This window comes from Humulus lupulus, chromosome 5, assembly GCF_963169125.1.
Source record: "Humulus lupulus chromosome 5, drHumLupu1.1, whole genome shotgun sequence".
NCBI classification, from domain to species: Eukaryota; Viridiplantae; Streptophyta; class Magnoliopsida; order Rosales; family Cannabaceae; genus Humulus; species Humulus lupulus.
Genome location: NC_084797.1, coordinates 216,212,781 through 216,284,869, shown reverse-complemented (window position 1 = coordinate 216,284,869; position 72,089 = coordinate 216,212,781).

Below are 72,089 nucleotides of genomic sequence, written 5' to 3'. Positions count from 1 at the left end.
TTTGCTCCAGTAGCAAGACTTGAGTCTATCAGGTTACTTCTTTATATTGCTTGTATTATTGGTTTTAAATTGTACCAAATGGATGTTAAATCTGCTTTTTTGAATGGTTTTTTGAAAGAAGAAGTTTTGTTGAGCAACCCAAAGGATTTGATGACCCACATTTTCCTGATCATGTTTATAGGTTAGAAAAGGCGTTTTATGGTTTGAAACAAGCCCCTCGTGCTTGGTGTGAACGTCTAACTGAATTTTTAATCTCTCATGGTTATAGAAGAGGAAATGTAGATAAAACACTTTTTATCAAAAACATTGAATCTGATGTTATTGTTGCTCAAATATATGTTGATGATATTGTGTTTGGATCTACTTCTAACTCTGAAGTGCAGGTATTTGTCCAACAAATTCAACAAGAATTTGAAATGAGCATGGTAGGTGAACTCACCTATTTTTTGGGTCTTCAGATGAAACAATCTGATGATGGCACATTTGTTTCACAAAGTAAGTTTGCAAAAAACTTGGTGAAGAAGTTTGGGCTTGAAAATGCCAAACATACTAATACTCCTATGAGCACAACTTTGAAATTATCCAAAGATGAACAATGAGTGAAGGTAGATCCTACTTTGTATCGAAGCATGATTGGTAGTTTACTTTATCTTACTGCTAGTTGACCTGATATCTGTTATAGTGTTGGTGTTTGTGCTCGTTATCAGGGAAATCCCATGGAATCTCATATTTCAGCTGTGAAAAGAATCATTCGCTATGTCAATAGCACTGTTGATTTTGGGATTTTGTTTTCAAAAGACACTAACTCTAATTTGGTGTATGTTAGTGATGTTGATTGGGCAGGAAATGCAGATGATAGAAAAAGTACTAGTGGTGGATGTTTCTATCTTGGAAACTATCTTGTTTCATGGCAAAGCAAGAAGAAAAATTGTATCTCTCTCTCAACTACAGAGGCTGAGTACATTGCTGCGGGTAGCTATTGTACCCAATTGTTATGGATGAAACAAATGATGGAAGATTATGGGTTTGATTTGAAAACTTTAACCATTTTCTGTGATAACACTAGTGCTATAAATATTTCAAAAAATATTGTTCAACACTCTCTCACTAAGCACATAGACATTCCTCATCACTTTATTAGAGAGCTTGTAGAAAATAAAATTCTTGTCTTGGAATATGTGGAAACAAGCAAACAAATAGCATATATTTTTACTAAAGCTCTTGATTCGATCCGCTTTATCTCTCTAAGGAAATCCTTAGGGGTTTGTACCATTTAATTTTGTGTTCTTTATGGTTCTTGATATTTTTGCTTTGACTTGATGGACATAATGTTGTTGTTTTTGTTTTTGTTCCAGAAGAAAGTCTCAAACTCAAGAGAATCGCTGATTATTATTTTATTGCTAATTTTTTGGTGCAATGCTTTCATACAGGTTTAGTTCAGGAATTTTTTTTCACTCATCCTAGAAATATTTGGGTCATTCAATCAGTGTTATGTGTGTGCTACCATTTTTTTAAAAACAATAAAGATAAAAAAAAATGTGTGTTCAAGCTCCATTGGAAGAATAGAGCTACCTATCTCAATGTGTGAAAGTCGTCACTGAGTAAGTTGGAACTATGTAATTAGGAGTTATGTAGAGGATACACTACCATTGAAAAAGGCTACCATTGAGGTAGTGTGACAGCGTCTCCTTTGGTTACAAATACTCAAAAAAAGTCTATTTGACAAATTGGGCAATGTTCCCTGCTTACACTTTCACACACAAATGTTTGACACATTTTTTTTCGAGAAAAATTTGAATTAAAATAAAAAAAAATGGTTTTAAAAAGTTGTTACATGATGATTGAATTTCTTAAAATATTTTTGGTGACTGAGAAAATTTCCTTCCTACGTAACTTGTATGGTTTTATTGCAATAAGAAATCGACTTGGTAAAATAATATCTGTGCATTATTTCGAGTTTGATTTTTTCATCAGGAACAAAGGCAAAGCAGACATGGTGTTTCATATTTTTGGCAAAAATATCAAGGTTTGATTTATTTTGTTAAAAAATAAAATAATAATTTGTGACCGATTTTCATGTTGAGCTTCACTAAAAATATTTGTTTCTTTGTCTTATTTTAATTATATTATTAGACAAAAATTTTTTTTCTCTAAAAGTGTTGGTTGTTTGTCTTGTGTTTCTTAGTGTTTTGTCTTTATTTTTTTTATGTTTCGTTTTTTTTTCTTAATTAAAAAAAACATGCATAAATTGAAAAAATCATTACAAATTGGGGGGGGGGGGGGGCATTATTTTTCGGCTGGTCATTTATTTTTAATTATATTTTCATTTTATTTGATTTGGGGTGTCCTATTTTCATAGGATTGGTCTCTTTTTGGAAACTATTGATTTAATTGCAAAATTATAATGTTTGTTTCCCTTTTGTTATTTTTGGGTAAGTCAAAGGTAAGGAAATGTTATTTTATTTTCTGATATTATGGGAGTTATTGCATTAATTGAAAATCTGCTTTAGGTAACTTCCCACTTTCCCTTTCTATTCCTTCTCTTTATATTTACCCTAACTCACGATCTAATCCTCTCACTCACACTCTCTTCAGTTTTTTTTCCTCTTAATTTTCTCTCAGCGTGTGTCAGTTTCCCTCCAGGGTTTTCAAAGTTTCAAGCTTTTCAATGGCAAAAACCAAGAATGCCCGAGGTGTTTCAAAGAGGCATGTTCGTGGTTCCCCGTCTGTCCCAGCTTCTCCTCCGACTGCTCCTCCTACTCCAGCGCAGGCTTCTGCTCCTGCAAAACGTTCTGGGAAATCGAAAACCCGGGCAAGAAAAAAGACATTCACTCCGAATTCCCCACCTGTGATAGCTTCTCCAATCGCCTCAACCACCCCTGGTCTCAGTGGTCATGATGAAATTCTTTTATCTAAAAAATTGTTGTCCAAGTCCTCATCTTCTCAAAAGGGAGGTTCCTCAAGAACAATCTCTGAAAGGGCCATTGCTCCTATGCCAATGGTGAGTTCTCAAACACTTTCTCGGACCTCCACTCAGAAGCAAACTGAGGTGCTTCGTCCCCATGGTGTTCCCAAAGTCAAGGAAGTTGGTTCTTCCTCTTGGGTGAAAAATTTCAAAAATCACCCCCTTTCTGCATCTTCTTCAGATTTAGAAGAAGAAACTGAGAATTTGGAACAAGAATCAAAGGCTGAATCTAATCCTAGTGCAGAATTTCAAGAAAAAGACAAATCTTTGGGAGATTCTAGTTCTGAAAGTGCTGCATCAGAAGAGGAACCTGCTGTTACAGAACCTGTTGCTGCTGTTACAAAACCTGCTGCTCAAGACAAAAGCAAAGGAAAACGTCCCTTGGCTCCTCCAAAGTCTGCTCCTCCTCTGAAAAGGAAAAGACCATCTGGTATCTCTCTTGAAAACTTAAAACCTCATTGACATTATTTTTGCGATAATGATCGTGAGAGAGATATGAAATTTTATGAGGCAAGAAACTTTATTGTTGAAAAGAATTATAATGTGATTGCTCATAAGCCGTTTGGAGTTGTTAGTTTGTTAAAAGAAAGGCGGTGGATGGACACTTTGATTGGCTTTACTTGCTATGTGGATCGAGTTATGAAGGAATTCTATGCCAACATCACTGATGAGTGCCTAGATGAAAACTCCTTCATGTTTGGCAAAGTGTATGTGCGTGGTTACTGGTATTCCATTACAGTGAATGATGTGGATGAAGTTCTTCAATTACCAATCGGGGTGGAGGCATCTAATGTCATGTTTGATCGTCATGAAGTATTTTCTGAACTCACTGGAGACAAGGATGTCGAGCTCACCAATGCTATGCACATCTCTTAACTCACTTATCAACATGCAGTGCTTATGAGGTTTGCCTTGTCCAATTGGTTTCCTTGCTCCAATTTGGTGAATGTTTCTAATGACCTTGCCTTTCTATTATACAAAATCACTACTGGTGCTCAAGTTGATTTGGCTGATCTTATTTGGGAACAAATTATGTCTTTTAGAAAGGGTAAAAAGCCCAAACTTAACCTTGTGTTTCCCAATTTGATTTATAAGATATTATCTGCTCAAAGGGAATTGATTCTTGACAATGAATCAATTGAGCCTCCCACTGTTGGTCAGACATTCAAAATCTCAGAAAAATCCTCTCAAGGAAAGTCTTCCAAGAAATCGGGTCGTTCTGCTTCTCCTGGAGTACCAGATGCTTCACCTGCTGCCGCAGCTACAACTTCTGCACCTGCAGAACTGGCAGAAATCAATGCTTGTATGGCTAGAATGGAGAATAGTCAAGGACAACTTCTAAGGAAGATGGACAGCATCATGAATTACTTTCAAAGTGGCTGGTTGAATTAATGTTTATGTTTTTATTGCTTTTTATGTTTATGTTGAACTTTAATGTCATTTTTTAATTGTCTTTTGTGGTTTTTGGCTCCTTTGATAGACAAAAAGGGGGAGTAGTATTTTTTTTTTATTGCAACTCTGGACCCTATTTTCAGGGGGAGTTATTTGTTTGTGGTTTCGTTGAACTTTTTCCATTTAAAAAGTTATCAAGTTTTTTGTTATATGTGTTAGTAAACTTTCATTCAGTGGGAGTATTTTTATACTCTCATTTTTGGTTCTAACACTTTGTTTTGCAGTTTCATCCTTGTTGGTTTTCTTCAAAATATTTTGTCAATCAAAGTGCCAAAGGGGGAGATTGTTAATTCCATTTTTGGCATATTTAATTTGATAAAAATATTTTGTATTTTCTTATTATATTCGGATGTATCTAAATATATATTATTGATATATGTTTTATTTGTTTTAAATAAGAAAGGTATAATTGATGACAAACTTTTCTATATTAGGAAAGTTTGCCAAAAACGGTGTGGCTTTATTATTATAAAAACAAATCTTTTTTAACTGACTTTTTCCAATCGATTACCTCATTGTATCTGACCATATAATTGATTTTTATTGCATGATCAAGTTATAAAAGGGAAGTCTTGATTCCTACATCAAAGGATGGATTGTTACCAAATATAGCTCAGGATTCTGTAGCTACAGAATCAAGAAATTCTGTCAAATTGAAGAATTCTTTTAGGAAAGTTTCCTTGTGGGCTTAGGTCGATTTTGACCGTGTATTAGTTGCCCAATATGAGTATAATGACTATAAATACTAATATTGGCATCTATGTTTTAGTTACCTCTTTTTGTATTTCATTCTTATTTGTAAAAGAGAGTCCTTGTTATGTAGAGGTGAGTGAGTTCGACTCTACCTCTGTTTTTCAGTATCCTTGTAATTGTTTTGAGTCTTCAAACAATTCTACAAAGGAGGAGAACAAAGTGCAAACCTTCAGTATAAGGTTCTTCAAGCCTTCGGGAGAAGGTGGTTCAAGTCTTGCTTCGGGAGGAAGCAAGCACACTTGAAGCAGATCGAAGGGAGTTTGTATTCTTGAAGGGTCAGCAAGGTTCATTTCTCAAAGTGGAATACATCAAGCTTGCGGACATATAATAAGAGGGAGTCTATTTATGCATAAGTGAAAAACTTTGTATTTTTTAGATCTTACTATTGAATCTTATCTCTAGGCGTGACCCTGTGGACTAGTGGAAATCTGCAAGGATTGCTGATACCACGTATAAAAACCTTATGTGTTTTTATTTTCTGCACTTTAGTTCTTTTCTGGTTTTCTGGTATGTAGTTACAGAACCCCGGTCTGTAGCTACTGAATATCTATTCCAGTACCAACTTAATTATTCCACATTTAATTAATTGATTAATTAAATAATAAGTTGGTAATTATAAAATACGAAATTTCAAGTAGCATTTAAAGTTTTTTTTGAAAGAAAAATAAGATTTAAAGATATATAAAAATTTCAAATTAACAAAACAATAATAAAGTTTAAATTATAATTTTATGATATTTCTCTTTATTTATAGTATAATCATAATACCCATAAAAATAATAAAAGTTTAAATTTTAATATCATTTTTTGTTAATTTAAATTTATAGTTTTTGTAACGCCCTACTCCCTTAGAGCCGTTACTAAGTGATTTTTTAGACAAAACAGTGTGCAAAGAACTCGCTAACCGAGGTTTTGAGACAAAAGTGTGACTAATTAAACTTTAAGGCTGTAATCTTAGAAAATGCGTCGTTTCATTTAAAAATGCTAGTATTAAACCTTTGGGATCCCAAAAATAAGGTTTGAAAACTATTTACATCTTGAAATAAGTTTACAGTTGATAAATCATAAAATCATAGATTATTACAGCCATTTTCAAATAAACCCCCAACCAAAGCAGTCGGGCAGGCCAAACATGTACGCGTCGCTTCACGCTCTCCGTACTCATGGTTGGTTGACTCGGTCTTTGCCCTACCTGCAACACGGAGCACCCGTGAGCCGAAGCCCAGCAAGAAAACCCATGCAGAACATAACATATGCAATATATACAGTTTTATCATAACAGATAATCCACAGATAAACAAGTCAACCATTAGATTAAGCAAACACATGTATCCACCGGGCCCCGCCCTGATTATAGCATAACACATGAATCCACCGGGCCCCGCCCTGATTATAGCATCCCATGTGCTAGGTGTTACTTTCGGCCCACGGCCGCCCCGGCCTATGCCGTACTCGGCCCACGGCCGCCCCGGCCTACGCCATACTCGGCCCACGGCCGCCCCGGCCTACGCCGTACTCGGCCCTTGCCGTTCATTTCATCATAATCACACATATAGTACATTTGAAATAATCATTCACACACATCATGATTCATTTAAGGTTTAAACATTTGCACATAATACAATCTGGGGCCATGCCCTACAATCACACAGTGGGGCCATGCCCTATTCTCGGGTGTTACGGTTTTCTTACCTTAATTCCAAATGCTTTAAATAGAAAAATGACGGCCCCCGAGCACGATCCACTTCCCGAGCACTAGCTTAACACCTAGTCACAACCAAGATAATGGATACCAATAAGATTAATCTCCAATGAGTTTCTAAACCAAGTTCTAGTACTCGGAACGTTGAAATTCACCAAACATTGTAAAAGACTCAACCCCGAGCACCCTAGGTTAAATTCCCAAGCCCAAATTCTCAAAATCCCAAAATTCCTTAAGCGCCCCGGCATGGCCCCCAAACAGGGCCACAAAAACGCCCAGAAACAGGTAAGGGCCGCGGCCCTACAAGGACCATGCCGCCGCCCGCCCTCCATCCTCAGCACAACTTAGCCTTCAAGGGCCGCGGCCCTCCAAGAACTATGCCGCGGCCCGACCCTTCGAACCCAGAAAAACCCACCATTTTCAAGCTTAAAACCTCACCTAAAGCCATCCCAAAGCTCCCAATTCAAAACCAATTAATAATCACAACATTAGGATGGTTTAAACAACACAATTCCACCAAAAATCCAACCTAACACTCACCAAGATCCAAATTCCAAATTTCTGAAATTTCAAACCTAAAACTCAAAACCAACCATAGAAATTCTCAATTTCAACCATCAAACTTTAATTTAAACCTTACCTCAGTTGTAGAATCATTTCCCAAAGGATCCCATGACCTATCTTCAAAGTTTCAAGCCTCAAACTCCACCTTGAATATCAAAAACCCACAAACATTCACAACCCAACAAAATCTCAGAAATTTAACTTGAGAAAAAGAATTAATTGCTTACCTTTACCCTGATTTGTTCTTGGTTAACTCTTGAGCTAAACCTCCAAATCCCACCATCAATTTTCAGAAATTCAAGCTTGATTTCTCCTAAGATTTCTGTGGATTTCATGAAAGAAAGAGGAAAGAAAGAAGAAGAGGAGAGGGTGGAGGCTGGGTCGGTTTCTCTAAGTCTCCAAATGGTTTATTTGTTTTGTTTTTATAACTTAAGTTGGTTACCTCAAGGTTCGGGGTACCAAAATATCCCCGAGGCAAAAATGGTAAAATCCCTCAGTATTCCCGCCTAGACATCCTAACCTCAAATATATCTCCAATTATAAATTTTCATAACCCAATATCAAAAATACTCCTTGACTTGCCCAAAGTCAATTATAATGCCCCGTTGTGACTTTCCCCGCTATTCAGCTCTAGGATCGCCTCGTGCCGAAAGTTACCAATCACGGAAATACCCACATACCACTGTGGTCTCAACAATCATCACATATTAATACAGTTATGCCCAACATGGACAAAATTACAATTATGCCCTTCAAACACAATCCGGGCCTACATGCATACTAATATACATAGTCATGCATCTCAAATAATCAAATAATCAAATAGTCACATAACATGCTTTAAATCATAATCATGCATTTAATTCCTAAAACCACACATAAATCCCAACCTGCCCTCCTGGCACACTAATCAAGGCCCTTAAGCCTTATTAGCGAATTTGGGTCGTTACAGTTTTTTTATTTATATTCAATATTTATCTTTATTTTTGTAATTTCAATAAGTTTTAATTGTACTTTTAATATATATTTTTTCTTATTATAAACTTTTATAGTTTTTTTAATTCTTATTAATTTTTACTTTATTTATATTAAAAATAAAATGGTTGGAAACCGATTTGCCAATACGATGGGGACTAAATTATAATTATTCTTATTTGTTGTAAAAAAATTTAGTAGAATCAAAATTGGAAGGTTGGGAATCATTTTGTAAATAGAAAAATAAAAAGAATAATAATTAAAAAAAAAAAGAAGATAGGGATTGACTAACTTGCCAAAACATACACACACAAAGAATGGGACCAAATATAGAAATAAGCCTTAAATTTTGTCAAAATTAGTAATATGCCATATGAATGATCACTTACACTTCATAAAAAAATAAATAAATATGATTTTTGTCTCTGAACTATTACCACTATCAAATCGTACTCTCGAATTTTTCACGTTATTTTAAATTTCATGAACTATTCCTATTACTGAGTTGTGGGTTCCGTTAGTTTCGTCATACATAGCTAACAAAATACTAATTTGGCAATGCAACGTCCTTGTTACGTGCATAATTAAAATTAAAAAAATTGATTTAAAAATAAAAATATATATTGCTAAAAGATTAATTTAAATTAAATAACTAATTGAAAATCAAAAAATAAATTTTCTTATTAAAAATTAATAAATCATTTTTTAATTAACTAAACTAAAGAAAAAACAAAATTATTTAAACTGATTTAAAAAGTTTAAAAGTATATAAAAAATTTCAATCAAAATCTCTATTTCTAGTTTGATATATTCTTCATTACTATGGAAGAATCTTCTTTAATTTCGACATTGAAATTCATGTCTCAAGACTTCGTTAGGCTTCACCTATTTGATGGAACAAATTTTGTGCGTTGGCAAGATAATATTAGGTTTCTTCTTACAACATTAAAGGTCTACTTGTTGGAAAACATTTTTCTTGAGTGTGCAGCGAAATGTGATATATTGGCCTAGTTCATTACAAAAAAATTATATATAAAACTATTTTATATATATCATCTTATGATTTATAAACATTAATCTAAATAGAAGATTTACCTATTGAAGCCTATCAAGTGTCCTTGTTATCTTCTAGTATAATAAATGATCATTATATCCAAGTACGCAATACTCACGCGTGTGTGAGCACGTATAGATTAAATAGGAAAATTGAGGACTCCATTGATATTCTCACCACGTGAGATCAGTGGAGGGTAGGTTAAGAGAATGGTTAAACTATTTTCTTTCACTTAAACTTTTCTTGAGAGTATCGTATATTCAATCGCTTCTTTCTCGTAGAGAAACTAAATTTTAGACTGACTCAAAATAAATTATCTGACTTTAAATTTCTAAAATTTAAATATTTAATTTCTCAAACTTATTTAAATTAAGATGACATGATTAATTCAAACCTGATTATTTTATTTAATTAATTAATAATTACAAAAATTACACTTAATTAAATAATAAATAGAATTTCATAATTATCTTATAATTACGGATTTGACTAAAAGCTAATTTTCTTGAGAAATATACTCATACTCTTTCTATTGTTATTCTTACCATGTACAGTGTTTATAGAGCCATTTAGGTGACCTATAGACCTATAATTTCAAACTCCAATAAATTTAGATTATTAATTAAACTCTTTAATATAATAATTTTATTTATTAATTCCAATATTGCTCCACTAAAAATATGGAATTGTACTCTTGCAATTATATACTATATTTATTGAGTGCTTTATTAAGTGTTCATTGATATAATCACTTCATATAATTCAATATAATTGGTTCTTAATTAAAGTTACGTTAACTTATCATTTCACCTCCTAATTGTAACGCCCTTGATAGCCAAGTCCGTTACACTGTGTATTTTAAATAATGCTAGGCTCTCTAATCGAGTCATTTAGCCATAAACGTGCAACTAAACGTGATTAACAGTTTAGGGTTAAAATTTTCGGTCAAAATGAATAGTTATTTCATTAAAACGTTAAGTTTGTACATGAGATCCCATAATAAACATTTACAAAGTTGTTTACAGTTACAAACTGGCGACCTAAGCGGAAAAATAAGGTTTAACCCTAGTTCCTATGAGAAACCCCAGCCTTGGTGGTCGAGCAACCGCATATGTACACGTTGCCACCGAAGCTCTCCAACTCTTGGTTGGTCCAACTTTCCTTTCCCCTTACCTACACCACATAGCACCTGTGAGCCAAGGCTCAGCAAGAAAGCTTAAACATGTTCATAAGCAATCAGTAATATATCATAGAATCATAATAAGCATGCCTAGCAGTAATAACCCTACTCATGCATGTATTCTAAGCAAATAAGTGACTACACTGTCACACATGGGCCCGCTGCCCTAACTATATGACTAATAATTCACACTAGAGCCATGCCCTAGGATATGGGACTAATAAGTCACCCTGGGGCCCGTTTCCCTATCCTTTGTATAACCCGCCTTAGAGCTGGCCTAGAGTAGATGACGCTTAAATTTAAATGACCATTAGGTCGGACAAGTGTATAATGCTCTCCTGATTAGGCCTAACCACAACGACCAGCGCTCAACGCGCTATTGCTGCCCTTGAATTATAAGTCAATGCTTTTGAGTAGTGCTCATCGCTATTGCCGTCCTTGACTCATAAGTCAAGCTTTTCTCAATCAGATAATGCAAACAGACATACATTATTTAGAAATTATCCAGAAACAGAGCATTCAACATGTTTAATCAAACAATCACAAGCATAATCACAATCATGCGCATTTACAGGGGCCCAAGCCCATATCAAATCTATATTCAACAACCAGGCCAATCCCTAATCACGTACATCACTTATTGGGTGCAGTTTTCTTACCTTTGGTTCGAGTGTAAATAATTAGGCAAGCAATCACGACTCCCGAGAATGACCCTCTCCCGAGCTCTAGCGGTAACCTAGTCACAACCCAAAACTAATGTTCTCATTACCATTCGATTCCATAATAGAACCCTGGGACCAATCCAGTGCTCTCGGGACCTCCAATTCCCCCACACAGGGTCGTGAAATAGTCCTCCGAGCCCCTAGGCCTCGCCCTAAAAATACAAAATTAAGGCCCCTGAAAATGGCCTAGCACTGCGGCACAACCTAATAGGCCCTGCGGCACCCAGCCAGGGCCCCCTGCCCTGGAACATCCCAGCACCGCGACTCGGAAGAACAACGTTGCAACGCCCTTACGCGAACCTAGAAAAACTGAGGTTTTCCATCATTTTCTCCAAGCCAAAACTCCCAAAATCTCACACCAAACTTGCACCAAGGTCATGTTATGAACGAGTTTCCTAATACACAACGAAATTGTGTGATGGGTTGGTCCAGTGTACAACAAAATTTTGTAATATATTTAAACTACTTTTAAATATGTGGATCCATTAATATACATACATTAATCATAAACAAGAAAAGAATAAAGAACATACCTCTTGATGCCTATCAAGTGTTCTTGATATCTTTTCGTAAAATAAACGATCTTCCTATCGAAGCTGCTCCCAGGTACTCACACCTAGATCTTCCACAACGTTCTCTACACTTCAAGAAGTGTGTGGGCACTTAAAGAATAAAGGATGGTATATTTATGATTCAACTTGATGTACTCAGCACATGAGATCAAGAGAATAGGCCTGAGATTGGTTCTGTATCTTTTTAGGGAGAGATGGAAAGTATCGTTCTTTTCTTAGAGCGAATAATTGAGTATCTTGTTATTTTATGATAAGTCTAACTTATATAGAAAATATTTAAATTTAAAAAATAAATATGTAACCAATTACAATTTATCTTTTAATTAATTAATAATCTTATTAGTGAAAATATCAAAACTCTTTTTTTTTTTTTAAATTTTCATTAATTAATTAATTAAATAAATAAAAGTGAAAAAATCACTCCCTGATTACTATAGCTGCATGCCACACACAGTCCAGGGACTGTGTGTCGTGTAGTACCCCATAAAATAAGGGGATTTTTTTTCTCAACTATTATCTAATTATTTCATTAATGTAAACATCAAAACTAGCTTTTGACTTATCCATTAATTACTTAATTAAATAAATAGAAGTGAGAAACCCAATCTTGATTCTTTAATGCACCACACTCCCAAGTGAGTCACTGTGACTCATTGGTGCGTGTAGCTCCCTACAAAATAGGGTCCAAGATTTTTTTTTTACAATTATTTAATTATTTATTCATACTACCTTATCAGATTAAATCCAACAATTTGATAATTAATTTAAATTTGAATCTATTATCTTTTTAATTAATTATTTGAATAAATATTGATCTTTTAAATTCAAATCCAATTTGAACTTATCAAATTATTATCTTCCACTCAAATAAAGATATTTAATTAACTCTACTAACTAATTAAAACCAATTTTAATTAGATATTAATTTCAAAATTTTAATATTTATTTTATTATAATTTCGAAAATTATAATGAATTAATTATTTATATAATTTCAAAAATTATACAATAATTACTTATTGATTAATTTTGATAATCACAACTAATTTTTAATTAATTAATTAATCACTATTATCACAAAATTGCATATTTGGCCCGAAGAACAAATTTCTTCTTAAATATGTCTTTTTACCATTTTACCCTTTATATCAACTCTTGCCTTGAATAGTGTCGATAGAGCCGCTGTGGGGACATATGGACCTATAATTCCAAGCTCTAATAAATTTGTTAATATTAATTAAACTCTTTAATTAAATAATCTTAATTTATTAATCTCATGATTACTCCACTATAAATATGAGACTGCACTCTTGTAATTATAGATATTTCATTTACTAAGTACTTTATAACAATAAAACGTCTATTGATATAATCATTACATACAAATTAACCCTCTAATAATGGTTCATAATTAACCGGGAATAAAATTACCGTTTTACCCCTTTAATTATATCTTGTTTCCTAAAGTATCATCGACTTTACTAGTGAAGGTTAATTCATAACCAAATTATGAATTTGAGCTCAATAACCTTTCAGTCCCAAAAGTCAACCCTTAAGATAACCATTATTCAATTTCTTATGAGAAGGTATAGATTCCTTATTTGTATAATATGTCCCCAACTATTTACATTAATGAGTTCCCAAAACAAAAGTTTCTAGCCTGATCATTCTGACAAACCCTAACGAGTGAATCAAAGAAATCATATAACATAAACAGGAGTTCATAGTAACTTCAGGATTGAGATCTATTTGTATATGATCATCAGTTGATATGTTTAATTAATACTTCGAAACTGTATTTAACTTAGTATTTGTTGACGCGGTTCTTCGCCAACAGGTAATTAAGAGAAGAAGAGAAAGGGATTAGTGCTGAAAGTAGAACCGTCACAGATATGAAATCTTAGAGGATGAACTAGGTGACTCAAGACACGTTTTTAAGTGGTTCAAAGGTTAAAATCCTTCTACTCCACTAGTCAATATTATTGATATATTATGGGTATTTGGTTACAAAGTATATATCTCTCCAGAGAATATTTTTTCCAACCCTTATCAACTCCCAGGGTCTCCATATTTATAGGAGAAGGCACCTGGAAGTTGGTAAGGAGGTCATCCCGTGACCTTCTTATTTGTAATGTCAACTCTGTGACATTCATGATTAATTCCTAAACCTGAAACATAAGTATGGTCAAATCGATAGGTAAGGAGATAATGGGCTGCACGGCCCAACCCAGCCGTGGGTGTCTGAACACGCACGTTCTTGCTGCGTGTCCGAGAAGTCAGGGAGATATCGGACACGTGATGTCAGATATAGGCACGTTTATCTTGCGTGTGTTGACTTTACAAAGGGTCAAAGATCCATGAGAAGCTCGTACCACGAGCTGCTCCCCTGACCCGACCTGAGGCCTTCAGACTCCTTCCCCCAGTCTTGGGCAACCTTGGCGAGTCCTTGAGGATACCTTGAGCTAATAGGGTATGACCTCGAAAACAGGAGCTCCGGCCTGGGGAAATTTACGGACTAACCATGATTAGTCCGGGGCTCGACCTGCTAACCAGCCCGTGGGAAAACCAGGGCGTACAGTATTAATAAACATATCTGGTCCAGTCTTATATATTCTCTAATATATAAAGTACCTCTACTAAAGTGTCCTACAACACTAGTAATATGGATTTAGATCACATGTATTCATAATACTAGCAGACCGTACTTGAAGTAATTAATCTAAAGATTCCAGAACTTTATTTTACTACGAACTATTCAAGTTCATTTATCTCAAACACAATCCTCCCGTACCTATACGTGGTTGAGATCACATATATGAACTTAGGAATTTTTCTGATATTTACTCAATATTATCACAGAATAATATAGTCAATAAAATATATGCATAATGTTGATGCTGTTTTTCTTCAACTTAAGAAAGAAGAGCAAATTAAACAACAATATACCAAAGGATGCGAATAGAATGAATGAAGATGGGATCGTTTTACGTGGTTCTGCAGTTAAAATCTGCCTAGTCCACGAGTCTATATTATTATTTCGTTAGAGTTTTTAGAAATATTCAGAGAATAATTGCCCAGAGTTTTCTCCAAAGCTCAATGATTCGGTCCCCCACAAATGAGATTTACATCTCTATTTATAGAGAGGGTTTCAAAATTTGTTTCCACATATTTCGGGAAGATATTCTGTAGATCAAATAATTTAATGCCAATTAATGCATTATTTGCTACGTGCATGATAATATCCCATAAAACGTGAGATCTAATAACAATATCATATTAAATCCCTTAAACCTTGGGAAGCACATAAAAATTCTCGTGTGTTGATTCTTACTTGTTTTTCAGTTTCTGTGTTAACATTCGTATTCTCTGGAATCAGTTTACACAACTTAATCAGTATTCTGGATTTAATTAAGTTGTTTTACTCTAATTACTTGGTTATCATAAAATACGTTACCTAATCCAGTAACCCGTTAACTAATCTAAATCTAAAAAATCAAATCTGAAAACTTGAAGGTAACCCTTTATTGAACATAGATATGAAAAAAAATTATTTTAAATTAACCCTAAAGAAAGAATAATGATAAAAAGTAAGAAAGAAAAATTATGCTAATAATAAAGAATAAATTAAAATAAAAAGAACATATAAAAATATGGAAAATTACACAATTAACCTTAATAACCTGGGTGATTGGCGAAATTTCCCTAAAAACAATACAAAACTTAAACAACTAAACTTAGTTAAAACATATGGTAAATACTCATTTAATATCCTATGTTTTATCGAAATACACACTTGATACCCTGTATTTATAATAATGATCATTCAGTACCCTCTATTTGCAATTTGTACCATTTCAGTACCCACTGCGACAAACTAGTCAACTCATCTTTCGAATATGACCATATTATCCCTCTTTTTAATGATTTATTTGATTTTCTTTTTGTTATTTTATAATATTTTAAAAATATTTTCTGAATTAATAAAACAAAAAAACATATAATTAAAACTTTGAAATAATTTAAATAAACAAAAATGAAAAATTAAATCTAACCCCTAAACTTAAACCAAAATATTAATATCAACACTTTAAACTTAAAAGCCCAAATTTAAAATAAATTCAAACAAAAATAGTTTAATTAAAACTTAAAAAATTATTAGATTTTTAGTTTACTTTAATTAATTTAAAAATATTGGTTTAGTTTTTTTTAATTATTATTTCGAATTAAATGTATTTATGTTTATTTAATTAATTAAAATTGTTTTATCAAATATTTTTATTTGAAAATTTACATTTAATTGATTTATTTTATAAAATCATTTTTATTTTATTAATTTAAAAAATATTTTTTTGAATCATTTTAAAATAACAAAACCAAAAGAAAATTAAATTAATCGTTAAAAAGATGGGCAATATTGTCATATTTAAAATATGGGTTGACCACATTCCAACCAAGCGTACCAAATTGGTACGAATTACAAACAGATGATACCAAATGATCATTATTATAAACATAGGGTACCAAGTGTGTATTTTGATAAACTACATGACACCAAATGAGTATTTACCCTAAAACATATGATCTTATTTGAAAATTATACAAATTATGAGAAACTTAATCACATAAGGGCTTTAAGCTCAAGCCTGGAGTCCCTAAACAATAAAAGAAAAAATAAATAAAATTTAGGGATAATGGCGGCAAAAATACCAAATAATTTTCAAATACTTTCACTTATATACCAATTCTTTATTTTTGTTGCGGCAAAAATATAAAATCTTTGTTAATAGTTTCACTTAAGTACCAATTTTTTTATTTTGATGGTAATAATACGAAATCTTTATTAATAGTTGCACTTAAGTGCTATACCTTTTTAAATAATTTTTTGTTACAAATAAAAATGATTTTATATATTTTATAAAACTATTTAAGGAATATGTTACACCCAAATTTCGACACAGTCATAAATAAGCCTCGAAATGTAGGCTCGTAAAGCGTAAGCTCGAAAATAACAAGCACTGGTTGGACACTTGTATAAATTTGCATGATTCTTGATTGGTTCTTGTTGGCGATTGAACATGAGTTTAGAAGGCTCGAGCTTAAGTGTCAAGCTCGAAAGGATGAACCTTCTTTGATGCATATGGGTGTAATTTGAGCCTTTGTTTCAAGCTCAAAGATGTTGGTCTCTAAAGGTTAAGCTCGGTGGAATCACTGGCTAAGGAGGAAGCTGACCAGAATATCGAGCTTGAAGTGTTGGTCAATCTCGGAATAGCGTAAACCTTGCCTTTTGGATCAGCAACACGTTTTGCACATGACAGCTGTTAGGAAATCCCTATTCCTTAGGGATTTGTTGTTATCTGATATTAAATCCCAATTATTAGGAGATATTATGTAATTAATGTATTTATTTGTATTTATTTCAAATTTTGATTGTAACTTCCCGATATAAGGGGAAGATATTCTATCAATCAAGTCTATAAATAGCCTGGGGAATTTCATTTGTAAAAAGAGAAGATGGTACTGAGAATACTCGCTTGAATTGCTTTGATAAATCTTTGAGAGAGTATCACGAATCAATAATATTGACTCGCGGACTAGGCAGATTTTAACTGTTGAACCACGTAAAAATCCTTCTGTTCTTTTCTTATTTCTTATATCTTTGTTTAGTGCTCTTCGAATTTAAGTTGACGAAAAACGGCGTCAACAGTTTGGTGCTTTCATTGAGAGCATTAAACAAATCGTTGGATTGTTTAGTACAAAATCTCCTGAATTACCAATGGCTGCCGTGACACAACCCGAGTACTGGTGGGCGACCATTGCCCCAAATATCTGAGGAGAAAACTCCTCACAATAAAGATTACCCACAGAGACCTGGGAAAAAACCAATGATAGATCATGGCCTAGACGAGGGGAGTGCATTCTTTGACTCCCAGGGACCGCCTGCTCCCAGGCCTGACGAGGACCTCTATTATAATCCTGAAAGGTATATCCCCATTGTTGAACTGGAGAATTGCAAACTGTGCCAACAATTGGCAGAGGACACAAGGCGCAATGAAGAATTGGCCAGAGAGGTTGCTGAGGTCCAAGCTCCACCCTGAAGGCCCAATGGACGTCCCCATGGGAGCACGGCCGCCAGGAGGGCTGAACAAGGAGCTCAACAGGCTCAGCCAAGGCCCAGGGCAAACACTGGCGATGAACGCCCTAGAAGGAATACTAAAAAAAATACTACTGGCAACCCAAAAGTGAAGGTAACTACAGGAATAGGGAATAACTGAGCTCCTCCAGTAGCTCAGAGCTCTAACGCTGAATCTGTCAGGAACAACTCGGAACTTGTCCGAGCCAATTCTGAGCCTTCCAGGCCTAACAACGGGAGGCCACCACCATCGCCTATAAGGCATCTACAATCTCCTATAAGACACCCCACACTAGTCTGAGAGGCACCCCGGTCAGCTCCTCATAGGAACCAGGCAGGGGAGCCTGCACCACAAAGGCCATCTCGTAGCAGCAGTTGAGATGGGAACCGTTGAACCTGGCTTGGACATGAGGGCAAGAGAGAAGCGGCTCAAGGACATAGGGCTTCCCAACCAGCGGGAATCCATATGTCGAGATCGCAAGCAACTGGAGCAAGAAGTTCGGTGGAAGATCCACCTCATAACCACCAAGCCCACCAACCATATAGAAACGTCAGTTTTATGAGTGGGAGCTTAGACCTCTCTAGGTCTGTAAGCGTATATGATTCTAAACCCAGGAATACTTGGAATTATTGAAATAATCCTAATCTTTGAGATCATCTAAACAAGAACCGGGTGCAAGCCAAGCCTGCAAACCCCAATTTATGCGATCATTTGAACAGCTAAAAAGGAACCTGTACAGCCGGCATATGAGAATCAGTATAACCCTATACCGGGGCAAGGAGGTAGAGCTCTTATAAACAATAACCAGCTCCCCCAAGCACAAGCTCAACCTCCTCTGGACTTGGTCCAGTAGAGAATTAACCAGCTTGAAAGAGCGTTTAGGCTCCTTCAGGACGAAAGGAACAGGGACAAGGCTGATGACTCCGATGAGGATCTCGAGCCTTTTGCTCCACACATTTCCAATAAGCCATTCCCTCATGAGTTCAAGATACCCCATGTAGCTCCATTTGATGGGAACACAGACCCATACAGCCACCTGAGCACATTCAATACCATCATGTGAGCCATCAATGTTGGTTACGAGCTCAGGTGTATGCTATTTCAACCCACTTTGATAGAACCAGCAAAAAACTAGTTTAAAAAATTCAGAAGACATTCGATCTCGTCTTGGGATCAGTTAGCAAAGGAATCAAGGCCATGGTAGGCGTCAGGCTCAAAGCCTCGACCTTAACCAATGTCAGACAGCAGCCGAGAGAATCGTTGAAAAGTTACCTCACGAGGTTTAACATAGAGGTGGCACGAACCCGCAATGTCGACGGTAGTGGTCACCTTATGGCTATACGAGCTGGTATATTACCAGGGAGTCCCTTTTGGGATAATATGCAGAGAAAACCTATAAGAATAATAACCAAGTTCAACAAAACGTCCCAGAGATTTGTCAATGTAGAGGATGTGAGGTCAGCATTAAAAATGATCCCTCAGCCCATAACTACAACGTAAAATGTTAACTCAGCCTCGACCTCAGCAACCCCATCGATGTCATGACCCTCCGGAGACAACCCTTCAAAAAGAAAGAAAAATGAAGGGAATAACTCTGAGGCAGACGGAGGAAAAAAGAAGAAGGGAGACAAGTTCTTCTTCATTTATACAGTGTATACCAAGCTCAATGAGACTCGGGAAAATATCTTCCTTGCTAATGAGAATCAGGTCCCATTTAGGCGACCTGACCCAATGCGAAACTAGAAGGCAAAGAGAGACTCCAATAAGTATTGCAGATTCCACAGGGACATTGGACATACCACTGATGAGTGCCGAAAAATGAAAGACGAGATTGAAGGCTTGATCTCAAGAGGATATTTTGGACAATATGTAAGAAACCAGAATACCAATCAAGCATCGTTTGGACAGAGGGCAGCGTTTGTGCAACCTACCCAGCAGAATAACAATTCCCAAGCAAGGCAGGATGATCGACCTCCCCTAATGGATGAGGAGGATGCGGTAACCATCTCCGGGGAACAGCACCTTGCCGGATCGGGCATAAATGCCCAGAAAAGATACGTAAAAGAGCTTAAGACTGGAAATGGTTCTTCCTACGAACCTGAACCACAAGCTCCAAAGTAACAAAGAGTTGAATCTCAACCCATTACTTTTACTGAAGAGGACGCGTCACATGTCCAGTTTCCCCATAATGATCCCCTGGTCATTACCCTTCATCTCGCGAACAAGAGGGTACGCATAGTCTTGATTGATAAAGGGCGCTCTATTAATATCCTTTATAAAGCCACTCTAGAAAAGATGGGACTCATGCTTTGAGATTTGAAAGCCTGTGCAACAATGTTGTATGGATTTTCAGGGGAAGGGATTGCTTGTACGGGATCCATCGTGCTCCCCGTAATCTTGGGAGACTACCCAATCTCGGCAACCAAGATGATGGAGTTCATGGTGGTGGACACTCCGTCGGCCTACAAGGTATTGCTTGGGAGACCAGCCCTGATTGGGCTTAGGGGCAGTGTTGTCTGTTAGGCATTTCACCATCAAGTTCCCCACATCTAGTGGCGTCAGGACACTGAAGGGAGACCAGCTCGCAGCACGGGAATGCTATAGCATTTCCACGAGGGGGGAAAACCAAACAAATGGACAGACGCTTTCAGGAGGTGGATGAATCCGTCTTCGAGATAGAAGAAGAGATCGACCCTAGGGTTGAAGAAAGGGCCGATCTCGAACCGTTAGAGGAGCTTGAATAAGTAAAGCTCGATGAAAAAGATACCACGAGGGTGGTAAAAATTGGGAAAAATCTTTTTGGAAGCGGAAAATAGCAATTAACTCACTTTTTAAAAGAAAACCAAGATGTATTTGCATGGTCACACTCGGACATGGTAGGGATTATTCCAAGCGTTATTACCTAAGCACGCAACATAGATAAGAGCTTCCCCCCGAAGCAGCAAAAAAGGAGACTCCTGGACGACGACAGAAAGAAAGCCCTAAAAGAGGAGATCGAAAGGCTAAAAGCAAATCGGTTTATCCGAGATGCTTTCTATCCTGATTGGATAACCAACCCTGTGCTAGTATCAAAGCCCAACGGCAAATGGCGAACCTGCATTGAATATTCGTTCCTCAACAAGGCATGCCACAAGGATTTCTTTCCCTTGCCTCAAATCGACTAGCTCGTAGACGCCACTGCAGGCCACGAAATCATGTCATTCATGGATGCTTATTCTGGATATAACCAGGTTACCATGCATGCACCTGACCAAGAACATACGAGTTTTGTAACCGACAAGGGCTTGTACTGCTACAACGTAATGCCTTTCGGGCTCCAAAATGTTGGAGCCACATACCAAAGATTGGTAAATAGGATGTTTGCTGAGCAGATAGGGAATAACATGGAAGTTTATGTGGACGATATTTTAGTCAAATCCAAACATAACAATAACCATGTAGACAATCTCGCTGAATGTTTTACTATACTCCTAAAATATAATATGAAACTCAACCCACAAAAGTTCTCATTCAGAGTGTCCCCAGGTAAGTTTCTTGGATTCATAGTGAATCCTCAAGGTATAGAGGCTAATCCTGATAAGTTCAAAGCATTAATAGACTTGCCCTCACCTTGGCAACATAAAGATGTCCTGAGTTTAACTGGACGAATGGCGACCTTAAGTAGGTTTATCTCAAAATCTACGGACCAATGTCTCCCATTCTTTAATCTTTTAAGAGGGGGTAAGAAGTTTGAATGGTCGGACGAGTGTTAACTCACATTTCTGAATCTTAAGAAATACCTCGCCAAGCCACCGATCTTGTCTAAACCGATTGCAGGAGAAACTTTATACTTGCACCTCGCCATAACTGAGCATGCCATTAGTGCAGTACTTGTACATGAGGATAAGAAAGTACAAAAGCCTGTATACTACGTCAGCAAGAGGTTACTGGGGGCATAATCGAGATACCCATTAATGGAGAAAGTAGCTTTGAGCCTAATGCATGCATCTCGAAAGCTTCGAACCTACTTCCAAGCACATCCTATTCATGTGTTAACTGATCAGCCGTTGAGGAAAGTATTATCTAAGCCTGAAGCTTTTGGGAGATTGTTTAAATGGGTTGTCGAGCTCGGACAGTTCGAGATTACTTATCATCCTAGAACAACGATCAAAGGACAGGTTTGGCAGATTTCATTGTCGAATGTACAAGGATTTCTGACGAGGAAGTCATAACCCTAGCCCATGAGCTATGGAGACTTTATGTCAATGGGTCCTCCAATGAAAATGGAACGGGGGCATGTATCATTCTAATCACCCCAACAGGAAATTGCTTCCACTAGGCGCTACGATTTGGCTTTGAGGCATCAAACAACAAGGCTGAATACAACAGGACTTCAGATAGCCACCGAGCTCAAAGAAAAAGCCATTCAATGCTATATCGACTCATAATTGGTTGTTAGCCAAGTCCTAGGTGAATATCAGGCTAGCGGCACAAAAATGGCAGCTTACCTGGAGAAAGTTAAAGCAACATTTGGAGGGTTTGTGTAACGCCCTGGATAGCCAAGACCGTTACATTGTGTGTTTATAAAGTGCTAGACTTGCTAATCAAGTCGTTTAATAAAAAACGTGTTATTGAAACTATAAAGGAACTAGGGTTAAAACGTTTTGGTCTCAAAAGTCACATTCTTATAAAGAGACGTTTCCTGTTTACACGGGATCCCAAAAATATTAAGCTTAAAGACCGTTTACAAAAGTCATAAGATTTAAATACTATATCAAGCCATATTAAGGCAAAATAGACAGTTAGGCAATCTCTGTCCTGATCCACTCCTCGACCATGGTTTCAATAACACGTTCAACCCTGCAGCTCTCCATCTCAGGATTGGTCCAGCTTGCCTTTGCCTTTACCTGCACCACGTAGCACCCGTGAGCCAAGGCCCAGCAAGAAAACACAACAGCAGAGCATAAGCAATCAACAGACAAATCAATATCTCATATTGCATCACATATTCTCAACCAAATAAGCATTCAGTATAATCAAGTATTCCACATACTAAACATATCAACTCATATCATATATCAATTCACAAATGATAACTAGGGCTAGTGCCCTCAGGCCGCTCCCTCCATTATCCCACTGACTCCGGCCCGCTTAAACCGAGCTCAGTGAATATTAAGTTGTCCTCGGCTACCAGTGGCCAAGCTGCGCCCTGTGCGCAAATATTGTGTATGGCACTCTTAGGCCGCTATCACATGTCCCATGGCATGATACCATCATTGACACAATACAGATATCGGGAGCACTTAGTCCCATCAAAAACATATAATCGGGTGCAGTTTTCTTACCTTTCAATTCGCTAGCTTTGATCACTCGACTCCTTGAGCACGATCCCTCTCGAGCCCTAGCGCTCACCTAAACACAACCATAGGCCAAAGTCATCATCAAACCTCAAGTCCAAAACCTAGCCTCGGGGCCAATCCCGAGCCCCCGGGAAGTCCTAGTTCCACCAAACAAGGTGGTGGAATCAAACCCCAAACCCTTGGTAAAAAACCCTTAAAAATAACCCTAAAATCCCTTTCTGGAAACAGGGTAGCGCTACAGCGCTCATTGGAGGGCGCTACAGCGCTACAAGCAGAACTAAAACACCCTCAGCATGCATGGCCTAGTGCTACAGCGCCTAAAGGCTAGCGCTGTAGCGCTAGTCACAGACAGGCAACTTCCAAATTTTCCCTCTTGCGATTTCTTCGAACAAAACTGAACCAAAACTTCTCCAAACCTTCACCAAACTCAAAAACAACCTTATAAACACAATCCACTCATCCCAAGCACCCCAAATACCCAGAGCTCAAGCACATGCATCCCTAATCTCAAAATTACCCATAGCCACTTCTAGACATCAAAACTCAGCATAAACCAGTTAAACATCAAAGTTAGAAGCTTAGAATTCATACCTTTAATGGGAATTCGATTTCAAGACAACCTCTACACCTCCTTAGCTTGCTCTTCCTCAACCTTTGGCCAAAATTCCCTAAAGTTCCCATCAAACTCAGCTCATACAAAGCCTTACCTCAAATGTTAGGGTGTTCTTACTAAACCTCTGCCAATTCTCCAAGCCTAGCTTAGGATTCTTGATACTCAGCCTAACTTAGCTCCTCCCTGAGCTTTGCCCCAAAAATACTCAAAAAACTGATGAAGAAAGCATAAACCGACCTTAAGAAACTCTCTGTTTTCTCCCTTTCCTTTTTCTTCTTTTTCCTTCTTTTCATTCTTTCCTCAGACTTCTATATTTTTCTATAACTTCCACTAACATAAAGCCTCAGTAATTCCCATCTTTAAAAGGCCAAATGACCTTAATGACCTCCCTTTTATTTCTAACCCTTTAATCCACTTAAGGGCATTATAGTCATTTTACCCAATTTCCGCTAATTCCTCGAGTGTCTCTAATATTTACCGCTTAATTCCTAATACCTAATTAATCTCCAGTAATATTCCTTGATGTTAAAATAGACTCCAATATACTCACTAAATTCCCATTTATACGCCTAAGCTCACCCCGAGTCAGGTATAAATCCCCGCCATGACTTTTCGCTAATCTGCTCACTAGGATCGTCTCGAGTCATAGATATATCCACATAATAATGTGGTCTCGACAATTATCACATATATCTATACAGTTATGCCCATAATGGCCAAAATTACGATTACGCCCTTCTAACCTAATCAGGGCCTACATGCATACTAATACACATAGCCATGTATCTCAAATATTCAAATAGTCATATAACATGCTTTAAATCATAACCATGAATTTTACTCATTAAAGTCACACATAATTCCCATTATGCCCTCCAGGCACACTAATCAAGGCCCTTAAGCCTTATTAGCGAATTTGGGTCGTTACAGTTTGAGTTCTACGCTATAGAACAAGTTCCTCGAGAACAAAATTCAAATGCAGATGCATTGGCCAGGCTCGTGACAACTAACGAGGCTGACACCCTCAACATGGTCCCAGTGGAATTCTTACCGACCCCGAGCATAGCTGAGCCTGAGGAAGAAGATATAAACATGATTTTCTCGCAACCCACCTAGATGACCCCGAGAGTTGACTACCTCGAAACGAGAAGTCTCCTAGTAGACCAGAACGAGGCTAAAAAGCTTATGTACAAAATTCCAAGATATACTGTAATGCCCCGGATTCCCTATTATGGTTTAATGGCCGGGTTAGTAGGCCGGGAGGGCCATAACTGTTTAATTATGCCATTAAATGTGTTTATGCGTGTATATGTGAATTATATTATGATATGATGTTAAATGCGTGCATGTGAGTCCACATTTATCTACAGGGGGTATTTTGGTAATTTGGCCCGTTGAGGGTATAACTGTATATTTGTTTTCGTATTAATGATATATTGTGAGACCACACTATAATGTGGGTTGGTTCGCGTATTTCGACGTGAGACGATCTTTAAACATGATTTATCGGTTTGGTCATAACAGGTTTGAGCTCGGGGCTCGGGGTGAGTCTCGGGGTGTTATTAATAGTTATAGCGTTACCGGGGATTTTAGGGTAACGGGATATGAATTATTGGTGTTTGAGGATATTGAGGTTAGCGGGAATTGGGAAGCGTTAATTATGATTAACAGGTTTAGCGGAATGTACCAATTTTGCTCTTGGGGTGGCTTTAGAGGCTTAAGATGACACAAGGGTATTTTGGTCTTTTTGGGAGGATATATGTGACTTAAGTGGATTGGAAGGCTGTAGAATAAACAGAGTAAAACACGGGTTTGCTTTCTTCTCTTCCCGTACACCACTTCCTCCATTGCTTTCTTCGAGAGTTTTGAGTTCTAGGTAGGATATCAAGCTAAGGAACTTCAAGGCTGAGTTAGTGGATTTGGTTCGGCTTGCGTGGGAAGTTTAAAACAGGTTTTAAGGTAAGTTTTGATCTTTGAACTCAAGTTATGCTCTGTTTTGATTGTTAGTTTCAGACTTAGAGTTTTGATGTGGAAAGTGTGAATCAAAGGGGTGTTTTAGTGTTAGTTTGATTGGGGTTTGTTGTAGGTGAGTTAAGGGTGTTATTTGGGGGTTTAATTATATGTTTGGAGGAGGTTTAGAGGTGGTTTGAGGGGCTGGTTTGAGAGGAAAGAGCTCAGGGAGAAAAACTGGTTCGTGTGGCCGACTTAGCCATTCTGGGCTGAGCGCCGCGGCGCAGCATGGGAGCGCCGCGGCCCTTGGCGCCTGGTAGATGGGGAGCTTCTCTGTCAGGGGGGCGCGCCGCGGCGCAGCAGAGGGGGGCCGCGGCCCTTAAGGCCAATTTTGCTAAAATGAGGTTTTTGGCTCGGAGATTCAAACCATAGGCCTTGGGGTTGAACCTAGTACCCGGTTGGGTAGTATTTGAGGTCTCGGGGGCTGGGATTTGGTTTGGGAACCCTCGGTTATCATTTTTATTAATAAATTCTATAATTTGGTTATGACCAGGTGACCGTCAAGGTTTTTTTTTAAAGGTTGATCGTTCTCAGGGGTCGTTCATATTATAATCCTCACTCGAACCATAGGTAAGAAAACAGTGTATGAATACAGTTGCACCCTGTATAGGTATATGACATGCATGGTTTGATATTGAGGCATGTTGATTGATATATGTGGACATGGATTGCATATTAAATGCTAGTGAACGCTGATTACCTGTTTGAGACACTGACTAGTCAGGGACCGACTCTAAAGTCGACGATCACGCATTGAATGGCTCTATGGAATTAGTGCGGGACCGACCCTAAGGTCGATGAACATATAAGCACTTGCCTGGTCTACGACTAGATGATTATAGCCAAGGTATATGACCCAGTGACCGTTTGTCACAAGGCTAAGGGACGTTGTCCATAGTTTCGACTCTAGAGTCGTGGGGAAGGTTATGTTGGTGACTAATCACCTTGCACCTATCCTAAGCAAACTTATGAATGAAACACTTATCGATTAAGCCCTGGTGACCCTATCGTCACATGGCTAGAGGGAGCGATGCTCATTATTGTGACTTTTGGCTATTGCCACCTACTTGTTGGACTGATAGTCCTGAATGGTTAATATGATTGTTGTTGATATTATATCATGTTTTGTTATGTTTTCTTGCTGGGCCTTGGCTCATGGGTGCTATGTGGTGCAGGTAAAGGAAAGGAAAAGCTTGGCCAGCCTTGAGTGGAGAGCTTGGGCGATGTGATGTACATACAGGGTCGCTTGACCGCCACGGTCAAGGGGTTCTCTGAGGGACTAGGGGTTTACCCTATTTTTGCCGCTTAGGCCTGCGGGGATTGTAAATTTGGAACTGTAACAACTCTTTTGTATTACGAACATCTTGTAAATATTTTAAAAGGCTTATGAGCAGTTTATTTACTTAACGAAATGTATCCTTTCCTTTTTATTGGTTTTCTACCTTAACCTGATAATAACACTTAGATCACGTTTTTAACCAAAGGACTCGGGTAGCGGGTCAAATTTCCGGTTCACCGTAACTGTTCTGGGGTAACCAGGGCGTTACAACTTGGTATCAGAGCAATGCCAAGGTTAGGGTTCCTATAGACTGGCTGGGTATGTACACACATCGTCGAAGACAAGCTCGACTCACGGTTTGGTAACTATTTATGTGGTTGCATGTATAATTGTTTAAATGAGATATGTATGCTTTACCTGTGTGCATGAGATATTATGTTGAGCCTGTGCCCTGAAATATCATATCTTCAGCAAATGTGTACTGATCAGTACTGAGATTGCTGGCGCCTGCTTATTAGTATGGTTGTTTATGGGTTATTATGTGATACATGCTGAGTGCTGAATGCCATGAACATGTATCTGACTGTGAATATTGAATGACTGTGGAATGTGATTATTATCTGTTTGTTCTTGGACCGTAAGGCGGCAAGAGGTTTAGTTATTACTACCTGGCTGGCCGTATTGACTATTGTTTCAGTAAGGTATCAGTGACAGAATGAACCCAGAACAGACAGGCACCTCAGCTGGCCAGAATGGTCAGGGTCAGAATAATGACAATAGTCAGGGTCAAGTGAATGACCAATCTCAGGTTCCACAGCCAGCACCTGCAAACTGGCAGCACATGTTTAATGATTTGCAGGCTATAGTGGTAAAGCAGGGAGAGGAGCTTCGTCTCCTAAGGCAGCAGCAAGTGCCTGTGGTGGCCAGTGTTGCAGAGGCACCTTCTGTGCCAGTGCCAGTTATTGGGCCACTGCCTGGGGTTGAAAACAGATTGGAACCTCTTTATGAGCGGTTCAGGAAGCAGCAACCTCCTGTGTGTTGAAGGCAGTGCTGATCCCACCAAAGCTGAACAATGGATGAGCATGATTACCACTGTTCTTGACTTCATGAAGGTAGTTGGTACTGAGAGGGTGGCCTGTGCGGCCTATATGTTTTGGGAAGATGCCCGGATTTGGTGGGAAGTGGTTGGTCAGACCAAGGATGTTAATCTCCTGAGCTGGGAGGAATTTCAGACCTTGTTCAATGAAAAGTACTACAATGACGCCATTAGAGTGGCGAAGGCTGATGAATTTATGAGGCTACTTCAGGGAAACTTATCAGTAACCGAGTATGCCATAAGGTATGACTGTTTGGCAAAGTTTGCCAAGGAACTGGTGCCCACTGATGGGACCAGGAGAGAGTGTTTCTTACAGGGGCTACAGCCTAGGTTAGCCCGAGATGTGCGCATCACCACTGTGGCAGGAATGACTACTTATGCACAGGTGGTGGAGAAGGCACTTACAGCTGAAACTGCAGAGATTAAGATCTGGCGTGAAAATGCTGCCAGAAGGGATTTCAGGAGGCCAGGTCCTCCATTTGTGAGTTATGGTAGGGGTGTTGGCCCCAGTGATCAGAAGAGGAAGGTTCCTGATACCTTCCCAGTTCCAGGTCCTGACAGGAGACCTCGTGGTGTTACAATAGATCGTCCTGGGGGCAGTGAAGCCTGGAAATCCTATCCCGAGTGTCCTAGATGCAAGAGGCATCACTTGGGAGAGTGTAAAGCAAGGGCCTGCTTCTCTTGTGGAGTAGTGGGTCATCTAAAAAAGGATTGCCCTAAGGCAAGAAAGGAAGAGCCCAGGAAGGCAGACAGCTCGGCCCCAGCGCGAGTGTTTGCATTGACTCAGGCAGAAGCTGAGGCTTCCCCCTCAGTTGTTACAGGTCAGCTTCTTAGTGCAGGAACTGCTTATAATGTATTGATTGACTCTGGTGCTACACATTCCTTTGTTGCTAGTAGTGTTATTGATAGGCTGTGTAGACCTTGTGATTTCTATGCTGTGGGGTTTGGTACTTTGTTACCCACTGGGGAGCTGGTTGTATCCAGGAGGGGGGTCAGATCTTTGCCAGTGATAGTAGAGGGCAGAGAGTTATCAGTGGATCTTATAGAGTTGGTTATGAATGACTTCGATATGATACTAGGTATGGACTGGTTAGCCAAGTATGGGGCAACCATTGACTGCAGAAGGAAGATGGTCACCTTTGAGCCTGAGGGTGAGGATCCTTTTGTATTTTTTGGTACTGTGCATGGACCCCGTATTCCTATGATTTCTGCATTGAGGGCTAGGGATTTATTGCAAGGGGGTTGCATTGGATTCTTAGCCAGTGTGGTTGATACCACCCAGGTCGTGCCAGTGAGACCAGAGGATACTAGACTTGTATGTGAGTTTCTGGATGTGTTTCCAGAGGATCTGCCAGGGTTGCCACCACACAGAGAGATTGAGTTTGTTATAGAACTGGCCCCAGGGATGGAGCCAGTGTCTAGAGCGCCATACAGAATGGCCCCAGCTGAGTTGAAAGAATTAAAGGTACAGCTGCAAGAGCTGTTGGATTTGGGTTTTATCAGACCTAGCTTTTCACCTTGGGGTGCGCCAGTTCTGTTTGTAAAGAAGAAAGATGGTTCTCTGAGGATGTGTATAGATTACAGGGAACTGAATAAGCTGACAATTAAGAACCGGTATCCTTTGCCAAGGATAGACGATCTGTTTGATCAATTGCAGGGTAAGACGGTATTCTCTAAGATTGACCTTCGTTCTGGTTATCATCAGTTGAGGGTTAAGGAGGGAGACATACCGAAGACCGCTTTTCGCACTAGGTATGGGCATTATGAGTTTCTAGTTATGTCATTTGGGTTAACTAATGCCCCTGCCGTTTTCATGGATATGATGAACAGGGTGTTCAAGGATTACTTAGACCAGTTTGTGATCGTCTTTATCGATGATATTCTGGTGTATTCTCAGACTGAGTCAGAGCATGAGCATCATCTGAGGTTGGTTCTGCAGAGGTTGAGAGAACACAGATTGTTTGCAAAGTTCAAGAAGTGTGAGTTTCGGTTGTCTCAGGTGTCTTTCCTTGGGCACATTGTCAGTAAGGAGGGGATTAAAGTGGATCCATCAAAGATTGAAGCGGTCAGAGATTGGCCAAGGCCAAAGAATGCTTCTGAGGTTAGAAGTTTCCTTGGATTGGCAGGGTATTACAGGCGTTTTGTGGAAGGGTTCTCAAAGATTACTACTTCATTGACTGAGCTGAGACGCAAAGGTCAGAAGTTTGTGTGGTCAGACAAGTGTGAGAACAACTTCCAAGAGTTGAAATAGAGGTTGATTACAGCTCCAGTTCTGAGTCTTCCGACAGACCAGGAGAAGTTTGTGATATACTGCGATGCTTCTCATCAGGGTTTGGGCTGTGTTCTGATGCAATCAGAGAGAGTTATAGCTTATGCTTCTCGTCAGCTGAAGGAGTACGAGAAGAGGTATCCTACTCATGACTTAGAGTTGGCAGCGGTGGTTTTTGCTTTAAAGATATGGAGGCACTATCTCTATGGAGAGAAGTGTGAGATTTATACAGACCACAAGAGCCTGAAGTACTTCTTCACCCAGAAGGACTTGAACATGAGGCAAAGGCGTTGGCTGGAATTAGTAAAAGATTATGATTGTGAGATTCTGTATCACCCAGGGAAAGCCAACGTCGTAGCTGATGCTTTAAGCCGGAAGGGTCCGGGACGGATTCACGGTATTAGGCTGATAGCCAGAGAATTAGCTGATGATATGACCAGAGCTGGTATAGAGTTGTTGGTGGGCCAGTTGGCCAATGTTACGCTACAGTCTACGCTGCTAGAGAGGATTAAAGAGGGTCAGTTCAGTGATCCACAGCTGATCAAGATTAGAGAGGATGTCTTGGTTGGAGCATCCAGGGATTATACAGTGTCTGATTTGGGGTTGTTGAGATACAAGGGGCGGATATGTGTTCCGTTAGACACTGCATTGAGGCAGGAGATTCTGGATGAATCTCATACTACACCTTACTCTTTGCATCCAGGCACCACGAAGATGTACCAGGATGTGAGATCATTGTACTGGTGGCCGGGGATGAAGAGAGATGTAGTGGAATATGTGGCTAAGTGCTTGACATGTCAACAGGTCAAGGCTGAGCATCAGAGGCCGGCAGGGTTACTGCAGCCTCTGGATATCCCAGAATGGAAGTGGGAAGACATCACAATGGACTTTGTGGTGGGCTTGCCCAGGACAGTTGGTCAGCACGATTCCATTTGGGTAATAGTGGATCGCTATACCAAGTCAGCTCACTTTCTACCAGTGAGGACTACTTATACTGTTGACCAGTATGCAGATCTCTATGTGAGAGAGATCGTGCGCCTCCATGGAGCTCCTAGGTCGATCATGTCAGATCGGGACCCTACATTCACTTCCAAGTTTTGGAAGAGTTTACAGAGGGCCATGGGTACACGACTGAAGTTCAGTACAGCTTATCATCCTCAGATAGATGGACAATCTGAGAGGACGATCCAGATATTAGAAGACATGCTACGGGCATGTGTGCTGGACTTTGGTGGGTCGTGTAGAAAGTATCTGCCTTTGATAGAGTTCTCCTATAATAACAGTTATCAGTCTACCATTGGTGTTGCACCTTATGAGATGCTATATGGTAGGAAGTGTAGATCTCCCATTCATTGGGATGAGACAGGTGAAAGGAGATACTTAGGTCCTGAGGCAGTTCAGAGGACCAGTGAAGCTATTGATAAGATTAGAGCTCGAATGCTTACTTCTCAGAGTAGACAAAAGGTCTATGCAGATCCCAAACGCAGGAACGTGGAGTTCCAGGTAGGGGACTATGTCTTCCTTAGAGTCTCGCCATGGAAAGGGGTGAGAAGATTTGGGAAGAAAGGCAAGCTGAGTCCCAGGTTTGTAGGTCCATTTGAAATCCTGGAGAGGATTGGTCAAGTGGCTTACAAGCTAGCTTTGCCTCCGGCATTGTCGGCCGTGCATAATGTGTTCCATGTATCCGCTCTTCGGAGGTATGTATCTGATGAGAGTCATGTTTTGAGTTATGAAGATCTGGAGCTTGAGCCAGATCTCTCCTTTGAGGAGCAGCCTGTTCAGATACTTGATCAGAAGGATAAAGTCCTCAGGAACAAGACAATACCTTTGGTTAAGGTGTTGTGGAGGAACAGCAAGGTCGAGGAGGCGACCTGGGAGCTGGAGTCTGATATGCGGAGTCAGTTTCCTGAGCTGTTCAGGTAAATTTCGAGGACGAAATTTCTGTAAGGAGGGGATAGTTGTAATGCCCCAGATTCCCTATTATGGTTTAATGGCCGGGTTAGTAGGCCGGGAGGGCCATAACTGTTTAATTATGCCATTAAATGTGTTTATGCATGTATATGTGAATTATATTATGATATGATGTTAAATGCGTGCATGTGAGTCCACATTTATCTACAGCGGTATTTTGGTAATTTGGCCCGTTGAGGGTATAACTGTATATTTGTTTTCGTATTAATGATATATTGTGAGACCACATTATAATGTGGGTTGGTTCGAGTATTTCGACGTGAGACGATCTTTAAACATGATTTATCGGTTTGGTCATAACAGGTTTGAGCTCGGGGCTCGGGGTGAGTCTCGGGGTGTTATTAATGGTTATAGCGTTACCGGGGATTTTAGGGTAACGGGATATGAATTATTGGTGTTTGAGGATATTGAGGTTAGCGGGAATTGGGAAGCGTTAATTATGATTAACGGGTTTAGCGAAATGCACCAATTTTGCCCTTGGGGTGGCTTTAGAGGCTTAAGATGACACAAGGGTATTTTGGTCTTTTTGGGAGGATATATGTGACTTAAGTGGATTGGAAGGCTGTAGAATAAACAGAGTAAAACAGGGGTTTGCTTTCTTCTCTTCCCGTACACCACTTCCTCCATTGCTTTCTTTGAGAGTTTTGAGTTCTAGGTGGGATATCAAGCTAAGGAACTTCAAGGCTGAGTTAGTGGACTTGGTTCTGCTTGTGTGGGAAGTTTAAAACAGGTTTTAAGGTAAGTTTTGATCTTTGAACTCAAGTTATGCTCTGTTTTGATTGTTAGTTTCAGACTTAGAGTTTTGATGTGGAAAGTGTGAATCAAAGGGGTGTTTTAGTGTTAGTTTGATTAGGGTTTGTTGTAGGTGAGTTAAGGGTGTTATTTGGGGGTTTAATTATATGTTTGGAGGAGGTTTAGAGGTGGTTTGAGGGGCTGGTTTGAGAGGAAAGAGCTCAGGGAGAAAAACTGGTTCGTGTGGCCGACTTAGCCATTCTGGGCTGAGCGCCGCGGCGCAACAGGGGAGCGCCGTGGCCCATAGGCCTTGGGGTTGAACCTAGTACCCGGTTGGGTAGTATTTGAGGTCTCGGGGGCTGGGATTTGGTTTGGGAACCCTCGGTTATCATTTTTATTAATAAATTCTATAATTTGGTTATGACCAGGTGACCGTCAATGTTTTTTTTAAAGGTTGATCGTTCTCAGGGGTCGTTCATATTATAATCCTTACTCGAACCAGAGGTAAGAAAACAGTGTATGAATACAGTTGCACCCTGTATAGGTATATGACATGCATGGTTTGATATTGAGGCATGTTGATTGATATATGTGGACATGGATTGCATATTAAATGCTAGTGAACGCTGATTACCTGTTTGAGACACTGACTAGTCAGGGACCGACTCTAAAGTCGACGATAACGCATTGAATGGCTCTATGGCATTAGTGCGGGACCGACCCTAAGGTCGATGAACATATAAGCGCTTGCCTGGTCTACGACCAGATGATTATAGCCAAGGTATATGACCCCGGTGACCGTTTGTCACAAGGCTAAGGGACGTTGTCCATAGTTTCGACTCTAGAGTCGTGGGGAAGGTTATGTTGGTGACTAATCACCTTGCACCTGTCCTAAGCAAACTTATGAATGAAGCACTTATCGATTAAGCCCTGGTGACCCTATCGTCACATGGCTAGAGGGAGCGATGCTCATTATTGTGACTTTTGGCTATTGTCACCTACTTGTTGGACTGATAGTCTTGAATGGTTAATATGATCGTTGTTGATATTATATCATGTTTTGTTATGTTTTCTTGCTGGGCCTTGGCTCATGGGTGCTATGTGGTGCAGGTGAAGAAAAGGAAAAGCTTGGCCAGCCTTGAGTGGAGAGCTTGGGCGATGTGATGTACATACAGGGCCGCTTGACCGCCACGGTCAAGGGGTTCTCAGAGGGACTAGGGGTTTACCCTATTTTTTCCTCTTAGGTCGGCGGGGATTGTAAATTTGGAACTGTAACAACTCTTTTGTATTACGAACATCTTGTAAATATTTTAAAAGGCTCATGAGCAGTTTATTTACTTAACGAAATGTATCCTTTCCTTTTTATTGGTTTTCTACCTTAACCTGATAATAACACTTAGATCACGTTTTTAACCAAAGGACTCGCGTAGCGGGTCAAATTTCCGGTTCACCGTTCACCGTAACTGTTCTGGGGTAACCAGGGCGTTACATATACAATTTTAGAAGGAAAATTGTATAGAAGGGGGTACTCCATGCCATTACTTCTCCCGAGGCAAAATAGATTTTGGAAGAAATCTATAAAGGATTTTGTGGAGATCATACCAGGACTTGTCAAAAAAGGTGATTGGGCAAGGATACTTTTGGCCAATAGTCAAGGCAGACTCATTCGAGTACGTCAAATGTTGTGATAAATATCAACGATTCACTTCAATACCGCGAGCTCCACCCACCGAGCTTACCATGATGAGCTCCCCATAGCCATTCGCTATATGGGGAATTGACCTCATAGGCTCCTTGCCAACTGGAAAAGGTGGAGTAAGATATGTTGTAGTCGACGTAGACTATTTCACAAAATGGACCGAAGTTGAACCCTTAGCGACCATCACCTCGAAGAAAGTTCTAGATTTCATAGTGAAAAACATCATCTGGAGATATGGGATGCCCAGGAAGATTGTATCGGATAATGGGACCCAGTTCGACAGTGATTTGTTTACACACTTTTCTAAAAATAATGAGATAATAAAAAAAATTTCCTCCGTGGCCCATCCCCAAGCAAATGGCCAGGCCGAGGAAGTCAACAAAACTTTAAAAAGTACTATGAAGAAAAGGCTTGAAGAAGAAAATGGGAGATGGCCAGAGGAGCTGCCTCGGGTCTTGTGGGCATATAGAACAATGAAAATAACTTCGACTGGGCATACCCCTTTCTCCCTAGCCTATGGGTGCAAGGCCATGTTGCCCATTGAGGTTGAAATCCCAACCATAAGGCGTGAAGCATATGACCAAACCTCAAACTAATCCCAGCTCGAAGAAAGTTTGGACCTCATCAAAGAAAGACGAGACGAAGCCTAGTTGAAAAATTCTGCATACCAGCAGAGGGCTACGAGATATTTTAATAAGAAGGTTCGAGATAGGCAATTTGGATTGGGAGACTTGGTGTTAAGGCACGTGTTTTTGGCCACATGAGATCCATTTGCTGGGGTGCTTGGGACTAATTAGGAAGGACCTTACCAAATCGAGTCCATTATTCGAACTGGAGTTTATAAGCTGGCGAGGCTGAATGGAGGACTGGTTCCACGAGCTTGGAATGGTGAACATCTACGACCTTATTATCAATAATGTAGGAATGATGTTTATTCATTTTAACCAAGCATGTATTTGATTTTTTTTTTTTTTTTGCTATTTGTCAATAAAGTACTAAATTTCATTCAAATGTTGTATTTTTATAGTTATACTTTTTTGCAAACCCTCAAAATTCAATAACCTAAGATCGCAATCATAGGATATTAAGGGGCCATAAGTGGTATACAATCATACCACAGGCTCAAAAAAATATAACATAAAAATAATCTCTAATAGAAATGTTTGGATTCTTAACCCGACATGAAGAAAATAATAAGTGTATGGATCATTAACCAAACACGCGAACTAAACAAGTTTGGAATAAACCAGCAACACCTAATTGACAGTCAAAAGTTGGAATTCTAGACAAACCAACTATAAACTATAAGTCGAAACTAGGGCTGGAAATTTTTGCAAATAAGTTTCAACCTTGCAACCTCGAGGCCATACTCGAGGATAAGGAAAAGTAACTGGAAAAAAATATATAACTAGACTAACAAGGTTACATACTAGTTAAGTATTTTTCAAATACATGGTAAAAGTAAAGTTCAACCTTGATAATAACGAAGTAAAATATAGGTATTTCGGATAAACTATGCATGAATGTATTGAAATTCGAACTGAAACCCAACATATATTTATACGAATAAACAAGTATAAAAGCAAGGCCTTCGTAACATGCTCAAAATATTTCGATCCAGAAATGTGATATGTAATACTAACGCAGAAAACTAAAGGTAGACGATGTGCAAAAAAGGCTTTCAAGTTGGAAAGTTTAAAGCATAAAAAATATTATTAAAATATAAAGTTATAGGATAATTAAAATAGCTCAGAATCGAGCTGTAAATTGTCTTTGCCACAAGGGCACAAAAATATAATTACAACTGATAATGGATCACAACCCATGATTTTGATTTCAGGGGTTAGATGCCTCTTCAATTGTAGACCGCCTCCTCAGCCTCTAGTCTGGCCTCTTCCTCCTCAAGACGAGCTTTCCATTTAGCAATGAATTCGGTCTCCAGGTTGGCAAGGAAGCTGGTGTTGAGGTCGGGATTGTTAACCCAAATTTGATACATCGCCATGTCTACAGCGCGGTCCTTTTTGGTCTTGAACTCCTCAAGAAGACGAGCCTTCTCACCCTCGATAACTTCAAAGGTCATCTTCTTCTCCTCTTCCATCTTGGCATTGAGTCCCTGAATTTGCTTGATCTCGGAGTCTCTGGCCTCGACCTCCTTCAAGGTCGCCTCCAGCTTTGATTCACGTTTGGGAATCCTTTGGACCTCTTTCAAGGTTGCTTTAAGCCTCAACTCAAGCTCAGGAATCTTCTTGATTAACACATCCCTTGCAGAAATTTCCAGTCGAGCTTCTTAGAGGTCATCCTCGAGCTTTAACTGGGCATCTCGAGCCTTATGCGCAAGGACTTTACTCGCCGCAACCCGTTATTCAGCAAGAAATAATGCTGAACAAAGGATATGAATTCCTACACAAAAAAATAAACAAAAAGGTCAGCAAAGTACAAGTCAAAGTTAGTACAGAATAAGAAGGCTAAAACAAAAATGAATGACTGAGGAAAATAGCTCGCCACTCTTGTCGAAAAGAGTATTGGCATCTCAGTAGGAGTTCAGGAATTCCCATTGAGGGGCCCTGAAGTTGCTGAAACTTTGACCCACACGAGTCAAAGCATCATAGCCAAGGTTGATTCTAGGGGTTCCAGCAGCATTGTCGACCACGAACTCGAGCACATAAGTCGAGATCAATAAGAAGCGATCTTGTATGTGAGCCTGGACTTGTCTTGCTTGGACTGCAGTGTAACAACCAAGGTTATTATTTTCTTATAAGCTCCTTAAATATGATCTTAGGTTAGATTTAGTTATGACTTGAGTTGTGGAATAAAGATTGCTTTAAGCTTAAATTATTTAAGTTATGATTTTATGACTTAAAAATAATTATAGTTTGGGTAATTATAATCATTTTAGCATATGATTAAATTAGTGTATAGTTTTATTAAGTATTAAATGCACATGTTATTTGATGTATTAAGAAGTGAACATGTGGCATTAAACTAAGTCCAAGTATTAGAATTAAAATGAAAACCAAAATAGCTTAGTCTTAGGTTTGGCTCAAAAATAGGAAGGATTTGACTCTTTATAAAATTTAAAGATAGGAAAGATTAGATCTATTTGAATTAAGTGGCTGTGTCAAGAAGAGTTAGATAAATGGGGATTTAAAAGATTTAATTTAAGTAGTCAAATAACTTAGCAGAGATAGTAGTGTGATGGTTGAACTAAGAGTTATATAAGTAAATGCAGTTTTCGTAACTTTAGGGTGTTATAACTTCAAACGTAGTTTTGACCTATTTATATTATGATTTTGGAAAATTAGTATTACTACAAAGTTGTAGATAATTTAATTAGTTATCCAATGGTAGAAAAATGGCCTAAATGTAACTTTTATAGCTCCAGTAATGTTAATTTTACTATAGAAGAGTCCAGAGTGACGAGATATAGGATAGTAGTTTGGACTTTGACTAAAGTTTGAGCCAAATGGAGAATATGTGGCATACTTGGAGATGGTGTAGAAACAAGAAAGGAGTAAGACTAGGCTGATAAAAACTATATGGTGGAGGGAAGGTTTGATTTTAAAATTTAAGTTGAATAGAGTGGAGAAAATCAAAGAAGGGAGTTGGGGTTTGAAGCCTATAAATAGAGACTTACCCTTCACCATTTTTCTCACACTCAAAGCTCTCAAAAACCTCTCATATAAAAATCCATAGTCCCAAAAGTTCTCTCCATTTTTCCATAAACACTCTCCATAGCCATAGCCGAAACACTAGTCCTTATAGTGCTCAGGATCTTTTTCTTCTATTTTCTTTATTTTTCCTTAAACACTATTGCCTTTCTAAACCCTATTATAGCTGAAATATTGAACCCCATCAAGCCAATATATAACCAAAATCTACCCAAGTATCCAAACTCTTGGTGTTTTTGTTGGAGATTGACATTAGAGAGTAGACTCAGAATTTCATCATTTTGGTTCTAGGTTGAAGGTATGATTTTATGAGGTTTAGAAAATTCTTGAAAGTATAGTTTTATTATAAGGCTCTAATATAAATATCTTATGTTGTATTTAAGGTTGATTGGACGTTTTTTATAGCAAGCAATCTCTTCTCTTTCTTTTTCTCTCCACACTCAAGGTTATGTATGTATGTATGTATATGTTTTATGTTGTAGTCGTTTGATAAATATGGTTGCTTAGATAGCAAATAAACAAATTCCGAGATTTTTATCATTATCGTAGATTATAGTTATGTTTAAACATACCTCTAAATAGTAGCAAGAGGACCTACATGGTTTATCATACTATATTGTGTTTAAACCTACCTCTAATAGTAGCAAGAGGACCTAGATGGTTTCTATCACATACTATGGTAATGAGTTAATGTCCATTCATTTGTAGGCTTATGTTTTATGATTTACATTTTTACTTCATACGTTTTATGATTTATGTTCTTATGTCTTATGATTTATGATATGTTTTTAGTAGTTTTTCTTACTGGGCATTAGGCTTATTCCTTTTTATTTAGATGGTGCAGGAAAATGAGCATGGAAGACAGGGCGGATTCATGGCATCTTTGGCATGTGTATTGGGTGGGAACTAAATGAATGGACTGATGGGAAAGATCGAGGATGATGTTTATGTTTTGAGTCTTTTTAATTATGTACTTATGATTTTCCACATTTAGTATTTGAACGATTAATAATAAAGGTTTAAGTTTTCTTTATGATTTTTATTTAATAACAATGGGATCCCGTATTATGGATGTATTAAAAAATAGTAGTTATGCCTTAGTAGTTTTTAATGGTCTGAGGTCTTTAAGTTAGTCGGGTCATTACAGGTGGTATTCGAGCCAGAGTTCATATGCATGAATTTCTCCTTGGTACACATGCAAAAGCTCCAGATCTAACTGCCAATATAAGTGTTTATGTTATGAATATTATGTTTATGTTAATACATAACGTTTTAGTCATTATGTTTTCAGTAAAAAATGAACGGAGCTTTGACCTATCATGATATACGAGCCATTAAGGCATTGAAAAGGGTTAGAGAGCCAAGGGATACAATAGGAGTGCTAGAAAGAATCACTCAAAGATTTATCATATTTCACAAGAAGATAATTCACCTTTAAATCGCTAGGCAAATTATGATGAGAGTCATGGAACAATATGTCCTAGTAATTAGGCTTTTTAAGGTTTTTCCTTTTGTAGTTTCAAAATTGGAAAAATTATGGGAGACTGTGGATAATGAAGATGATTTACCGGTAGCCATGAGATATTATTTTCTTATACTTAGGTTTACTTATAGGTTTGTGTTATCCCTATTTCTTCCAAAGTGTATGGATCCACACTCTAAGTTTATGGGCCGCCTTCCAGGGAGTTATAGCCCAGATCGGGCCCAGTATGCGAAGAGAAAATGAATATTGGCAGTCCAAGTCTCGGTAAGGCCCAAAGGGCATCCAGAGGTATAAGCTGGGACCATCGCCGAGGTAGGTTGCATAAACCTGGGACCGCATACTGGGATGTCTCCTGAGATGCGGTAAAAGAGGTCGCGGCTCCCAAGTTCGAGATTAGGCCGGGATCACTGTGAATAAACCCAGATCCTGGTAAATGAACTAGGACCCTGTAAATGAAGAGGGATGTTGGTAAATGGGCCTGGATCGGTTGGCCGTGTTTGGCGTGATAAAGTATCCCCAATACTGACATCATCCCAAGAAGCGTGGAGCTGTGTCTCCTTAAGTAACTTGCAGAGGAGGCTACCTCAAGAATGTACATCGTTGGTTCAGAACTGCGCCACCACTACACTGACAGATCTTGTCCCCCGAATCTTCCTCGTAGCCCATGACACTCAGACTAAAGCACCAGTTTGTTGCAAGTCTTGTAATGTGATCGTGTTTGGGCTGGCCCAATGGGCCTTGGTTAATATATGTTTTATATTTCAATCCTTTGTATTGAGCCTCCATCAGAGAGAAAATAATATTTACACCCTTATTGGACCTGGACTAGCCCGGCCCAAGCCCAGTGGACTCGCTTGCCTATAAATATGAATAGTGGTGCACTGAAGAAGGGATCTGAGGTTTTTCTTGTAAGCAATTACTCTGCTCAAACTTGCAGAAAACTCCATTGTCAAAAGCTCACTAAGCTCTAATACAACTGACTCGTGGACTAAGGCTCATTAACGCCCCAACCACGTAAAAACCTTGCTTGCATTTTCTAAATCCTTTCTTTTTAAGCTCTCTTATCTTCTATAATTCTAGTTTCCGAAAAACTCGGTAAATTTTTTGGATGTTTTCATTAAGAGATTGAAGAAAGCTTGAGTTGATCTTGATCATCGGCAACAATAGTGAACACAAGACACACCACTTTCGACCCTACTAACCATGAACAAGGCAATGGAGAGCCACTGCCTAGCCAACCTCTTCCTCAGAACCAACTTGAGGACACACCTCATCAGATACCCCAGCCTAATGAGTCGCAGAACTATGAAGGTGGAGCAGATTACGAGGAAGATTACTACGAGGAAGAGGAGGGAAATGAAAGGGAATACCATGATCTCGAAGCTGAGGATCCCACACTCCTAGAGGAAGTAGACCCCAACCAGGAGGACCCAGAGGTGACCAAACTAAGACAACAAGTCCTGGACCAAGAGGCCAGGATTGCCTAACAAAAAGAAGCCACTCGACGGATGCAAGAATCCCTATAGGCCCTGCAAGCTTTCATAGCTGCCCAGGGATTGGCGGCTAGTCCTACAGTCATATCGTCTCCAGGAACACAACCGCCTGCTCCACAGGCTACGAATAACATGCCTGAGAATGCGAGGTTGATTCCTCCTCCGGGACAAGCTCCTGAACAGGGCCCGACTAACCCAGCCCAAGAGAAAGGGAAGGCCAAAGCAGCTAACCTCGAGGGAAAAGCAAACCCCCAGCGAAAAATTCCTCCCGTCTAGAAGGCAGGGACCAACCCCCATCCACTCCCTATGAAAGAGAAGGTGCGTCCCATCCCAAGACAAGACCACCCGATCAATCCGCAAGGGACACGCCCGCAATGTATCAGTCCCCGGCCTGCCCCAAGGCAGACTGTACGAGAACGATTTTTCTGCCCAAGCGCCTCCGTGAATAAAGATCACCGGGGACACCAGCATAATGATGAACCGAAAACCCTTAGCTCCGAGGATGACACATCTTGGGTAGACCTGCGTGACGGGCTGAACACCCAAAAGGAACGGGCTCGCAAGGAAAATATCTGCCCCGAGGAGGCGATTTGAGAAATAATCTCAATGATAGAAGGAACAAGAGAGTTCCAATAGATGATGGTACGACCAGACAGTTCATTGAACAACTAGCCTCCTTAAAAAAGGTCACGGACCGTTTGGTCCGCAAGCAGGAGGGAGGGGGCTCCGACTCCGAAGAAGAGGAAAAGGAGCCCTATGCCAAGCACATCCTGGATGTGGTGCTCCCCAAAGGGTTCAAAATGCTGAATCTATCGCGCTATAATCGGTTAATGACCGTAGCCCACGTCTGTGACAACGGCAAGTGCCTCTGGTTTTTGATTACTCTAGACGGACCTGCAAAGGAATGGTGGAAGAGGCTCAAGCCAGGATCAATCCAATCCTGGTCTGGACTACAGTTGGCATTCCGCAAACAGTTTGTGGCCGCCATGAGGATGGATATGCAGATTAGTGCCTTCGCCAACATCAAGTAGCTCCCCACGGAGACATTGAGGGCATACATCCAGCGTTTCACAGAGGAAGCCTCCAAAACCAAGGTGGATGATGGACAGCGCCTGGTGGCCCTACAATCCAGAATCCAGGCTGGGTCTCCCCTCTGGGACGACATGCAGCGCAACAAGGCGGACACCCTCGAAGAATTCATAAGGAGGGTGCAAGGCTTTATCAACTGGGAGGAGGCCCGAATCTAGGCATTCAGATGGTAGCTGGCCCCTCAGCCAAATGCCCAAACCTTTCTGGGATACAAGGTGCAATATCCGGCCCAGCAATACCTAACTCCCCCAATAGTGCCGGGATCGACAGCTGCGCCTGGAATGACCTTTTCCGTGCCTGTGGTCTATGGCCTTGCATCTTCAGGGTATGCCCCGGTGCAGTCTACCCCTTTACCTGGGTACGGAGTCGCGCCAGTCGGGTACATCGCTGCTCCCGGCGGGGCCCAGCCATCCCAAATGGGGGGGACCGAGGCAAGTGTGAATCCTTCCCGGGGAAAGAGATTCGGGAAATGACAAAATCGATCCGAACCCTCTACAAAAGGCAAGAGGGGCTACGAGCCCCAGTATTCGAAGTACACCAACCTAGTGGATACCAGGGAAAACATATACCTTGCCACAGAAAGGATGGCTCATTACCGAAAACCAGCCCCCATGTTCAAGGGGGGAAAGAACCCAAGGGATACCAGCAAAAGGTGCACATACCATAAGGAGGTGGGCCACACAACCGAAGAATGTCGGCAGCTAAAGGACGAGATTAAAAATTTGATCAAACTAGGACATCTCCACCAGTCGGTCAGGATGCCCGTGGGCATTTCGGGACTACCAGTAGTCCCCGGACAGGCCATGATCTCAGGCGCACCTGGAGCATACCCACCTCCCCAGGGAGGATACACGAAGGGCCTGGGAGCACAGGCCCCTCACGAGCCCCCGCGAGTAGATGGTCACGTTTCCACCATCTCAGGTGGGCCCCATTTGGGAGGACTGTCCCGGAATGATAAAAAATGCTACCTTAGCGAACTTGACCACGACCAAGAGGTATGCGCCTTGGTCCAAGCACCGGATCAACGCCCGAAGTTGATGAACCTCCCCATCACCTTCACAGAAGACGATGCCCGCAACGTCCATTTCCCACATCATGATCCTCTGGTCATTGATGCCCAGATAGCTAACAAGATGGTGTCCCGAGTGTTGGTCGACGACAGGAGTTCAGTCAACATCTTGTTCAAGCCAGCCATCGTCACAATTGCTTGATTGAGGCAGGTTTGGCCTCATGCCCCACCCAGATCTACAGTTTCAATGGAGATTCGATACTCCCGATGGGAAAAATCCAGCTGCCCGTAACACTGGGGAACAAGATCCAAGGCTCGTTCAAATTTGTACATTTGTAGTGGTAGACTGCCCCACCACGTACAACATCATCTTCGGCCAACCGGAACTAGTCGACTTCAGGACTATCACCTCCATCTGCCACCTCTGCATGAAGTTCCCCTGCGACAACGGAGGAGTAGGAACAATCCGGGGAGATCAGAAGAGCGCCCGAAAATGTTACCACGTATCTGACCGACCCATTTACATGGTCTGTGAAGAACCTCTTGAGGAAGAAAACGCCGATCCAGTTCTGCCTCCTCCCTCGGCAAGACAGATTGTCCAAGAAGAAGATGAGCTGGACCTGCGGATAGGGGAGGACCACGTACTGGAGCCCATGGAGGAAATTGAAGAGATGTGCATCAGCGACACTGACCCGACCAAGGTAATCCAAGTCAAGAAGAACCTGAATGTAGAAGTCAGGGCTGCCATCATCGCTCGAGTGAAAAAAAACCAGGATGTGTTGGTCTGGTCTCATTCGAATATGATCGGGATCGATCGCAATATTATCTACCATTCCTTGAATATCGACAAGGATGCGACCCCAGTCAGGCAGAAACAGAGACCCCTAGGTGCGAAAAGGGTAGAAGCTCTCAAGATGGAAGTTGAAAAGTTATACTCGATCAACTTCATCCGAGAAGCTTTGTACCCCATGTGGTTAGCCAATCCAGTGCTGGTGCCAAAGCCGAACAGGACTTGGAGAACGTGCATCGATTTCACAGACCTCAACAAAGCTTGCCCCAAAGATTGCTTCCCGTTCCCTCAGATCGATCAGATGGTGGACACAACATCCAGCTATGAAATCTTGAGCTTTATGGGTGCCTATTCAGGCTACAACCAGATCTCTATGCATGTAGCGGACCAAGAACATACCAGCTTCCAAACCGACAAGGGGGTGTACTGCTACGTCGTCATGCCCTTTGGACTCAAAAATATCGAAGCCACATATCAGCAGCTAGTCAACAGAATGTTCTGAGCCCAACTTGGAAGGAACATGGAGGTCTACATCGATGACATGTTGGTCAAGTCCAAGACCTCCGGAACATACACTGATGATCTGGCCGAAGCTTTCGCGATCATTCGAAGGTATGGGATGAAGTTGAATCCCAAAAAATGCACCTTTGGTGTGGCATCAGGGAAGTTCCTGGGATTCATAGTAAGATACCGGGGAATAGGGGCCAATCTAGAAAAAATCAAAGCACTGATTAACATGCCCTCACCACGACAGCACAAAGATATTCAGAGTCTGACAGGTCGGATAGCCACTTTGAGTTGCTTTGTCTCAAAGGCCACAGACAAGTGCATCCCATTCTTCAATGTCCTTTGGGGAAGCCAAAGGTTCGAATGGTCGGCTGAATGCGAAGAGGCTTTCCAAAGACTAAAAGAACATCTGGCCCGATCACCAATTCTAGCGAAACCGGTGGAGGGAGAACCGTTGTACCTCTATTTAGTCGTGACCGAACACGCCATCAATGCCGCGCTAGTATGGGAAGACAGGAAGGCCCAGATCCTGGTCTATTATGTAAGCAAAAGGTTATTAGGTGCGGAATCATGATACCCACTAATCAAAAAGTTGACATTTTGCCTGCTAATCGCGTCCCGAAAGCTTAGGCCTTATTTTTAGGCCCATACGATAAAAGTACTAACTAGCCATCCCCTCAAACAAGTGTTGCAAAAACCCAAATCATCGGGAAGGCTCTTGAATTGGGCCATGGAGCTGAGTTAGTTTGATATTGTGTACGCCCCTAGAATATCAATCAAGGGGCAGGCCCTGGCCAACTTCATCGTGGAATGCTCCAGGATTACTGAAGAGGACAATCCCGCGGATCCCACAGCGCCCTTGTGGAAGGTTTTCGTAGACGGAGCCTCGAATGAAAATGGAGCAGGAGCCAGAGTCATCCTCGTGTCACCACAGGGACACCAGTTGCAAAGCGCCCTGCATTTCCAGTTCAAGGCTTCGAACAATGAGGCCGAACACGAGGCCATGTTGGCCGGACTGCGCCTGGCCCGGGAAGTAGGGGTCGCAAACTTGGAGATCTATAGCGACTCCCAATTGGTTGTCAGACAAATCTCAGGAGAATACCAAACAAAAGGGAAAGGATGACAGCTTATGTTATGCAGACGCGGGAGATACTTCAATCTTTCAAGAAGCACTCCATCCGCCAGATCCCAAGGGAACAAAACATGTTTGCAGATACGTTGGCAAAGCTGGCCATGGATGCTGAGGCAGAACTTTTCAGGGTGGTCCCGATCAACCATATCCCCGCACCAAGTATCCATGCCTCCATGATCAACGCTATAGGCTACTCCACATCCTGGATGAGACCCATCATCCAATACCTAATGACCGGGGGGTTGCCCACGGATAGGGCAGCAGCCAGGAAGCTTCAGTACCAAGTCCCCAGATACGTCATGATCGACGGGAAACTCTATCGCATAGGGTTATCCATGCCATACCTCCGATGTGTATCCGGGACCAAAATGAGTGCAATCATGCACGAGGTGCATGAAGGTTTCTGCAGAGATCATACAGCCGGACTCAGCTTGTTCAAGAAAATCCTGCGGCAAGGATATTTCTGGCCAACCATGAAGAAAGACTGTGTCGATTACGTCTGCAAATGCGAACAATGCCAAAGGTATGCGAAGATCCCGTGAGCCCCTCCAACAAAAATAACTCTGATGATGAGTCCCTTGCCTTTCACGGTATGGGGAATCGACCGAGTAGGGTTGCTCCCGACCTGAAAAGGTGGAGTGAAGTATGCAATCGTGGCTGTCGACTACTACACCAAGTGGGTCGAAGCGGAACCCATGAACACCATCACCTCAAAGAAGGCCTTGGACTTCATCATTAACAACATCGTGTGCCGATACGGACTCCCCTACAAGATCGTGTCTGACAATGGGAAGTATTTTGACACCATCCACTTCACGGACTTCTGTGAAAGACATAGCATCATCAAAAGATTCTCTGCGGTCACCAGACCTCAAGCAAACGGGCAAACAAAGGCCGTCAAAAAAATCTTGAAGTGGACGTTAAAGAAAAAGATTCAAGCTTGCAAGAACAAATGCCCAGAAGAGTTGCCCCGCATACTATGGGCATACCAGACCACCGAATGAACATCTACCAGACACACTCCTTACTCCATGGTGTACGGGTACGAAGCCGTCATCCCAGTAGAAACAACTGTCCCATCCCACAGGAGGGACACGTATGATCCCGCCCAGAACCACGCCTTACTCAAGGAATCCTTAGATCTTATCTAAGAGATCCGGGAAGAATCTCAAGTTCAGTTGAAGATGTACCAAGGTAAGATCGCTCAGCATTTTAACTCAAAAGTAAAGAGCTGAAGGTTTGAAACCGGCGACCTAGTCCTACGGAGAGTCTTCCCTGCAACCCAAGATTCAGGAGTGGGAGTTCTGGGCCCAAACTAGGAAGGACCATACGAAATTCAATAGGAAGTATGTCCGGGAACATACCGCTTAAGGCGACTCGACGGGACCGAAGTCCCAAGGGCCTGGAACGTGGAACATCTCCGCAAGTACTATCAGTAGTCAGGAGAGCATGTTTTGGTTTTTAATTTTCCTTGTAAACAATGTATGCCCCAGGGCGATCTCATGAATAATAAAAATGATGTGTTCAAAACATCATGCATAAAAAATATATTGTGAAACCATGAAAGTTTTCGACCGTCTCCATAAACAAGTGACCCATGACCAGTCCTCGCTCACTTGGGGGGGGGGGGGGGTATATCCAATCATACGAGCAAGTCCGAGAACAAAAAAAAAACAGGAAGCTAAATGCTCTTAGTTCGAACCGTATAAACGGATAGTAATGGAAGCCCAACTACTAACAAAAGGACGCAAGGCTAATGCCTACTCCCAACCTGGACTGACAAGGTCTGGGGGGTACAAGCCCAAAAAGACACAAGGCCAACACCTTGTCCCAGCCCAGACCGCCAAGGTCCGGGGGGTACAAATCAAGTAGGACGCAAGGCTTAGGCCTAGTCCTGACCCAGACATACATAGTCCGGGAGGTAAAATATTCAGTAAGGCATGCGGGCCAGCCCTAATCCTAACATGGACATGCATGGTCTGGGGATATAAAATACCTAAAAATTGGTTGACCAAGTGTGGTCCCAAATAAACAAATACCCGTTCACGTCTTCTCTGCAATAGCACAGGACCATTGGAGCGTGAGTCCCGGGTATAAGTTGTCTAAAATTAGTCTTATAAACAGCTCAGGCCATGGGAACCTAACCCATGTTTCAAAATAAGCTAATCAACTAATCCTTGATGGTCCAGACCATCGAAACTTGAACACTAGAATCGAGACAAATAAATTTAGTGATAATTATCAACTTCCCTAATGGCCCAGGCCGTTAGAACCTGAACAATAGGGTTAATACGAGTTAATAAATTGAAACCTAAAAAGAAATCTCTGATTGTCCGGGCCGTTGGAGCCCATATCGTAAAAATCGGGGTAACTCACTCAAGGCCGTAAGGATTCGAACACGGGTCACCAGAAGAGAAACGTTTTCTACAGTTTTTCCCTAATGGTCCCGGTCGTTGGAACCGGGACCAAACATTCGATTCATTCATTCATGGTGATAAAATACTTAGTGAAAGCTCAACGAATGGAAATAGGAAAACCTTGTGCAAGAAACGAATAAATACAAGTATAAAAATTGTCTCAGACGCACCAGCGCCATAAAAGTGTTACAAAAAAAAGAGAGAAAGAAAAACAAGTAAAAGACTCGGGCCTAGGCTTCACCGTGCCTTGATGCCTTCGGGTTAGCTCCACCTGCCTCTTCCTCGTCCAAGGGCTCCACGTCAGCTTTCTCCTTGGCCTCGAACTTAGCTCTTTTCGCGGCAGGATTAGGGTAAAGCAAGAGGTTCATTTTTTTGTCTTGGAGCTAGGCCATGTAGATGGCATTGTCGAAGGTAGCCTCCAGCAAGGAATCCGCTTGTTCTTTCTCTTGATGAGCCTCCCCGTGCGCTTTCACCTCCACTTGAAGCAGATCATCCAATGCCTGGACCCGAGACTCAAGAACGGTGATCCTCTCTCGATCCTGGGTAGACTGGGCCTTGGCCGCCTCCAACTGAGCCTTAACTCAGAGAAGCTCTGCCTCCAAATCAGCCACCAGCTTTCTATTCTCGGCTTCTCTCTAGGACAAAGTCTCTTCGAGTTAAAAATGAGTCTGGGCAGCCTCTTCGCGGTCCGCTTTGGCCTGAGCCACCTCCATGGTCAGGGCTTCCTTAGAGGCTTCCTGCTGGTTCACGGCCGCTTCTAGCTCCAATTGGCCCGTCTCCATTTTCATCGCCATCTCGACCACCAAGTCGGCATTCCGATGGGCTAGTAAAGCATCCTGGAATGAATTAAAGTAGAAAAATATGAAGAACTAAAAATACGAGAAGAAAAAATAGGTATAAACGGATAACTTACAGCGGTGGCCTAATGGAGGATCGCCTGGGAAATGAATAACACATCCTGGTTGGCTATAGTGGCATACCACGTCAACTGCAGGTTGGACATAGTAGCCCTAACCTGCTCCAACAAGTCTGTGACAAACGGAGTCGTGTCTTGCCCCAGTTTGGGACGGAACCCCGTCTCAGCAACAAGCCGGTCCAGAATTGGCTGGGAAGCACTAAAGGCTGCCAGACTCTCTGAGAACTCGACCTTACGACAAATTGTCAAGGCCCGGTAAACCTCCTCCCTCTTCTCTCGACCATTCTCCCACTTCTGGGACACCATTTTGGACCGCTCCTCCCGCAAGATCGCCTCTCCCTCTTCAGGCAAAGGCGAATGGATGGGAAGCACGGGCACTTCCGAAAGTTCCTGGGCGGCGAGTTGACTTTCCCCGGAGGACTCCTCGGCCAAGCGGGCGTCTTTGGTCTTGGCCCTCGTAGACTCACCTACAGCTGGGTCCGTGGCTCTCTTCTTGGATCCTCGACTAGTCAGGGGGTCCTCTTTCAGTTCAATCACTGGAGGCTGTGTGGGAAGAGGCGGCACGGTTTTGGCAGGGACTGTCGAAGCAGGAAGCACGGGTGGGGCCTCCCTGACCGGGTTCGGCTCCGGCACTGAACCCTCAAGTACCGCATCCAACGCCTTCACCTTGGACACCCCTTTGGAAGCTTTCTTAGCAGAAACCCTGGCCTTGGCAGCCCGGGCCTTAAGGGCTTGCTTCATTTTCTCCACCGGGTTGGACATGTCGGAGTCTTCTGAAATGGATAAACAAAAAGGGAATTAGCAAAATAAAGGAGCCATGATAAGTGAGTAAAAACAAAGCTAAAAGTACTCCGGGACAAACCCCTGCCTAGAACTCGGACTTGACTTAATTCTCCTAAGGCGAAGGAATGGACTCAGTCTCCCATGTCATCCGGGTCTAGGAAGTTCCCATATTGAAGGAACCTGGACGAGTGCATGAGAGTTTCTGGATCTACAATGATGGGAGATGAAGGTCTCGTTTCTCCATCAGCCCCGAAGAGGGGGCCTCGATAAACTAGTCTATCTCTACCTAAGTCCCCAACACGGGGAGCATAAGTCAAAAGCAAAGGTGAATTACCTCGCCCTGATACACCAGCACTGGGAGTCCCCGTGTTCGGTTGGGCCTCGTCGAAAAGGACTTCCAACTCCTTGGAGGTGGCATTCTCCCTTTGTTGAGCCTGGTCCCTCTTTCTTTTTGTCGCATCCGCCAGAGTCGCGACTTCCACAACCCTGATGTGCTCGAGGGCCAACTCCTCCCTCAAGGTTGGATCTTTCTCACATTGCATCCCCCAGAGACTAGGGGCCCTAATTGTCTGGTTGGCTTCTAACATCCCGACCACTCGAAGGTTCTCGGTGTTAATGTAGCCCCCTACGTCCAGGTCTTCCACGCTTAGCGTGGAGTAAAACTTCTTCCGATCCAGGATAAACTGGGTGAAGGGAGTCTGGGCATAAGGTCCTGTCATCTAGGGCAATAAGTTGAAAATGGGAAATAAAAAGTGAAACCAAGTTAGACTATGAAACGGGAAGCTACTTACCCACTCACTGGAAGTCCAACGTTAGAGTGGGGTTCTTATCCAAAAGAAACCTAGATGTCATGAACCAGTAGTGTCTGACATCCGGGGGGTGCTTTCATGAAATTGTGGGAGCCGCGTAGTTGCCACGAGGCTTCAGTCTGTAGAAGTCGTCCAAGCTCTTCTCCTTAGCATTAAGCTATGGCTCCAACTTGTAGAAGTACAGCACCTCTGCAGGAGTCGGGTCCAGGATTCCCTTCACTATGAAAAGATGCGCCATCCCACAAGCAATCGGTATGCTTGCGGCAAGAGCTGGAACGACGCAATCCCCACAAACTTGAGGAATGGCGCGAAGTAATCATGAAGCAGGAGAATGGCTCCCGCACTGATGTGGCCCACGCTCCAGGCCCCAAATTCACCGATGGCGGTGTGGGCTTTTTCTTCTTTCCTGGCCAGGCGGTTGTAGAATAGTCTGGGAGTCGATTCCATGCCCAAATGCTTCTCTAGGGTATACAACATTCGATAGTTCCGAAATAAGTTCTTCACCCCGTCCATTTCCCATCTGTTGCCACTGGGAGCCTTAGGTCCTAACAAAGTGAAAGGGGTTATTTGAACGTGTTCCTCTGAATGGATGGTGACGCCGGAAGTCATAGCTGATGATCTGAGAACAAAAGGAAGCAAAACAAACCAAGCAGTTAGCACCAAACCCCATAAAGGTCGGCTAAGGTACGGGGGCTCTCCTACGAATTGCGTGGAAGAGTCCCCTCCGGATCGGATCTGGGATCACCAAGGATCCGCAAGATCCTGATCGAGAACAAACAAGAAGGGTTCTTGCTAAAGTTTTCCTAAGTCGGCCTATTGTCGTTTGTCCCGGGACAGCCCGAACTTGAGAAGATCCGGGATGGCCCAAACAACTTTTTCCTCGCCTACTCCAACGCACCTAGAGCCACCCTAAACAGAGGCAATGACTCTAGCAACCTTACGGCTATAAAAACAACTTGACGATATGGGAAACACGACAAATTAAAAGAAAAAATTTAGGAAAACTTACTGAAAAGGGTTGGTCATGAAGAATGGCGTGTGTCCGGTGACAGCAATGGCAGAATCACCGTTTTGAACAGGTGGAGATGACCCAGAAATCTATCTAGGGGACAGGCCAAGGTCATCTGATTAGGCAGAGGTGCAGAGATCAGCCACGTGGGAAATAAGTGACGGCGAAGGTGAAGCAGCTGATGGTAAATGTCGTCGGTGAGCTCGGACATAAAAGGTCCCTTGTGCAATTTCGTGTTGAGAGTGTAAAAGTTTGAAATGAGAACCTCAAGGTATTTATAAGAACTAAGAGGCTGTTTTTGATCTAACGGTTCAGCGTGATCCCCCCCCCCCCCCCATCGGACGATCCTGGTTTGTGGAGGGAAATTAATTGGCCTACTCGAGTACTGGATCACGGTTACCCAAAGGTGCGATCCGCGCCGCCCCGATCCAACGACCCAGAGGAAGAGCACCTCAAAGGTCATCCCATCCAACGGTCCTCTTTTTCGCAGGGATAATGATGGGGCCGTTCGTGCGAATGGGATGCTTCGGAAGTCGAGCTGGCATTTAACTGCCAACACGATAACCAATAGAATGTTTTCTGACCCTTCAAATTCGAGTGCCATTGATGCGCCAGTCGCAAGAGGACACATACACACTTCACGATGAAGTAGAGCGAATGGGAGGCCTCTAGATGGACCTGAAGTAAATGAACCGGGGCTCTGGTGAATGAACCCGGATCCTGGTAAACAGACCGGGCTTTTTGGATTTGGTCGAGGACATTGAAACATGCACTCACTCCATCATCGTTCAGCAAGCAATGCCCCCCATCAGCAGACCCATCACCTTGGAAATGAACCAGGAAGTGTTGAGTTGGTTTGGAAGGGAGATGAACCTGGAAATGAACCGGGAAGTGCTGAGCTGGTCCAGGAGGGAGAAAAGCCTCCACCGCGCAAGCCCAGATGAAGGCTTGGGGGGTAATTGTTATCCCTGTTTCTTCCAAAGTGTACGGATCCACACTCTAAGTTTATGGGCCGCCTTCCAGAGAGTTAAAGCCTAGATCGGGACCAGTAGACGAAGAGAAAACAAATATTGGCGGTCAAAGTCTCGACAAGGCCCAAAGGGCATCTGGAAGTATAAGCTGGGACCATCGTCGGGGCAGGTTGCATAAACCCGGGACCGCGTACTGGGATGTCTCCCGAGATGCGGTAAAAGAGGTCACGGCTCCCAAGTTCGAGATTAGGGCGGGATCGCTGTGAATAAACCCATATCTTGGTAAACAAACCGGGACCCTGGTAAATGAAGAGGGATGTTGGTAAACGGGCCTGGATCGGTTGGCCATGTTTGGCGTTATAAAGTATCCCCGATACTGACATCATACCAAGAAGCATGGAGCTGTGTCCCCATAAGTAACCTACGGAGGAGGATACCTCGGGAATGTACGTCGTTGGTTCAGAACTGTGCTGCCACTACACTGACAGATCTTCTCCCCCGAATCTTCCTCGTAGCCCATGACACTCAGACTGAAGCACCAGTTTGTGACAAGTCTTGTAATGTGATCGTGTTTGAGCTGGCCCAATGCGCCTTAGTTAATATATGTTTTATATTTCAATCTTTTGTATTGAGCCTCCATCAGAGAGAAAATAATATTTACACCCTTATTGGGCCCGGACTAGCCCGGTCCAAGCCTAGTGCACTCGCTTGCCTATAAATATGAATAGTGGTGCATTGAAGAGGGGATCCAAGGTTTTTCTTGTAAGCAATTACTCTGCTCAAACTTGCAGAAAACTCCATTGTCAAAAGCTCACTAAGCTCTAATACAACTGACTCGTGGACTAAGGCTCATTAATGCCCCAACCACGTAAAAACCTTGCTTGCATTTTCTAAATCCTTTCTTTTTAAGCTCTCTTATCTTCTATAATTCTAGTTTCTGAAAAACTCGGTAAACAGTTTGAGTTTCAATTCACCAATGAACAAAAGCATAATATCCTATTGAATATTCCCCGTGGCAGTTTCGAGGATTATGATATTGATGATTATGAAGAAATAACTTATGATATGCTAGATGAAGGGTCAGATGTAGAAGATCCTGATTTTTAGAGATTTACCCTAGTTATTATTAGTATAGTTTCTTTATTTATTTTGAATTATTATTGTAATAAGTGAAAATATTTTTCCAAATGAATAAAGTTGTTATTTTTTAATGGCATGAATGAATTTCATTTTTTTTACAATCATAATTAATTTAGAATAAATTCAATAAATAATGATTGAGTTCAGTGAGGGTGGATACAAATCAATGGACGGGGTTCTGTATTGAGAGTTTAGGGGGCCATAGTGGTGGGAACAATTTTACTGATCCTATCCCTCCCTTAATATGGTTAGCTTTGGAACAGCGACAAGTTCCGAGCCTGAGAATTAAGTCATATAGGGTGGATAGAAACAAACTTAGAAAATAATAAAGGTCGTTTAATATTCTAAGTATAGAAACACACCCTAATTTATAAAGAAGGCTTACATAATTTGTTTTCATAAGAAATCATAACTGATAGGTCTGAGTTATGTTTGCTTAGACTAAGTTTTTTCCTTAGAAACTATTAGGATAAGTTCTAGCGTGTTTCTCTCAACAGTTAGAATTCTGCTGAAGATGTCGCTCCAAAGGTCTGCACGCACTAACAACACTGTCCCAGCACCACCAACGGGACACTCGAGACCCCTCCAGTCCGAAGAAGGGGAAGACCAGCTACCACTCGACACACCACCTCCAGTTGACAACAACGCTGAAGTTATTCGGTTACGACGAGAAGAAGAATAACTGCTGCAACAACAATGACAACCTAAGGCGCAGCCGCAGCCAGCAACTCAAGCACCCCAGCCAGAGTAGAAGAGAGGATATCCAAATGGCGACCATCCGAATGGAGGATATCTATACGGGGGATGGCCGGCGGAAAATTTCACACCTTATCCAGCTCAGTACATGGAACCAATCTACGGGCATTTTCAGAAGCAATACACTCGTATATCTCCTTAGGATTGATAGAGAACTAGACAAACCTTGTGAAAAATTTAGAAATAGGTTTGTTACGGAACTACGTTCGGGCAAAATCATTTTATCATCAGGGATAGCACGAGGAGTATCGAACAAGGCTAAGGACACGAAGCTAGAAGGATACATGATAGAGTTAAAGTTCAAGGATTTTGACGTAATACTGGGCATGGACTGGCTAGCAAGACATGGCACAACCATCGGATGTTGACCCAAGTAAGTGATGTTCGAAACCCCTAAGGGTCTGTGTTTTATGGGCAAGGTTTTAGGACTACGCACACCACTTATTTCTTCTCTCAAGGCCTAGAGGATGATAGAAAAAGGATGTTGCACATTCATAGCAAGCATCGCAGATGTGGCACAAGAAACACCATTAAAGGTTGGAGACGTCCGCATTATAAACGAATTTCTAGAGATATTTCCTAATGACTTACCAGGGTTACCCCCTACTAGGGAAATTGACTTCACAATCAAACTAGTACTTGGAACCGAGCCTATCTCAAAGGCACCATACCGAATGGCACCTACCGAACATAAGGAGTTGAAAACGTAGTTACAAGAGCTCTTAGACTTGGGATTCATCAGACCGAGTCATTCGACATGGGGGGGGGGGGGGGGGGAGGGGGGGGACCGATACTATTTGTGAAAAAGAAGAATGGAAGCATGTGGATGTGTATCGATTACCATGAGCTAAACAAGGTGACAATTAAGAAAATGTACCCACTACCCCAGATCGATGACTTATTTGATCAACTCCGAGGAGCGACGGTTTTTTCAAAGATTGATCTATGGTCCGGTTATCACCAACTCAAGGTAAGGGAAGAAGATATACCAAAGATAGCTTTTACGACTCGATACAGACACTATGAGTTCCTAGTTATGTCTTTTGGTCTTACCAACGCTCCAGCCGCATTTATGGACTTAATGAACTGGATCTTTTGGGATTACTTGGACAAATTCATCGTGGTGTTCATAGAAGATATATTGGGGCACTCCAAGGACGAAGTTGAGCACGAGGAACACTTAAGACTGACCATGTTGCAACTAAAGGAGCATCAACTTTATGCCAAGTTCAAGAAATGTGAATTTCGGCTATCACAAGTAGCGTTCCTCGGCCACATAGTATACAAGGATGGAGTCGCAATAGACTCAACTAAAGTAGAGGCTGTGAAGGATTGGCAAAGACCTAAGAATACATCAGAAGTTAGAAGTTTTCTCGTGCTAGTAGGCTATTACAAAAGATTTGTAGAAGGCTTTTCTAAGATAGCCACTCCGCTTACAAACCTGACCCAGAAACAAAAAAAATTCAATTGGAGGGATAAATGTCAAGAGAGCTCCAGTTGCTCAAAGATAAATTATGCTCAGCACCAGTACTTTGCGTACCGAAACTCAACAACAAGTTTATAGTATATTGTGATGCATCAAAGCAAGGGTTAGGATGTGTGCTGATGCAAAATGACTAAGTAATAGCCTATGCCTCAAGGCAGTTGAAGGAATATGAGCAACACTATCCAACACACGATATGGAGTTGGTAGCGGTGGTCTTCGCATTGAAATTCTGGCGTGTAACACCCCTATTTTCTGAGACGTTACTTAGGGAGTCCATTTAAAATAATAAACAATAAATACTTTACGAGACTAAAAGAAAATATTTATTTAAAATTTAAATAGACAATGAGATCTCATTATTTAAAAATAAAAATGTTGGACGCTAGGTTTAATAACAATATCATAAAGAAAATAATCATTCAAGTATGAAAATTTAAAAAACCTAACATTTATTTCTAAAAACACAACATAACTGGAGCCCAGCCTCTAACATGTTTCGTCCATGCCTCGAGCCCGCTTCACTCACTGTGTTGCTTTGCTTTTACCTTCACACAGAGTACCCGTGAGCTAACGCCGAGGAAGAAGAGTTATGTAGGACATAACCCCCCCCCCCCCCCCACCTAACCAGACAATACAACATAGCTTAATCAAAACCTTAAGCAATAATAATTCACATAATACTGATACAATGCGTGTTATACTCACACACATAACAAACAAAGTCTCATACCGCACATTATGCTCACATACGATAATAAACCATACATTCATATTGATCAGACATGAAATGTAATATGCCCTGCCTCGTGTTATTCTCACACTTGGCATCCAACGGGGCATTCACTTAACACAAGTTGTACTCACCAATGATAAGCTCTTAGCGTACCTGCAAGTGTTATGCTCACACAAGGAGCGAAAACCCTAGCACTATTCTCATGATAACAATACTAAGTGTATACAGTAATCAACCACAATACATAACATAAATAAATACAAACCAAGAAACAAGGTTGTATGCTTAAACATACACCCTGTGCGCAAATGTCCACTATTCTTACCTCAATTGCAAAAATATTCCTTTGTTCTACCTCGAACCCCTCGCTGAGTGTCCTTGTTGAGAACTAGATCCTAAACACCCAACAATACAATGACACACTCAAAACACAATTATGAACCACATCAAGGTTTCACCACAAAATTACAACCTATAATACTAAGGATCACATTTCTTATCATCTTTATGCACAAAACAAATAGATCTTAATCAAATAATCAAATAAATGACCACAATTTACTAAATTAGATTCTAAGTTTATTTTTACGCCTATAAAGTTTGATTAAAATAATTATTTCCTTATAATTATTTATTTTCAATAATTATCATTTTAATTACACATAATTCCCAAAATAATTGGAGACTCAATACAATTACCCAAACCAGAACCTAACATGCTTCCTAACCATTTATACAGATTATGAAACATGATTAAACAACTTAGAAACTTATACAAATTATTGTAATTATTTATGCATAAATTACCCTTTTTTTTTTACATGCATAAAATACCAAATAATTAACCAAAAATAACAAATCAACCTAACATAGTTCTAAATTAGTACCAAACACTAAGATACCATTTTAACTTCATAAGAACAGTGCCCAAACAATAAACAATAATTTTAGCAACACCAAGTTATTTTCTATAATTTATCTACGTAGATAACCCATTTTAATTCAAATAATTCAAGATAAATAATAAAAAAGTAAATAATTATCCCAAATTTCACAGAATAGCCTCTAACCCTTAGGTATTTATATTAGCTTAGGTATTTTCTATAATTATTTAAGAAATAACCAAATAAATTCATGAAAATTACAAATCTTCAATCTAAACATACAGAACAATTTGGTATCAATCACATATTATATAAAAATTATCTCAGAATTTTCTAAACCATTTAAGTATTTTTCATAATTATTTCCTAAGAAAATTTAAATAATTCATAATAAATCAAGGATTTATCAAAAAAATATCAAACTTCACCAAACACTTTAAATTATCATGTAGAATCTAAAACAAGAAGAAAATTAAAAAAAAAAAAACCTCTGGAAATGCCCAGATTGGGTTCGCCAGAGATATCATCGGAGTTGCCTTCTTCTCCGGCGACGGCGACTCTAGGGCTGAGTTTTGCTACGTTCCAACCCTTCTGTTGCTTGGAAAATGATACACTTGTGTCTAGAACTTCAAAACAATAGACCCCAGCCCAAAAAGATGTTTATAACCCCTTGTTCTGAAGTCTTCTTCTCCAAGTCCGGTGTACCACAATGGAGCAAAAAATTCACTTTGTGTTCTAAGCCTTTAAACTCCGATTCTTTACGTCCAAATTAATCCTTGGACTCCCCTAAGCTTGTACACATGCCTCCATACACCCAGAATTCATCTAAACACTCTCAAATCCGAAATCATCCAAAAACCTTAACATTAATGGGGGAAAATGGTGGAGTTCAAAAACAACACTTCTAGGTCCTTTTATCACATCAAAAACCTTCCTTATATCATAAATAATGTATCTAAAATGATCAAAACAACCCAGATTTTCCCTAAGCTTCCCAAACTCGAAATTATGCTTTCTCTCTCTAGGTTTTGTGAGAGAAACAGTTCATTCTCTCTCTTAGCTTGCTTCCCATGATTTCTCTCACTCAGAACTCTCTTGATTGTGATATAAAAATAAATAAACGAGTAAAACATAAGTTGTTGATATTTGAACGATTCTTCCTCTAATTCTCACAAAACTAGAGATTTTTCATTTATTTTAAAATTAAACAATTAAAATATATAATATCTTGTTATATCATGAATTTTTAATGAGATATTTGGGATATTGTTTATCATAAAATGTCCTCAAAATATCCCTCAACAAATGTAGAGTCCAAGAACTTTACTTAGCTAGTTAGATAGTAGTAGCAATAGTAATAGTTGTAGTATTTTTATGATTGTGGATTTTGGTTCAGATCGGGATTTAGTTGGACACTCGTAGTAACACTTGTAGATTTTCTAAGTTTAACCTATAGTTTAAGAATATTAATTTTAACCTAAGGTTTGATTAATATGACTGATATTGATGGTGATATTTATTATATTATAAGGTTTAGATAGACCCAATAAGATAGTAACACTTGTCTTGTGTATGTTTAATGATAATTAAGTATTTTTGAGGAATAAGTTTATTAAGAGTAATATTTGAATATCCTAGGGTCTGTTGGCAGCTTTGAAATCGTTAAAGGACTTAGTCAAGGTTGTTTACTCAATTCAAATTAGGCTAAAAAAGTGTAATTACGTGTTTAATATTTTAGCGTATGCCGATATATCGCAGCTATAGGGGGCGATATATCGCCATACGGGGATACAAAAAACACGTAACTTCGCATGACCACCTCGACGAGCCTCGGGCATATTAGCCCAGGCGATATCGCCTACTAGGGGGGATATATTGGCTCATGTATTAGATTTTTGAATGTTTTTAAAACCGAGCTCATTTTAATCTTTAACCTCTTGATAAGTCCAGCATCTTTCTGACCGAGTCCTCGGCCTCTGCTGAACGATAATTAAAATATTTTTCAATTAAAAAGCCATTATTTTATTCAAGTTAAATGAAGATCTTTTCATTCTTGAAATATATAAATAGGACCTAGTACCCAGCCATTTATTCATTCATCAAGCTAAGTTCAGAGTTTGCAAGCTGCTAGGTTATTTTAAGAGTGATAAACACTTGGGTTGGGGTTATAAGCTTTATCCTTATAAGCTTAATAAACACTCGGGAAGTAAGGTTTAAAGTATATTTTGGGTTCGAGGAGTAGTTCGGTCATAGAAGCATTAAAGGTATTCCAAATTCTAGTTCATTTATGTATTGTTTCCTTAAGTTCTTATAGTTTTCTACTCAAAATCCTAACTCTATTCTTTATTCTTGGTTAGGAAATCTAAGATCTTGAACGTAAGGTTCTTAGTAAGTATCTTTTTGATGGTATAGTTATTTCATTCTTTTCATCTCTTTTTCTTTAGAATACTCACCTTTCTTTGATGATTTTTAGGAGTGTTCTAAAGTCCCAATCCTGTTCTCATATCCCGGTATTTTTGGTAAGGAAAATAGGATAGGATTCTATATGTTATATGTTATCTTATGATTTATGTGTTATGAAATGTTATATTATGTAAGTTTGTAGGCTTGGGCATATGACTTGTATAGCTAACAAGCCCCAATAAATTTATGGGCATATGACTTGCTTAGCTAGCAAGCCCCACAAATCTAATGGACATATGACTTGATTTTTTTACAAGCCCCAAGTAGTAATGGCCATTATAAATATATATGACATATGATTATGATACGCTTATGGTATATGTTTATGGTATATTTTTACATATAATATGAATTTTATGAATATGATTTATGTTGTTAGATTTTTCTTGCTGGGCATTAGGCTCATTCCTTTATGTTTATATGTGCAGGAAAATAGCTATGGTGGCAGAAAGGTTCTTGGCAGCTTGGGGGTTGTGTATTGAGGCAGGATGGAATCAGTGGATTGAGCGTTCGATTCGAGGATGAAGTCGCTTCTTAGTCTTTTAAAAACTATGTTGTATATGTATTTTCCGCACTTTATTTTGTAATCCATTTACTTAAAGTTATGTTATGTTTTTATTTTAAAAACAATGGGATCCCATATCCTACTTTAAATTTTATGTAGTTTAACATTTGTCTTGCAAGTTTTAATGAAGTTATGATTACTTCACTAGTGAGTTTTATTAAAGATTAGTGTCTATGTATAGTAGTCATTAATGGTCCAAAGTCTAGAGTAGTTGGGTCATTACAACAAATCTCAAAAATGGGGACATTATAGTCATTTCATAATTGCTTATAATTACTATTATTAAATCTATTTAAATAATAATAATAATATAATAACTCATAAAAAATAACCCATACCATATTATTATTATTATACTCATAATAATAATATTCATAAAATAAATAATAAATTTAACCCGAGACATTATTTATTTATTTGGCATTATGCAAATGCCGAGATTTTACAATCATTTCCAAGATATTTAAACATAAGAAACCATGAATTTTATCGCCATTGGAAATCATGCATATCCAATATTCCATCAAAGGAAAATAATAAAAATGACAAAGATGCACATAGTGGATAAAATTTACGAAATTGTCCTCCCCGGAAAACGGATATTACAAATTATCCCCCCCTAAAAAAAATCGTCCCGAAATTTCACTGAAATAATTCCGGATACTGCTATAACATATTTGATTCGAGTTCCCAGGTTGCTTCCTCAACAAGACTATTCCTCCACATCACTTTCACTAAGGAAATAGTCTTATTCCTTAGGACCTTGTCCTTTCGATCGAGTATTTTCACTGGATGCTCATCGAATGGCAAATCCTCCTGAAAACCCAAGGTCTCGTAGCTCAGCACATGCAATGGGTCAGATACATATTTTCAAAGTTGTGACACATGAAATACATTGTGCACCCCGAACAATGATGGTGGTAAAGCTACCCTGTAAGCTACATTTCCCACTCTATCCAAAATCTCAAAAGGTCTAACATATCTGGGACTTAGCCTTCTTGCCAAACCTCTTCACTGTGATTCCTTTCCGTGGAGTCACACGCAGAAATACATGATCACTAACTTCAAACTCAACATGCTTGCGCTTTAGGTTTGCATAAGACTTATGTCTGCTCTGAGTTGTGACCATTCTAGCCTTGATTTTCTGAATAGCCTCATTGGTGTGTTGCACTGCATCGGGTCCAAGTAGTTTTCTCTCTCCCAGTTCATCCCAGTGAAGTGGAGACCTACACTTTCTTCCATACAACATTTCATATGGTGCTACACCGATGGTAGATTGGTAGCTTTTGTTGTACGAAAACTCAATCAGTGGCAAGTATCTACTCCAAGATCCCTGAAAGTCAATGACACATGCTCTGAGCATATCCTCTAAAATCTGATTTATTCTCTCGGTCTGACCATTCGTTTATGGGTGATAAGCTGCCTTGAACTTCAATTGAGTTTCCATTGCTCTCTGTAAACTCTACTAGAATGATGATGTAAACCGAGCATCCCGATCGCACACAATAGAGTTCGGTGTCCCATGTAGCCGTATTATCCTATTCATGTACAACTCGACGAACTGATCCATAGAATAAGTCTGCGCACTGGTAGGAAGTGAGCCGACTTGGTATACCTATCCACAATTACCCAAATTGCATCGTGTTGTTTTGTGGTCCTAGGTAACCCCGTCACAAAATCCATAGATATCTCAGCCCACTTCCACTCAGGAATATTCAATGGTTGCAGTAGCCCTGCTGGTCTTTGATGTTCTGCCTTAACCTGCTGATAGGTTAAGCATTTTACCACATATTCCAATACATCCTTTTTCATTCCCAGCCACCAATACAATACCTTAAGGTCGTGGTACATCTTAGTGGTCCCGGGGTGAACTGAATATGGGGTAGTATGAGCTTCCGCTAGAATTACTTTCCTCAACTCATCATTGTCTGGCACACAAATACGCCCCTTAAATCTGATTAGTCTGGTATCTGACATAGTGAAATCCTTGGCATTCCCATTCTGCATCTCTTGCTTTAGGTCACTTAACTTCTTGTCTGCATTCTGCCCTTCGCTGATCTTTTCTAACAAGGTGGACTGAAGTGTAACCTTTGCAAGTTTTCCTATGATCAGTTCTATACCAGCTCGTTCCATGTCTTCTAGGATCTTCCTTGATACTCCTTGTAAAAAAAAAAACCATTCCCGGTCCTTTGCGGCTAAGTGCATCCGCCACAACATTGGCTTTACCGGGGTGGTATAGTATGTCGTAGTCATAATCCTCGACTAACTCCAACCATCTCCTCTGTCTCATATTTAACTCCTTCTGGGTGAAGAAGTATTTGAGGCTCTTGTGATCGGTGTAAATCTCATATTTTACCCCATAGAAATAGTGACGCCAAATCTTCAGTGCAAAGACAACCACTGCTAATTCCAGGTCGTGTGTCAGATACCTATGCTCATAATCTTTCAGTTGCCTAGAGGCATAGGCTATCAACTTACTAGACTGCATCAGTACACATCCCAACCCTTGTTTTGACGCATCACAGTAAACCACAACTTGTCTGTCCTCTAAGGGTAAGCTGAGTACAGGTGCTGATATGAGTCGATTCTTCAGTTCCTGGAAGCATTGCTCACACTTGTCTGACAGAATGAGTTTTTTTTTTTAGATTATTTCTCGTGAGTTATGTCAACGGTCTAGCTATTTTCGAGAACCCTACCACAAATCTCCTGTAATAGCCCGGTGAAACGTAGTAAACTTCTGACTTCTGAGGCATTCTTCGTTCTTGGCCACTCCTTCACTGTGGCGACCTTAGTAGGATCAATCTTGATTCCCTTGTCAGTGACAATGTGTTCCAAAAATGCAACCTCAGACAACCAAAACTCACACTTCTTGTACTTCGCATACAATTGATGTTCTCTCAATCGGTGCAAAGTGTAGGTGCTCCTCATGTTCTTCCTGTGTCTTAGAATACACCCGTATATCATCTTTGAACATGTTGACAAAACAATCTAGAAACTCCTTGAAAACTGGTTCATGAGGTCCATAAATGATGTTGGGGCATTTATGATTCCAAACGACATTACTAGAGACTCGTAATGCCCATATTTGGTTCTGAACGCTGTCTTCGATATGTCTTCATAATTGATTCTAACTTGATGGTATTCCGATCAAATATCGATTTTAGAAAACACCTTTGCCCTTTGAAGCTGGTCAAATAGATCATCAATCCTCAGCAATGGATACTTGTTCTTTATCGTCACCTTATTTAGCTCTTAGTAATCGATGCACATCCACATGGACCCATCCTTCTTCTTGGCAAATAAAACTGGTGCGCCCAAGGAGAGTAACTTGGTCTGATAAACCCTAGCTTGAGTAATTCTCCCAACTATGTCTTGAGCTCTTTCAATTCTATTGGTGCCATTCTTTATGGTGCTTGAGATACTGGTGTTGTCCTTGGCATAAGGTCTATCATGAACTCAATCTCCATATGTGGTGGTAACCTTAGCAACTCTTCTGGGAGAAATTCAGCAACTAATATCGTTTCTTCAGACCTCCTATCTTCTTCTTTAGTGTCATTGACCATGTTCACTAGGTACCTTAGACACTCGTGTTGCAACACCGCTCAAGCCATCATCATTGAAATAATAAAAGTTTGGGGTTTCTTTCCGAAAAACTTTTATGCGTATTCAGTAACAGTGAGACTCCCTGATTCCAGTCTGGTGAATTCATCCATATTTATAGCTAGGATGACCGAGTTATAATACTTGTTTGAACTCATCCAAGTCCATAGTATTCACATCCTATGCATGTTGCATCACTTCTTACCATGTGCAAGCATCATTCCTTAGCATATATAGGATGTACAGACCACTCGTCATTTTCGTGAACTCTCATCATGTTTAGGATGTTCTTTGTGCAGCTGACCCACTATTCTTCCTCGATCGGATCAGTGCTTCCCTCAAAAACATTATGGATGTTGTTTCCGAAACCTTTCAAACAGTGGCTCCTTTCTATCCTCAGCAGTAGGTTATACCACTAAAACTAGTGATAGTCTTTTCATTTCTCTGGCCCCACCAATCTTGCTGGCACCAGCGGCATTGCTTGACGCCTCATTTGCTTCATTTCGCCTTTAGATGGTCTCTTCCATTCATAGTAAAATTCTCCTACCATCCCCATGGTTCTGGTGGTAAACCGTTGTTTCCCCCTCAACCTCAACCACGAAACTCATACCAATTAAGCATAAATAAAGAATGCTTTGACCTTAAATAATGAAAATAAGCATTCCATCAATAAACTTGATAAACCGAAGGAAAAATTTAAATGCAAATTTTCCAAATATTCAAATCATCTTCGAATTAACCATATGAAGTTTCTAGCTAGAGGCTCACACTTAGCTATCTATCAAGCATGTCAACCTAGTACTACTATGTGCATAAACTTAAAACATAAAATTCACATAAGTAAGAATTTAACACTTACAATACAGTGAGTCGAGCCCGTCTCTTGGCAATGAACTTTACATGTTAGGGATTACCACAGATTCTTTAGGACCGGTTTTCTCTGATATCATATTGTAACGCCCCAATTTTCTGATATGTTACTTAGGGAGTTCGTTTAAAATAATAAACAATAAATACTTTACAACACTAAAAGAAAATATTTATTTAAAATTTAAATAGACAATGAGATCTCATTATTTTAAAATAAAAATGTTGGATGCTAGGTTTAATAACAACAACATAAAAAAAATAACCGTTCAAGTCTGAAAATTTAAAAAACATAACATTTACTTCTAAAAACATAAAATAACTGGAGCCCAGCCTCTAACATGTTTCGTCCATGCCTCGAGCCCGCTTCACTCACTGCGTTGCTTTGCCTTTACCTGCACACAGAGTATCTGTGAGCTAACGCCCAGTAAGAAGAGTTATATAGGACATAACCCCCCCCCCCCCCCCCCCCTCTAACCCTTAAACATGCTTACAATAATTATTCTGAGCCATTTATATTAGCCTAGGTATTTTCTATAATTATTTAAGAAATAACCAAATAAATTCATGAAAATTACAAATCTTCAATCTAAAAATACAGAACAGTTTGGTATCAATCACATATCATATAAAAATTATCTCAGAATTTTCTGAATAGTTTAAGTATTTTTCATAATTATTTCCTAAGAAAATTTAAATAATTCATAATAAATCAAGGATTTATCAAAAAAATACCAAACTTCACCAAACACTTTAAATTATCATGTAGAATCTAAAACAAGAAGAAAATTAAAAAAAAACCTCTGGAAATGCCCAGATCGGGTTCGCTGGAGATATCGCCGGAGTTGTCTTCTTCTCCGGCAACGACGAATCTAGGGCTGAGTTTTGTTGCGTCCCAACCCTTCTCTTGCTTGGAAAATGATCCCCTTGTGTCCAGAACTTCAAAACAATAGACCCCGGCCCAAAAATATGTCTGTAACCCCTTGTTCCGAAGTCTTCTTCTCTAAGTCCGGTGTACCGCCAAAAATGGAGCAAAAAAATGCCCTTTGCGTTCTAAGCCTTTAAACTCCGATTCTTTACGTCCAAATTAGTCCTTGGAGTCCCCTAAGCTTGTACACACGCCTCCATACACCCATAATTCATCTAAACACTCTCAAATCTGAAATCATCCAAAAACCTTAACTTTAATGGTGAAAAATGGTGGATTTCGAAAGCAACATTTCTAGGTCCTTTTATCACATCAAAAACCTTCGTTAGATCATAAATAATGTATATAAAATGATCAAAACAACCCAGATTTTCCCTAAGCTTCCCAAACCCGAAATTATGCTTTCTCTTTCTAGGTTTTGTGAGAGAAACGGTTCTTTTTCTCTCTTAGCTTGCTTCCTACGATTTCTCTCACTCAGAACTCTCTTGATCGTGATATAAAAATAAATAAACGAGTAAAACATAAGTTGTTGATATTTGAACGATTCTTCCTCTAATTCCCATAAAACTAGAGATTTTTCATTTATTTTAAAAATTAAACAATTAAAATAAATAATATCTTGTTATATCATGAATTTTTAATGAGATATTTGGGATATTGTTTATCATAAAATGTCCTCAAGATATCCCTCAACAAATCCCAAAAATGGGGACATTATAGTCATTTCATAATTGCTTATAATTACTAATATTTAATCCATTTAAATAATAATATAATAACTCATAAAAAATAACTCATACCATATTATTATTATTATACTCATAATAATAACAATAATAATCATAAAATAAATAATAACTTTAACCCGAGTCATTATTTATTTATTTGGCATTATGCATATGTCGGGATTTTACAATCATTTCCAAGATATTTAAACATAAGAAACCATGAATTTTATCACCATTGGAAATCATGCATATCTAATATTCCATCAAAGGAAAAGAAAAAAAATGACAAAGATGCACATAGTGGAAAAAATTACGAAATTGTCCTTCCGAAAAAATGGATATTACATGGCCCCACTATCTTTATGGAGAACAGTGTGAGATTTATATGGACCATAAGAGCTTAAAATATTTCTTCACGCATAAGGAGCGCAATATGAGGCAACGCAGGTGGTTGGAACTAGTAAATGATTATGACTGTGAAATCCTTTACCACCAGGAAAGGAAAATGTAGTTGCAGATGCGTTAAGTCAGAAGAGTTATGGAAACCATGCAACATTATCCAGAATTGAAAAGCCACTACAGCAAGAGCTGATTAATGTTGGAATAGAAATAGTCAGGGGTTAACTTGCTAACTTGTCCATCCAGTTGAGTTTACTAGATGATATACGGATTGGGCAAGGGCACAATGACACATTAGTATCGCATATGGATGTAGTCAAAGAAGGCAAGACTACAAATTTCTCTATATCAGAATAGGGGTTCTTGAGATATAAGGGTCGGGTATACGTACCGAATGACCATGGGATTAAGATGAAGATTTTAGAAGAAGCACACAGTACCCCATACTCAGTTCACCCAGGGTCTACCAAGATGACTCACAACCTTAAGGCACTATATTGGTGGCTGGGAATGAAGAAAGACGTAGCAGAATATGTGTCCAAATGCCTTATATGCAGTAAGTAAAGGCAGAACATCAGCGACCCGCAGGCTTATTGCAACCGCTTAGTATTCCAAAATGGAAGTGGGAAAACATAGCCATGGACTTCGTGACAGGATTACCACGAAAAAATAAGCAACATGACTCGGCTTAGGTTGTGGTAGATTTACTCACCAAGTCAGCTCACTTCCTGCCTGTCAAAACTACATACACTACAAACCAGTACGCAGACATTTATGTTCAAAAAATTGTATGACTGCATGGAATCCCTAAGACCATAGTATCTGATAGAGGATCGATGTTTACATTGAGATTTTGGGGAAGCTTACAGCAAACCATGGGTACCAAGCTAAGTCTCAGTACGCCATTTCATCTTCAGACCGACGGATAGTCCAAGCATACCATATAGAGTTTAGAAGATATGTTGCGCGCTTGTGTACTAGACTTCGAAGGATTGTGGAGTAAGTATTTGCCACTTATAGAGTTCTCATATAATAATATCTATTAGGCAACCATCGATATGACACCTTATTAGCTACTTTATGGAAGGAAATGTCAGACGCCATTACATTGGGACGACGTTGGAGAAAGACAACTTCTTGGACCCGAAGTTGTTAGAGAGGCTCAAGACGTAGTGGAGCTGATTAGAAACCTTATGCTCGCTGATCAGAGTAAAAAAAAAAGAGTTATGTGGATGCCAAGCGATGGGATGTGGAATTCAAAGTCGGAGATCGTGTTTTTTTCAAAATATCTCCTTTGAAAGGAGTGAAGCAGTTTGGGAAGAATGGCAAACTTAGTCCTCAGTTTATAGGTCCTTTTGAGATATTGGACAAGGTGGAGCAGTAGCATATATATTAGCCCTACTGCAAGCTCTAGCAGATAGCCACAATGTGTTTCACATCTCGATGTTGCGTAGATATGTGTCAGACCCATCCAACATTCTCAAGTATAATACGTTAGCACTCCAAAAAGACCTAAGTTATGAGAAACGACCGGTTTGCATCCTAGAGAAAGGGGTGAAGGAATTACGATCGAAGAGTATTCCGATAGTCAAGGTCTTATGGAGAAATAACACAGAACGGGAGGCAACGTGAGAATTGAAGGAAGACATTCTAGCACGGTATCCGGAATTGTATGGTAAGTAAAATTTCGAGGACGGAATTTCTTTAAGGGGGAAAGATTGTAATAACCAAGGTTATTATTTTCTTATATGATCTTAGGTTAGATTTAGTTTTGACTTGAGTTGTGGAATAATGATTGCTTTAAGCTTAAATTATTTAAGTTATGATTTTATGAGTTAGAAATAATTATAGTTTGGGTAATTATAATTATTTTAGCATATGATTAAATTAGTGTATAGTTTTATTAAGTATTAAATGCACATGTTATTTGATGTATTAAGAAGTGAACATGTGGCATTAAACTAAGTTCAAGTATTAGAATTAAAATGAAAACCAAAATAGCTTAGTCTTAGGTTTGACTAAAAAATAGGAAGGATTTGACTCTTTTTAAATTTTAAAGATAGGCAAGATTAGATCTATTTGAATTAAGTGACTATGTGTCAAGAATATTTAGATAAATGGGGATTTAAAAGATTTAATTTAAGTAGTCAAATAACTAAGTAGAGATAGTAGTGTGATGGTTGAACTAAGAGTAAGATAAGTAAATGCAATTTTCGTAACTTTAGGGTGCTGTAATTTCAGACATAGTTTTGACCTATTTATATTACGATTTTTGAAAAATAATATTTCTAAAAAGTTGTGGATAATTTAATTAGCTATCCAAAGGTATAAAAATGGCCTAAATAGAATTTCTATATCTTCAGTTACGTTAATTTTACTATAGAAGGATCCATAGTTACGAGATATAGGATAGTAGTTTGGACTTTGACTAATGTTTGAACCAAATGGAGACTATGTGACATACTTGGAGATAATGTAGCAACAAGAAGGGGGTAAGACTAGGCTGGACAAAACCATATAGTGGAGGGAAGGTTTGATTTTTAAAATTTAAGTTGAATAGTGTGGAGAAATTAAGGAAGGGAGTTGGGGTTTGAAGCCTATAAATAGAGACTTACCCTTCACCATTTTTCTCACACTCAAAAGCTCTCAAGAACCTCTCATATCAAAATCCATAGTCCCAAAAGCTCTCTCCTTTTTTCCATAAACATTCTACATAGCCATAGCCGAAACACTAGTCCTTATAGTGCTCGGGATCTTTTTCTTCTATTTTCTTTATTTTTCCTTAAACACTATTGCTTTTCTAAACCCTATTATAGTCGAAATATTGAACCCCATCAAGCCAATATATAGCCAAAATCTACTCAAGTATCCAAACTCTTGGTGTTGTTGTCGGAGATAGACATTAGAGAGAAGACTCAAGATCTCATCATTTAGGTTCTAGGTTGAAGGTATGACTTTATGAGGTTTAGAAAATTCTTGAAAGTATAGTTTTATTATAAGGCTCTAATATAAATGTCTTATATTGTATTTAAGGTTGATTGGACATTTTATATTGCAAGCAATCTCTTCTTTTTCTTTTTCTCTCCACACTCAAGGTAAGGAAAATATGTTAGATTTTATGTGTTATGATTATGTATATATGCTATGTGTATGTATGTATGTATGTATGTGTGTGTGTGTATGTGTGTGTGTGTGTGTATGTTTTATGATGTAGCCCCTTGGGAAATATGGTTGCTTAGAGAGCAAATAAGCAAATCCTGAGATTTTTATCATTATCGTAGATTATAGTTATGTTTAAACCTACCTCTAAATAGTAGCAAGAGGACCTAGATGGTTTATCATATACTATATTGTGTTTAAACGTACCTCTAATAGTAGCAAGAGGACCTAGATGGTTTCTATCACATACTACGGCAATGAGTTAATGGCCATTAATTTGTAGTCTTATTATTTATGATTTACGTTTTTACGTCATACATTTTATGATTTATGTTTTTATGTCATATGATTTATGATATTTTTTTAGTAGTGTTCCTCACTGGGCGTTAGGCTCATTCCTTTTTATTTAGGAAGTGCAAGAAAATGAACATGGAAGGCGGGGCAGATTCATGGTAGCTTTGGCATGTGTATTGGGGGAGAACTAAATGAATGGATTGATGGGAAAGATCGAGGATGACATTTATGTTTTGAGTGTTTTTAATTATGTATTTATGATTTTCCGCATTTAGTATTTGAACGATTAATAATAAAGGTTTAAGTTTTCTTTATGATTTTTATGTAATAACAATGGGATCTCGTATTTTGGATTTTTATAATAAAGTTCTATTATTTGTGCATGTATTAAAAAATAGTAGTTATGTCTTAGTAGTTTTTAATGGTCCGAGGTCTTTAAGTTAATCAGGTAATTACATGGAGGAGGAGGCAAAACCTCGGAAGGAGTTGTGGACTCGGTGGCCTGACTCGACCCAACCTCAGAAGGCGTTGCGGGCCCAATGGAATGACTTGGGTCTTGGGGCACCTGGGCTAGGGGGACTACCTCGGTCTTTCTAGACAGTTTGGAGGGGCAACCTCCCTTATGCGACACTCTTTGGCGTTTGTTTGCCTTCGAGACCATAGGCTTGTTAAGCACATTTTCTAGATCTGAGTCCATGTCACCTGAAAAACAAATTATTGTATGTAAGTAATCGAAAAAAGGTTACTATAAGAAACACTACTCCAACATAATAGAAACCTAACTGGTACTTTCGGTTGAGCTTGAGCTCGGAGACCAAGAAATTCCCCTATCTTCTAATGACTCCAGGGGAGTCCCCTCTCTATAAGTGGGGGATAGTATCGAAAGGTCCCTATACCCATTGGTCTTATACTGCACACCTATCCCATCCCAGAC